The sequence below is a fragment of the Rutilus rutilus genome (assembly GCF_951802725.1).
Source record: "Rutilus rutilus genome assembly, chromosome: 16".
In the NCBI taxonomy this organism is placed as follows: domain Eukaryota; kingdom Metazoa; phylum Chordata; class Actinopteri; order Cypriniformes; family Leuciscidae; genus Rutilus; species Rutilus rutilus.
Genome location: NC_140224.1, coordinates 4,392,071 through 4,464,159, shown reverse-complemented (window position 1 = coordinate 4,464,159; position 72,089 = coordinate 4,392,071). Strand labels below are relative to the sequence as shown.

The 72,089-nt window shown below is 39.0% G+C and overlaps 1 protein-coding gene and 2 long non-coding RNA genes across 4 annotated transcripts; all 3 read left to right on the top strand.

The window, feature by feature from the left end:
- Window positions 1-24,351: 24,351 nt before the first annotated feature.
- LOC311306185 (integrin alpha-M-like) lies at window positions 24,352-44,734 on the top strand. The gene is made up of 30 exons (XM_084434449.1): window positions 24,352-24,619; window positions 25,804-25,909; window positions 26,483-26,586; window positions 26,688-26,758; window positions 27,926-28,040; window positions 28,160-28,290; window positions 28,394-28,536; window positions 28,978-29,125; window positions 29,468-29,618; window positions 29,774-29,847; window positions 30,537-30,654; window positions 30,767-30,900; window positions 31,022-31,168; window positions 31,296-31,496; window positions 31,668-31,801; window positions 31,891-32,027; window positions 33,727-33,878; window positions 34,026-34,157; window positions 34,670-34,743; window positions 34,894-35,035; window positions 35,201-35,299; window positions 35,372-35,451; window positions 38,798-38,884; window positions 39,847-39,925; window positions 40,061-40,156; window positions 40,256-40,336; window positions 40,431-40,541; window positions 40,639-40,740; window positions 43,383-43,502; window positions 43,623-44,734. The coding sequence occupies exons 1-30, from the start codon at window positions 24,580-24,582 to the stop codon at window positions 43,770-43,772; spliced, it is 3,459 nt and encodes a 1,152-aa protein (XP_084290575.1). The 5' UTR covers window positions 24,352-24,579; the 3' UTR covers window positions 43,773-44,734.
- A 13,839-nt stretch (window positions 44,735-58,573) lies between these two features.
- On the top strand, window positions 58,574-59,921 carry LOC311306210. Of its 2 annotated transcripts, XR_014630150.1 has the most exons (4): window positions 58,574-58,643; window positions 58,733-58,793; window positions 59,586-59,704; window positions 59,829-59,921. It is a non-coding gene; the product is annotated as an uncharacterized lncRNA (long non-coding RNA). The 2 variants fall into 2 exon arrangements; XR_014630151.1 differs by lacking the exon at window positions 58,574-58,643 and having other exon boundaries at window positions 58,654-58,793.
- A 67-nt stretch (window positions 59,922-59,988) lies between these two features.
- LOC311306209 lies at window positions 59,989-60,975 on the top strand. The gene is made up of 5 exons (XR_014630149.1): window positions 59,989-60,126; window positions 60,229-60,289; window positions 60,450-60,519; window positions 60,610-60,728; window positions 60,836-60,975. It is a non-coding gene; the product is annotated as an uncharacterized lncRNA (long non-coding RNA).
- The last annotated feature ends 11,114 nt before the right edge of the window (window positions 60,976-72,089 follow it).

The window sequence follows — 72,089 nt, the reverse complement described above, 5'->3', positions numbered from 1 at the left end:
ACTTCAGATACCCCATTGTAATGAGATCAATTGACTCTAAAAATGAAGTGGATCTGAGGAGAAAATAAACATAGAAATATACAATTATGAATCATTATAGAATATATAGCAATACATCTATGCAAGTCCTATAAAATGTTATATTTATACCAAAAGATGTCAAATAATATCTGAAAACCCCTTGCATACCTTGATGTATGTTGACAGCTGTTTCTGACAACTTCTGTCCTCTATCACCACTGACATCTTTTATGGAATGACATCACATGCATCACTGATTTAAAGAATTTGAATATACACTCTCTTATGTCTCTTATATTAGCATGCAAAAATGTTGCTATGCACTCTGTGTACCTGGCCTCTGAATAATAAGGAAATATAACAGTAAATTTAAGAAAATATTTGTTCCTGAAGGGAGATAACTCTTTTTACTTAGTTTACACAGAACAAATACAGTTAAGGTATAATGCTAAAATAATGTACATGGTTTTGAATGGTGTAAAACACGAAACACTAAATATTTTTATAAAAATGTACTGCTAACTGTCACAGTTGTGTTCTGTTTAGTTTGTTTTCATTGGACTTGTCAGCCTGTCTTCATGTCACGTGTCATCATCATTATCAGTTCATCTGTGTTAGTATTTAAGTTCACCTGTATCACCTGGGTTTAGTTAATCATCATCATCATCTACATCACCTGTGTTCTGTTAATCAGTGTTCATTTGTGTTAGTATTTAAGTTCCTTCAGTTCAGTCAATGTCTGTTCTATTTGATATGCGTGCACCTTCTGCCTATCTGTACCAGTTTGAGTTATATTATTGTAGTAAATGTTTTGCATTGGAACTTCTGACTCCTCATCTTCTTCTGTCTGCACCACACCCTGACAGAAGAATGGACTGCCCAAAATGGATGATAGGGCAAGAATGATCGTCCTGGCCCAGGAGAGCCCTAACCTTTTTTCTTTTATAAAGAACTGTATGTGTCTTGCCACCACCAGAGCCCCGGACGTCGAGACCCTGAGAACCGAGACGAGATCGAGACGTTTTGGCTTAACTTTTCAGGGCTTGTGCGGCACGCTTGGAAAGAACCATTACATTCGCCTTTCCCCACCATTGACAGAGTTTTTCGTCAATCCAAGTTTTCACTGTTATACGGTATTACGCATTTTCTGAAAGTGTACAGAATCTCCATTAAAACAGGCAAAAAAAATCTGAGTAGATATATTCAGATATTCATTCAGACAAAAAAAAAAAAAACGCTGGTGGACAGAGAGTTAAAAAACAAACAGCCCAGCTGAGAAAAAGTAATGCAAAAGTAACAAAAGGCATTACTTTCAATACAAAATTCAATTAGTTACTACTTTTTTATGGAGCAAAGCAATATTGTAATGCATTACTTTTTAAAGTAACTTTTTATACATAAAATTGGGATGCATAAAAAATCGTGAAAAAGAAGATGCTACCTTTTCCTTATTTCCTGCGTTGTTGTGCATGTTTTCAACATGGCCATAATTCTATACTTTCTCAAAAGGTGAAAATCTCACTGTAAAAAATAAAAAGTTGAGCCAAATAATTTTTTTTAAAGGTGATCTAAGTAACTTTTTTTACCTACCTGAACAGCTTCGGAGTCAATTAAATTACTTATTTCGGGTTGAATGGTGGTCGTTTCGCACCCCCCTGGTGCCCGTGAGCGGAAAATACGCACTTGCAACTTTGAGCCGGCCGCCGCGTCAGGAAGTATCGCGTGATATCAGGTCTCGCGATGTAAACAATTGCTTTACGGCCAAAAGAAATCTGCTAAAATGCCGTCATTATTGCGCTCCCTCACGCTGTTCGAACCCGAATGAAGAAGACGTTTTAAAGAATGTCCCATCTGCTTTGATGTCGTTGATCTGCTAGCCTCTGGTGTCTGAGAATCACCAAAGAGTTTTTACAACAGAGTTGTCAAATATCTATTCCGAAGCTGTGGGGGGAGCTCTAGAGAGAAACCTGCGAGCAAAAAGCGAGAATACAGCGAAGAAATCCCGAAGCTACTGAGTGCTGCTTTAAAGTTCACTAAACTTATTTGATTAAGTTACTTATACCTTCCTCAGTAAGTTCATCCAACTACCAGTCCAACTCAAAGAAACGAGTAAGCACAACTACAGAGGTCCTGAAGTTCAGTAAACCCAAAAAAGCTGCTTTGCAGCTGGTTGCTTTACTTTTTTAAGTTGATTCAACTTCTTCAAATATCTGACCCAGATACTTGTATAGCCTTCACATTAAGAATCAAAATGCAGGGAGTAAACCATACTGTAAATACAACACAATACAAAAGACATTACTATCATTACAGAACTTATTTATTGACAAATATTCTGCATTCTGCAAAACATCACATTTTCTATCTGCATTAGGTACACATATTAGAAGGTGATAAAGTTCTATTCCACTCTTCAAGATTTATAAAAAAAAAAAAAAAAAATTTTTAGAACATACTGGAATAAATAAATGCTCAACCTTACAATTATCCATATGGATTGCAGCTACTTGGACAATTTTTTAGAAGGACTACAGTATGCAAAAAATCATCCTTGCGGAGCACTTTAGGTCAAGATAAATAAATACTTTTTTCTAAACAAACTGAACACATTTTTTCTTAACCAGTTACTACTGGTGTATTTTAATACTTTAGGATAGTTCACATTGAGGGCATAAATCAATCCAAAGAGGAGAGTAACAGCTGTGGCAAAGGTCTTGCACATTATCTGGCCCAATCTGATCTTATAGTACTACAGAGAGGCACCTTATATTTTGAGTGGATAGTGGCAACATCATCTTCAACGATAGTTAAGATCCTCATCTTCTCCCCTTGTGAATGTCTTCTGGCTCTGTGTCCTTCAGTAGAAAATAAATCAGCATAAAATTAGGGTCATTTATTTTATTTTATTGAATTATGTTGGACCACAGAGTGTTCCTAAAGATGTGCTCATGTAACTTCACTTGAAAAGTAAAGGTGGTCATGTTTTTAAGCATGTTCAAATTCAGCCATAGAGCTAAAACTGATAAACCGGAAAACATTTCCTAACTCCAAACAATGCCATATCAGCATTGATGTTATTGCCTGTGGCACACTTCCACAGCAGAATCCACGGCCATTCTGATTTAATGCTTTTTATTTTAGGTAACCCAAAATCGTACATGTATTAAGGCTTACATTCTGTTCATCACCCAAAACTGGTCGTATTGCATCAGTGAACATTGGTTTAAATCACTAGAGTCACATGGATTACTTTCATGCTGCCTTTTCTTGTTTATATCCCCTATATTCATATTCTTTCATATTATATTCATTTTATTTACTCTGCTATTGCTACATTACTGTTTAACCTTATGATTGTGCACTGTATTGTTTTCACAGGTTAGATATCAGAGGGAATGTCTCCGGACGGTGTTGTAAAGCAGTAATTTTCCATTGTCTTTGCTTTGGTAAAATAACAACTTGTTGAATTTGTGATGATCAGATGAAGTCAAACTGATCACTGAGAAAGTTTCAACTACGATTATTTAATAAAGTAATTTTTACCATGACTTTGTCTGTTGATGATAAGTTTTGTATATCACACAAAACCTATCTGCTAACAGCATCTGGTAAACAGGTGTAATATATCAGGTGTGAGTGTATATGCTAATGATCTTCTTACCAGGCAAGTCTTCAGGATGTTTCCAGACTTTTCCCTCATAAACAAAGGCAGACCTTTAAGAGTTGTAGCCTTTCTTTGAGCAAGCACATTGACAGAAAGACAGAAAAACAAATACGGAACAAGTTATATCCAAAGAGAAGCATGGGAATTACCTTGAAAAAGAGATGGCACCATTCAGCCTTTAACCAGAGAGATATGATAACATGCAAAATAATTACTTGATGATCAAGTTGGTCTAGGAGGATCTTCATCTCATCTCCATACGCTCCACCACTTGCTCTGTACAACTAGATGTGTATTCATCTAGCGAAGAGAAAAAGGTGCTCTTCGGATTAGTTTGTGTGATCCTGTAATACTCACCAGAGACCCTGAAAAAAAAAAAAAAAAAAAAGAACATTGTTAAAACAGTAAGAATTAAGTGTAGACCAACACAAGTAAATTCAGTTCAGCTAATTAAAAGTAAACTCACCTGATCTTTTAAAAAACAAAGGCCACTGTTTTAGAACATCCAAGGATCTTGTCACTGTACTGATGTTCTTTAGTCTAAAAAGGACAAATACAACAGAGCAAAGATACATCATTTTATTAAACAAAACAACAACAAAAAAATCAGTTACAGTAGGTTAATTTAACGTAGTAAAAATAATACAGAAATTTAATAATCAAATATGAAAAAGAATCAATGCATTGTTTTCACTGTATTATTTAAATATTACAGATATTAAAGATACAAAAGTTATTATAAGAGCAGTGAGCGATTTTGTCTTTTGTTAATTGATTAACATTAAGGATTTAGCCTAATATTTGTTAAGGGATACACAATATTTTTTTATCCAATATTTACTTTAAAACATACTGCACACATTCTATTATTTAATATACAATAAGCATAGCTAGCATACATATTTTTAACATAACACATTAGTTTAGCATATATAGGCCTATATTATAAAAATTTTCCTCTAAATTGTATTGTATTTAATTATATTGCACTACTGTAGTAGAATGCCTGAGCCTCAACCTAAGCATAAATTGTAACTGACATTTGTATACGTGACAATTAAACTTGAAATTAAATTGAACGGACTGCGGTCACTTTAAGAGCTTTATTGTTTGTGTATTTCACTATTAAATCGCAATACGCCACAAAAGATAGCTGAATTCGCACTCGGATTTTGTCCGAGAGAAGCAGCTTTCTGTCTCTCAATCAGCGCAAGCACCGCATTTTAGTCTTTATTTACGACTTATTGAGAACATCTTTAACATATTTTAATCACCATGCACGTCCTTGTCCTTCTTTTCTCATTAAAGCATGTTTCCTCACTCTAGTCTGGATAGCAATAACTTTAAGTAGCAACGTGGATAATCTCTAACAATAGAAACTTATCGTCACCACGAAATATATCTTTTAACATCATTTATCATTTATCATATGTGTGCAATTTATAGCCTCCCTGCAAACATGCCCCTGCGGGGCCCATGCTGGCTTTTTGCGGGCACAGTGGGCTAGGGCCAGCCCACACCAAACCTAAACAGGCCCAGTGTGGGCTTGCCCAGGCGAGGCCCACAGCTTTGGGCTCACCACGGGCTAACTGTGAGCAGCCCACACTAGCGGGCTGCCCACATTAAGCCCATGGTGGCCCATTGTGGGCCAGCCCGTTCGGGCCCAGAGCAGCTTTTGTACCTTTGGGCCCATGCAGGTTTTGTTTAGGTAGCCCACTTTCATTACGTTTTGGCTGCTTTTTAAAATTGAATGTGAAATTCAATAAGACCTTCCATTTATAACTCTGCTCAGCAGGAAGAAAAAGAAAAAATCCATTATTTGCACTGGATTGTGTCTACAAGACAACACATGATCCCTTAAAAACTCTAAGAACAAATCTTACTTTAAAAAGCCTATTATTTTTACTGGATATGATGTTTGTAATGTAATCCAAAATGCACAGTGTACCATGCAATTGGTGGTAAAAATCTGGCTGCCACGTAATTTAAAAAAATCTACCAACCTAGTTCATTTTGAATCCTGCATATCAGGAATAAAACAATAGGCTTTTAATTTATTTGAGAAGGTCAAAATGTAAAGTTATTGATGGTCCAGAGATATGAAGAAGTTATTACTAGTTATTATGATATCCATCACTCTGGCAGAGTTCGTTGAGTTTAAATAAAATTTTAATTTTAAAGTTTAAATTAAACTTCTCTCTTCTTTTTGTCTGTTTTTATACAATTTCCCATAGACGTATAGGCCTAATGCCATTTATATCATTCTAATATAGCTAAACATTTTCAACAATAAAAATTAGATTAAATTGAAAGAAAAGACAAGTTCACATGACTAATAACACCTCAGTCAAGTCAAATAAATGTTTATTCATTATAGTTGCTTTTCACACCATTGTCTACAACACTCAAAACAACATTGGAGATCATAAGTTTAACTTTAGGCTATAGGGATGTCCCGCGTGACGTCACGCCATTTGGAGCAGCCATCTTGACGGAATAGAAAATGCTAAACCGCTGGTGATAATACAGCCAGAGACGGGCTCTGATACAGCTCGTCGCGAAATATTCATCTATTCTTCTATCATGCCCGAGCGATGCTGTGATACCGATAGCCTGCTAAGCTTGTGTATGCTTTTAATGAAGCTCCGGTGTAGCGTGATGGGAAGTGGATAAGGTAACTTAGCTGTAAATGTCACCGAACCATAGACGCACCGAACTCAATGTCAGGACATTTTTCCACATTTAATGCCTGTAAAAAGAACTTGTGGTGCTTCATATGGATCTATGATTCCTAATTCCTTTATCTTCCTCTTGTATATTTCTTTTTGTGATGACATGACGTGAACAGTTAGCTGACGGCCGCTGTGCTAATAATAGATAGTGGTCAGTGTTCGTCTAAACCAGTGACCGCGACGCTGAAGTGTGTGAGAACAAATGAATAACATCAGTGTGAACCACGAACATTTGTTTATGTGGATTAAATATTTAAATTTTAATCATTCTGTGTCATTTTTCAATGTCAATCTTTTCATTATTTACATGTTTATGCCCAAAATGCTATATTGTTGAAAGTAGTTGACTGTCATTCTCCTCTATGCTGTGTACATTATGGATTAAATAGCCTAGCCTATTTAACATCGTTACAGGCACGATCGCGAGCATTCTTTCATTCATTCAACTATTTTAAAAGACTGGAATAAACACCAGCACACACAAGCAATCTTTTTATAGTCAATTTAATTAAAAAATGTAAACCCAACAGGTATGAAATGTCAGAAAGAGAAAAAAAAACAGGTAATGGGAAGACGAGCATAGGACTGCTGCAGCTTACTGGATATTTAGCCTATTTATTATTCAGATTGCACAGTTGTAAAGAAAATATATTTATAGGAACATTTCAGCAGGTTAAAGATAATTAATACAATGACCATTATATACTATTATATTATTTTAATCAATTCGCAGCCATAAAACATGTGATAATCCGCATTCTCATGTATGTAGGTCCGCTGAAGTATTCCGTCAAAATGGCTGACACGCGGCTAGGGGTCACGTGACTGGGAGATCCCTATACACTCAATTTTAAAATATTTAGAAGGAAAATGTCTGCCGAGAAAGAGATTGAGCGCTCTTTGGAGTGCTATTTTTCATGTAATTTATAGGCTATCTTTTTTGTTATTAACTTATAAGAATTATTTGTAGAGCATTCAATGCTATACATATATATATATATATATATATATATATAGCATTAAATATATACATTTATGTTTACATTAACAAAAAAAAAAAGAAAGTTTTAAGTTTTTTGACCCAGAATTGCAAATACTCTTTAAATATTACCCCATAAACTGTATAAACAAACCTTAGCAACCATTTGGAGTACCCTAACAACCGTACATACACATGAATGAGGTATATCTCAGCACCAGAACATCGTATAGACATGGGGGTGTGCTTGTTTGTTTCGGTTGGGAAACCAGTCTGTAAATATCATCATGGTAACTGTGTAACCACACCTTAGCAACCGTTTAAAGCTACCTAGCAACCATATTGAAACATATAGAAGCCATATTTCAGCTCCACAACATCGTACAGACATGGTTGTTGGTTCGTATGCAATCATTTACCACACTCTAGCAACCGAGTGGCGAGTTTTGCCACTGCAAGCACCACTTCACATTTTCTTCAGGAAATGTACATTCTAGTTTATTTTGCTGTAGTGTGTCAGTAGGAAATATCAGTTTATCAGTTTAATTTCCAAACATTCTTTTTGCCATTAATTGTAATAACCAGTGAGATTTGTGTATGCACAAGGAATCTGACAACAGCCGGTATGATCTGATCTCACCATCATCGAGTCTGATAAGAAACAGAAAAAACTGGGAACGTCTCCGAGATGCTTGAATATTTAAGTATCTATTTTTCTATCCTTAACTCGGCATTACAGTTTAAATTACATTAAATTAAAGATTAATAAATGCGTGTTAAAAGTATCCAATTCCGCGCATGCGTCGAACATCAACTACGTATTTGATTAATCATCGGGCTACAGGCTGCAGTCGTCACTTTCCGCCTTCCTAACGGTTGTTTCTGCCTTCACAGTGGAATTCTCCTGACTCTGAGGTGAGTTTTAATTGTAAATTGAGTATTATCTTTAACAGTAAATATTTGCTATAGTGTGTGTGTTCTGCTATTATTGTATTTTGAGTACCTATTGTTGTTGTTTTTGTTAATCCAATTTTTGTCGAACGACAACGGAGTAACGTTAGCAGCTATAGGTTGTCAATAAACTAACGTTAGTTAGCTTATATAGGCTAAATATTGTCCTTTTCACCTCGTTTACCATATTCTGTATGTTACCACGTCAGATTGTCACAGTAAACTGCTAAAGTCTAAGGAAAAAAAGCTATTAAGCTATAACTACGTTCGTCTAACGGCTGTGCTCGAATTTTGAACGTGGACGAGTAAAATGGCTCCACGATCTGCTTTTGAAGATGGTAACGTTAGTATCAGTGCATTCAGTTGGTTATGGGACATGTAGTGAAAGTAAACATTTGAGAGAAAACTACTCGGTTACTATCGTAACCTCAGTTCCCCATACACAGTGGGGAAACTCCTTTTCCTTGATTTACTGTAGCCTATAATGTAAAACGCATTTTTGCTGCGGCACAATGGCGCGGGCGCCTATGAGCTAGCATCACGCCATTACACGTCAGAGCCCGCCAAGGGGGCGCGGCCTTGGCCTATTTTAGTCCCCGAAAAACGCCATTTTAGCAGAAAACATTTGAGAGAAAACTGGATGCGTGGCTTTATAGAGCAGCATACAGGTCTTAAAATGACAGCATCCTAATATTAAACATGCTGCCGCTTGTCCTTAAAGGAACACTCCACCGTTTTTTGAAATAGGGCTTATTCACCTTCTTTCCTACATTTAGATAGGTGGGCAAATGCATTTTTGTCTCAGTGCATGCATTGTTTTAGTTTGACAGGGTCAGCGCTAGCTTAGCTTAGCATAATGAATGGAATCCTTTGTTGCCAGCTAGCATGTCCTCAGTAAAAGTGATATATATATAAAAATAAAAAAAAACCTAATTACTTCTTGTGGCCTGCGTATTCACAACGAGTACAAATAGCGATGCAGATTAACACTAGGCGATTTCCTAGGCAGATATTGACTTATATATTAAGGACTATATTAGGGGGAAGCACAGGCGAAGCACTGCTACTTGGGCGTGATATCTCTGCACCCAAGTAGCAGTGCTTCGCCTGTGCTTCCCCCTAATATAGTCCCAAGTCAATATCTGCATAGGAAATCGCCTAGTGTTAATCTGCATCACTATTTGTACTTGTTGTGAATACGCAGGCCACAAGAAATAATTAGGTGGTTTTTTTTTATTTTATATATTACTTTTACTCATGACATGCTAGCTGGCAACAAAGGATTCCATTCATTATGCTAAGCTAAGCTAGGGCCGACCCTGTCAAACTAAAACAATGCATGCACTGAGACAAAAATGCATTTGCCCACCTATCTAAATGTAAGAAAGAAGGTGAATAAGCCCTACTTCAAAAAACGGTGGAGTGTTCCTTTAAACAGGGTACCCCGCAGGGTCTTAAAAGCATTGAAAAAGTCTTAAATTTGATAATCTCAAATTAAGGCCTTAAAAGCCTTGAATTTGGTATACAAAGTCTTGGATTTCGTTACAAAGGTCTTAATTTTTTTTTGCCTTTTCTATGATTAAATTCATACCGTAACAAAATTAGCTGTTACTAATGTAATTAAAAATTAGTCGCGTAACGTTGAGTGCACCTCGCGCTTCACGTCATAGAAGAACGCGCGAAAGCGCGCGCAGCCGCGCACCCGTTACGATGGTTACTAATCAGAGTTTTTCTGTTAAAAGAGCATGTTTTCTACCCGGTCTTTTCAGTAGTATCTGCATCTGGCCACAACCATCCACGCGCGCTCTCTCTACATTGTTGAAGAAGCGCGGATGATCTGAAAACACAGACAAGCTGGAGTTCAGCGATCTTCATTTGAGAATATCTGTCACGAGCCGCTTGCGCTGTTTGTGCGACTAAATCTGCGATCAAAATGCAGGCTGATATACAGCAGTGTTTTTAATGTTGATCATTATGCGAGCAAGAATGCAATGTTTCCCGACTATCCACACGATTTCAAATGTGACATTGATTTTATACAACAGTAAAAAAAAAAAAAAAAAGGTAACATTAAGTGATGTACTAAATTTTAAACAGGCTTATTGCTCTATTTTGCAACAAAATCTGTGGCTTTGACAAAGACAATGAGTTACCGCCACCTACTGGCGATTTTAATATCATATTTTTATTAATATTAAACGTTTTTTAACATTGAATATTTATTGAACAGTTTTATTTAAAGCATTATTTATTTTTTAAAGGTATTATAAAGGTGAAAAATGAAATGGAAAAATCGATTAAATGGGGCAAATATTGTCCCTTAATGGAAAGATGTGACTGCAGTCGTGGAAGAGAGGGGGTACGGCACTCTAAAAAATTGGAGAACTAAGGAAAAGGGATATGTAGAATTGCACAAGTGCTACTGCTAAAGAGTGCAATGTCAATACAGCCTGTTAGCTTAATTTTAATTTCTCATAAGCTTAATCGAATTGGCCTAGAGAGAATAATTATGACATTTTCTGTCTAAAGACTAGCCTACATATAAAATAGTTACCAAAATTAAAGTAACTGCAGTTTGACTAAAAGTAATGACTAAAAGTTGACAAAAAATGCAAACACATTTCGTCAACTAAAACTATGAAAGGCAGAATGACTCAAATGTGACTAAGACCAATAAGCATTTTCGTCTGAAGATGAAGAGTAAGACTAAATCAAAAATGGCTGCCAAAATTAACATTGGCCTACACACGTGCATGCTACAACGCTGCTGCGTATGTATTAAATATGACTGATAATTTAAATAATATGTTTTATTTAATTCAAATAGTCTACTTGTACATAATTATTTTTTAGGGTTTAAAATGTATAAAGATTTGACATTTTCCCCTCATACTTCTGTTGGAATTGGTACGAAGTTGGCATTGAATTTCATTTGAAATGGTATTAAAAAGGTCTTAAAAAGCCTTGAATTTAAGTTGGAGGATCCTGGGGGTACCCTGTTAAAGGGATAGTTCACCCAAAAATGTCAAATGTCATTAGCTATTTTCATTCATAAAGCTTAAAGAAAACTTACCGCAATCAGATGAAATCCAGTCCCTTCCATAGCGTGGTTGAAGGAGGAAACGTACTTGGTTACTTACGTAACCTCGGTTCCCTTAGAGATAAGGGAACGAGTACTGCGTTGCAAACGCTGTGGGAAAACTCCTTTTCTCGAGAATATTGAAGCCTTTATTTTAAAACGCATTGCTGCAGCACAGGCGAGAGCATGAAGCTCGCGCGAGCGCGCTGATAGGCTGCGCTGAGGCAACTGCACAAACCAATGGCGAGAAAGCAGAGGCGAGCGAACCAATGAGAGCGATTGGCGCCCTGCCAGACTCGAGCGTGCCAAATTGGGCGTGACAGGAGAGTATAAATACAGAGAAAACTCGCCATATGACAGGTCTAATCGAATGAAGCGAAAAACACCTGATGTAGAAAAATAGCACGGCAAGGCAACGCAGTACTCGTTCCCTTATCTCTAAGGGAACCAAGGTTACGTAAGTAACCAAGTACGTTCCCTTACGAGAATGTTCTCTCGTACTGCGTTGCAAACGCTGTGGGAACACATTTTAAAACGGCGTGCTATTAGTCTAGTGGCTACCCTGAGAGTCCAGGGAGAGCCGGGACTATGACAGAGTAGCCAAATACCACAGACCAGAACATCGGGCCAAGAGATATTCATAATGTGTCCTTAGAGCTGGACCGAGGGGCCAGACACCTAAGTATAAGACCCACGTGACTCGGGGTGACAACCATGTGTCAGAGTCAACACTAGCCTGGATCCACAGAGCCAGGGCCTAGATGGAGAGAACTTGTGCCTGCAAAGCAGGGACCTCTAAGTTATAAAATCGAACAAATGTGGACGGAGCGGACCAGCCGGAATGTCTTCGATAGGGATACCACTGGACCAAGCCCACGAGGAGGCCATGCCTCTAGTAGAGTGAGCTCTAACACCTAAGGGACAAGGGAGGCCCAGTGAACTGTATGCCAGAGCAATGGAGGCCGAACGCTCCAGATAAACTCTTAGAGCTCTGACGGGGCAGAGCGTGTGAGCATCACTGTCATCCCCCGTGACTGGGAGAGCCGACAGAGAAATAACCTGGGCTCTGAACGGAGTTGAGAGCACCTTAGGTACATATCCGTGTCTTGGCCTAAGGATGACCTTAGAGTCGTTAGGGCCAAACTCAAGACAGGAAGGGCTTGTAGAAAGCGCTTGTAAGTCCCCTACTCTTTTAACTGACGCCAGTGCTAACAGCAGGGCGGTTTTCAGGGAGAGGGTTTTTAGATCAGCCGATCGAAGTGGTTCAAAGGGAGGTCCTTTAAGAGCCCGTAGAACCAGGGAAAGGTCCCAAATCGGCACTGAGGGTGGTCGAGACGGGTTAAGCCTTCTGGCTCCTTTAAGGAAGCGAACTACAAGGTCGTTTTTACCCAAAGAAGACCCGGCTACTAGTACATGAAATGCCGCAATGGCTGCCACGTACACCTTGAGCGTGGAGGGGGAGCGTCCCGCGTCCAGCATCTCCTGGAGGAAGGATAGTACTGTAGGTACTTCACAAGTGTGCGGGTCGAGGTTCCGAGCTAAACACCAGCTGGAGAACACTGACCATTTGAGGTGGTAGAGACGTCTAGTAGACGGAGCTCTAGCCTCCATAATCGTGTTTAGGACACCCTCTGGGAGGCCCTGGGGTACCCGTTGAGTGGCCAAACATGTAGGGCCCACAAGTCGGGACGGGGGTGCCAGATCATCCTGTTCGCCTGAGTCAGGAGGTCGCTCCTCAGAGGAACTGGCCATGGGTCCACTACAGACAGTTGCATCAGCTCTGGGAACCAAGTCTGGGTTCTCCAGAGGGGGGCTACTAAGAGGACTGCGCACTTCGTGTTCCTGATCCGTTCGGTGACCTGAGACCGCCGTCTTTCTCTGGCTATAGCCGAAGTAGTCCTGCACGGCTTAGATGGGTGCACCGTCTTTGACCTCCAACTACCTGCAGTGGGAGGGCACAAATGTGCGGCGACCGCTTCCTCAAGTGGTGGGAGAGACACATAGCCCTTCTCTTCAGCGCCGTCAACAGTGGAGAGCGTGGAAGAGGCAGAAGAGCGCGTTCGCGCTGAAAAGGGCGTGCGCCAGCTTTTAGTGAGCTCTTCATGGACCTCAGGCAGAAAGGGAGCGGCATGCTGGGGGGGGGCCTGCTGGCGCCCTGGCAGGTACCACTCGTCGAGGCGGCTTCTGGCGGGTTCAGCTGGGGAAAGCCAGTCGAGTCCCAGCTCGTCGACAGCACGAGACATGACACGGAGAAGTTCGGCGTCAATACTCGCTCTAGTGTCGAGACGATCAAACTGAGATGAAGGGGCGGGGTCTGCGGAGCCCGACCAATCCTCGCTCTCAGACGCCACCACAGAAACTGCATCGTCCATATCCTCAGCAGATCCTCCGAACGAAACGAGTCCCGCCGCTTCACGTGAGGGGCGTTGGTCGCTTCGAGCGAACAGAACTGGAGATGGGGGTGTGGGCGAAGCACGCGGGGAAGGACCCGGCATGCATCCGCTGAAATCACCGCGTTCAGGGATCCTCTGATCGCGCCGTTTCTTCCTACGGGGCTCGCGAAGCGCCGAAGACGGAAGATGGGTGGGTTCGCTCTCTGAAGTAGCGAGAGCGAGTCTCGATCGGAGGACGGCCACAGGCATGCCGTCACAATGAAGACAGCTGCCTTTAGTGAGCGCTGACTCGGCGTGCTCAGGACTGAGGCAGGCAGCGCACTGTGTGTGTCTGTCAGACACGTGCAGGGGAACCCCGCAGGAATCACAGATGGGAGGCGACATTTGAAACAACGCCGCGCGCTGTGAAAACAGCGATTTGCTCTTTTAGAGTAGAGAAAAAAGGATACTCGTCGGATGCCACAGGGAAACGCTTGGCTGGCGAACTGCCGAGATGCGAAGCTGTTCCACTGAGAGGCTTTTCTACGGCGAGCGGCTTCCTATCAGGAGAAATCAGCGAAGAGGTGAGTCTCAGAGCTGAAGGAGATTAGATCTGTCATATGGCGAGTTTTCTCTGTATTTATACTCTCCTGTCACGCCCAATTTGGCGCGCTCGAGTCTGGCAGGGCGTCAATCGCTCTCATTGGTTCGCGCGCCTCTGCTTTCTCGCCATTGGTTTGTGCAGTTGCCTCAGCACAGCCTATCAGCGCGCTCGCGCGAGCTTCATGCTCTCGCCTGTGCAGCAGCAATGCGTTTTAAAATAAAGGCTTCAATATTCTCGAGAAAAGGATTTTTCCCACAGCGTTTGCAACGCAGTACGAGAGAACGTTCTCGTAAGGGAACCCAGAGAAATGTACAGCGAGACAGACTGCGCATGCGCGATGACGGGAAGTTAAACGTTCGAACTATGATATCAAAATATTACGTTTTCTCAACTTAATTGTTTGTGTTCATTGACCAAAATAGTAGTACACTTGCAGTTAAATAGTTAAAAAGTCAACTAAACATTGCAGTCAAAAATTTGCCCACTCAACTTAAAATTTTAAACTGAGTTAACAATTTGCAAGTTGGATTTTTGACAAGCATTTCACCCGACTGACGAGAATTTGTAGAGACAATTGAGCAACACTCCCCATCAAACATCAGGGCACTTAAGGTGCTGTGTGTGATTTTTAGCGGCATCTTGTGGTGAGGTTGCGAATTGCAACAAACAAAAGTTAAGGTGGCCGACAGGAAAATATGTTGTCATCTGAGACAGCAGAGTAGCCAGTTAACCAATGAGGTTTCTTTACAAAGATAAATAAAGAAATTAGGTTTACTTTATTATTCAGTAGAAGTATATGTTATTGCGAATATTATTGTTACTTGTTCATCATTGTGTCAGTGTTTTATTCGCTGACTTTAGCTAGCTTCCTTGCACGAAGAAGAAGAAGAACGAAACGTGTTTGTCTGTTTAGGGCCACTGTAGAAACATGTCGGCGCATTTCAATGTAAGGGGACCCGCGGTGTATGTCTTTATACACCACTGAAAACATATATGTATATGATATTGTATTTCTGTCAACAGATCCTCCTAAATATTACACAATGTATACCTTTAAGGACTTCATCCTTCTGGACTAGAGTCAAACAGAATTTTATGTGACAATTTGCCATGAACTTGTACACTCACTGCCATGAAGGGTCAGAGCAGTACACTTATGGAGGACATAGGCCTACTAGGATATTACATGTTTGTTGAACTTAATTACGGGTGTATTCATTTTTGCAATCCTTAATTTAAGCAAAATTGGCTATTATAAATGTAAATTTCTTAACTTGTCATCTTTCCATGGATTGTAATAGTGATAATTATCTTCACTATTATATTAATCATCATCTCATAGTGATGAGTAACATAAGTTCAGAGAGAGTGTACTATGGTGAGTACTTAACCACAATTTGAAAGGCAAAAAGGTATGAAAACATACAGGAAGTCATGAAAAGGACAGTCATAACTTTCTGTGGTCCAGTCACACACTGTAAAACATTTACTTATACATTTACATATAGAATTCAGCAGTGGCTCCAGCCATTTATCATAGTTTTATATGTAAACAATGAGAATCTATTTTAAACTATACTATATTTTTCACATTTTATGAGGAAAAAACAATGTCAAAGAGAAAAGTGTAAATTGCAAAGTCCAATTAGAAAGAGACAAAAAAAAAAAAAAAAAAAAAAAAAAACGGCTAACACGTCACACTAACTTTAGATTGATCTGGCAAGAAGTCTGATGAAAAGGCTCAGGCCCAGGCCCAAGTCTGAGAGGAAAACATTATTAGTGTCTGTACAGGATCACCAGATGACAAAAGATAGTGATCATTTACTATGCAAACACCTTTAAAATGAGACCGAAAATGAACACGTTAGTTGATGAACGTTATTAGAACCTTATGAGTAAGTCAGTCTGGTGTATGTTTGTTACGGTTTGTGTTTTCCAGTTAGCCAGAAAGGAATGAAATGTTTGAGTGTGTGTGTGTAAGCTATGGGTGTATGCACATGCTACTGGAAACACATGCACAGATGGCACTGCATGTGTGTGCACAAAGTTTGTAAGAAGAACCAGATGTTTGACAATGACGGTAATTTATTTAATTACTATGATTTTATTTTTTAAGATATTTCCAGTATCTAGGAAATAATTTAATCTAGTTTTCAAGGCCATCTCTTTGGACATTTGAGTGCTTTTCAGAAACAACAATAGTGGCTGTCCACCAGAATCCACTGTGATTGGTTCTATTTGTTTCTCTGTACACAAGTCCAAGTCCATTTTTTCTTAACAAATAAAATTAAAGAAATATCTTATTTACAGATTTGATCCTGTCAAGCTTTTTTTTTTTTGCTGAAATTTAGAAGTAACATTGATACATCCTGCTCTTTTTGTGAAGTTTCTCCTGAAACTGTAGGCCATTTGTTTTTGAAGTGTCCTTTTGCTCAGTCTTTCGTAATGTCCAAAATGTCTTCTGTGATTTTTCCTTATCTTATCCTTTTGGGTTTTATATTAATGACAAAAATCTGATCAAAGTAGTTTTTTGTATTAACCTCCTTTTATTAACTGTAAAGTTTTATACCCATACATTTAAATATACAAAGAGTAAACCCCACTTTGACATACTTAAGTTGTACTTAAATACAATTTCAACGTCTGTAAATAAGAAAGCAATAAAAACATCAAAAAATTTGTACCACTTTTAATATTCTTTAATAATATGCTTTTCTTTTTTTGTGGCCCAACTTTTTTTTTTTTGCTTTCGCTTGGCAAATCATTTTCAATAGATAAATCAGGCTTCTTTATATTATTTTTCTTGTTAACTATTGAAATAACTTGTTTATTGTCTGAAAGTTTGTCTGTTTTTGTATCTTATGTTTGTTAAAAATTGGCAACAAATAAAAATAAAAGTTTGTAAGAATATATGACACTAATTTTACTGAATCAGAAATAAATGTAAATCAGTTTAAGAGTTCCTAAAAGAAAACCAAACCAATTCAAAATATTACCTATTTATATAGTCATAACATACTATGGGCCCTATCTTGCACCCAGCGCAATTGACTTTGTACACCGACGCATGTTTCATTCCTATTTTGCACCCGCGCAAAGCGCGCTTTTCCCTCCACAGAAGCACGTCGCTAAACTAGGGAATGAACTTGCGCTCTCTGGGCGGTTCAGCGCAAAAAAGGAGGCGTGTTTTGGCGCAAACGTTCCCTGGTGCTATTTTACTGTTCCATAAAACAATTGCGCCACTGGCCAGAAAAAACCTAGTCTAAAGTCAGTGGCGCGTTGCGCGTTGTTCATTATGCTATTTTAAGGGCGCATGCTTGACCATAATGTATAGAGTGCACAAACGCTCATACACTGTGATTCTCTAATCTACACAGAAGCAGCAGTTTTCATTTTTGCAAATCATATTATTACAAACGATAGATAGATAGATAGATAGATAGATAGATAGATAGATAGATAGATAGATAATTTATTATAAATATAATAATTTATTATAAAAGCATACATCTAGCTTACACATTTACCCACATTATTATATGCCTGTTTAGCCGAAGCTAATTTGGGTGTGTTTCTCCCATCCCCAATGTCACTTCTCTCTCTTTTACGGCCGTGACGAGAGCGTTGCTCTCCTCGGCTGTGAACCGCTCTTGGCGCGCCCCTGGCAAATCCGCCGTTATAATAGCAATACGCCAAGGAAAAAGTGCGTCTGCTCTTAAAGGGAATGTGAGATGATGCTCTGATTGGTTTATTTCACGTTACGCCCAAACCACACCTATGAATAATGACGCTACTTCAGACCAACCCCTTTTAGATTTGCGCCCGGCGCAAGAGTCATTTATCCCGCCGGGAAAATAGCAACAGCGCCGAGACCCGCCCACAAAGTTACTTGCGCTTTGCGCTTTGACACTTGCGTTTCAGATCGTTAAAATAGGGCCCTATAAGTATACCATAAAACTAAGTAACGTTGCACATTCATCCTGTATCTATTAACTCTCATTAGAGTGTTAGTAGAGTATTAGTAGACTGGTAGGGTGAGGGTTAGAATAAGTGGACATGCATGTACTTGCAAAGTTACTTATAGTCAGTAGAATGTCTGTTAGGAGAGCATCACAATAAAGAGTTAGCAGATATTAAACAGACAGTCTATGAGAGTTAGTTGACATGTAGTAGCAAGTTACTTATAACAGACTGTCAAAAATAAAGGTTGAAACACTCAAAATAAAGTGAATATAAAGTGAAAATAAAGTGAATCAAAATAAAGTGTTACCAAATGTTGATTCGCAAAGTTTGCTGCTTCAGTATTTGTAGATTAGTTTTCACATGTTTATGGTTTAAAACAATAATAAAGATATTTATATGATAAGGCTTTTATTGGCAATAACATTCAATAATGCAAAGAGTCTATATTTTAAGTGTCGACTCTTCTTCTTCATAATCTCTGCAGTTTGCTCTCGCATGCTGTAGATCAGATTCTGGGCCAAACCCTGACTGATTGTAATCCATTCTTGCCTTATTGGTGCTCTAAGTTGGACAATTTTATGGACTTCTGTTTGTCCACTCGCCTTTTGAGGATTGACCACATAGGATTAAGATCTGGGGGAAAAAATGTATGTAATGATCTCCAAGCCACTTCATTACCACTCTTGCCTTGTGACATAGTGCTCCATCGTGCTGCATGGAAAATCCATGGATCATCACCAAATTGCTCTTGGGTCATTGGGAGAAGTTGCTCTTGCAGAAAGTTTTATACCATTCTTAATTCATGGCAGTGTTTTGGGCAGAACTGCGAGAGAGCCCACTCCCTTAGATGAAAAGCAACCCTACACATGGATGGTCTCAGAAAACTTCACTGTTAGCATGACTCTTCTGCTCTCCAATCTCCAAGCTTTCCATTGATTGTAATACGTAATAGTAATAATTAATATCTAAGTTCCAGCCATTTACCATAGTTTTAAGGGTTCAACAACATTTTACAGTTTACAGCTGAGCTGTAATTTAACAGTAAAGTACTGGCAGGTGAGAACCAGGTGGGATGCTGGGAAATGTAGGATTGAGTGAGTAGCAGTGAGAGAGGACCAGTGCACACATATTGAGCAAGCTCTGCATTGGTGGTGAGGAGATCCTGGTGAAGAGAGCCCATTCTGACGGATGGATGGGTATCATTTTGAAAGTGTTGGTAATTTCAACTTTAGCTAGCCAAGCACCTTCATCGACCAACTTGATTAAATAGCATTTTTGACCGAAGCGCAGGAAAAGGGGACTAAAGGAAAACATATGTTGATGCTCGCTATTAGAATGGGGAAAGGACATGTCAAAAACCAGCTGCTTTTTCTCTGAATATTTGCATGTGGCTAAGCAAAGGAAATTAACTCAAAAAGGTGGAGAACAAAAAGGGCAGATGATGTATCCTTAATTTACTTATTTTTCAAGGACAGACACCACCTCAGGTTCAGTTAAAGCTGACTGCAGATTATTAGCTACATAAGAAGTAGACAGAGGAGAAATGATGCCTACCCGAAACCCTTGAGAAAGGCCAGTGATTAAATGATCGACAAAAGGGGTATCAGGGTGAGAGGAGAGATATCTCGAGAGTATTGGGACATTAATTGGGGTGAAGAGGTGGCCGCTAAAATCTTTACCCTTGGGGGAAACATGTGAGACGGGTGTGTTCACACTTGGCATGTTTGGTTGCTCGATTAAAGGAACACTCCACTTTTTTTGGAAATAGGCTCATTTTCCTACTCCCCTAGAGTTAAACAGTTGAGTTTTACCGTTTCCTCTCTCACTGCTGCACTCCCTCACTCACACTCAATCCTACATTTCCCAGCATCCCACCTGGTTCTCACCTGCCAGTACTTTACTGTTAAATTACAGTCCAGCAGTAAACTGTAAAATGGTGCGGTTCGAATGAAACGAAAGACATGTAAACAAACCAAAAACAGGACATGGTATCACAAGATGTGACCCTGAAGGACAAAATGCTCAAGCGTACCTGTTTTTTCTCATCATAGTCGTGATGTTGCCCATCACAGTTCAGTACAGGCATCAGAACCGCGTCTCCTCACAGATCTTTGTTTGTGTGTGATGGAGGAATTCATGCCACTGTTTTGACTTCTTTACACATTTTATAAGCCAGCGGCACCGGAATAGTCAGATTGACGTCCACAATGGCGCTACCCAGGCTGTTTATTTTACAGTCTATTGTTAGAAGCCAATTGAGGGAAATCTTCTTCTTTTTTGCAATGTAGGAAATTGGTTGTATTTTTACAGCAATTTTTGACAGTGAAAGGTCTAGGAAACTCTAAAGAAACAAGAGGAGAATATATTTAATAGTAAAGACATTCTACATCACATACAATTTTTGCAAACATCCCTAAATGATACACTTGAAATAACATACAGTATGTAGGCTTGTCATAATTGCTAATTACGTATATTTTCATCATTTAAATGTATACATTTATTAATTTCCAAAGTGACTTAAAAGATCTCCTTTTGCCAGTCAACATAATATTTCATTTAATACCAGTACTTCTATATTAAATATAGTTCACAAATGCTTAAAGAGCCTTTGTGTCATTGTACGTTCAATATATGACAGGATTGACCAAATGAAAAGAGATAAAAGATTGGAATCTTTAATGATAAATGCCTTTATTTGCATTGCCCATGATGACTGCAAATTCCAATTTTTGTATTCCCCTCCTTTCTTATGTGTTTTTTTGTTGTCAGAACTTTTCACCAGCAGTTTTCGGAAATTGGATGCAGGCTAAGTGTTTTCCACTGATCATATCAAAAGTTAATTTATTTTTAATGGCTTCATTGATGTTACACAGCTGCAAATATATATGTAAATATAATACAAATATCCAGAAAGTGCAGAAACAGCCGGCGGACTGAGGAAATATATGGTCAATTATCTGGAGTTCCTGGACAGAGAAGGAGGGGAATTGAGAGGGAACAAGTCCTGCTTTTACCATATGAAAATAACTTTAATGTACTTCAACCACTAACCTTGGCATTTACATGTTTTATATTGCAGTATCCAGTGTGTCTGGTTGTAACTTTTCAGAAAATATGCGGTCTAACAAACTTAACATAATATTACATACATAAAAGGATGAAAAATTCTTATTATAAAGCTTTATAATACTAATACACAAAATAAGGAGATTATAGGATAATTGATCCTTCTGTAATTCTATCCTATTATAGTATTTTTTTTCACAAATAAACAAGTTGTTTAAAACTTCTGAACAATACTGTTAAACACTGACCAAAAGACAATTAATCTTTTGTGAGAATTGAGATATTGACCATCTCAGCAAATAACGATTAACGAGCAAAGCACAATAAACACAACATAACATCACAAGCAAATGTCACAACCTATTAGGCAAGGCAAGGCAAGGCAAGTTTATTTCTATAGCACATTTCATACACAATGGCAATTCAAAGTGCATTACATAGAAGAAATTAAAATAATAAAAAGAAATAAGAATAATTAAAACAGTTTAGAAGAATACAAAATAAAATACAGTACAAACAGTCGGACGAACATTGGCGCAGTGCTCATTCAGTAAATGCATAGTTAAACAGATGTGTTTTGAGTCTGGATTTGAATGTGACTACAGTAGGAGCACATCTGATCTCCTCTGGAAGCTGGTTCCAGCTGCGGCTGGCATAATAGCTAAAAGCAGATTCGCCATGCTTAGAGTGAACCCTTGGTATTTCAAGCTGATATGATCCTAATGATCTGAGTGATCTGTTGGGTTTATATTCAGTGAGCATATCTGCAATGTATTGAGGTCCTAGGCCATTGAATGATTTATATACCAGTAATAATACTTTAAAATCAATCCTAAATTTAACTGGGAGCCAGTGTAAAGACCTGAGGACTGGTGTGATATGTTCATATTTTCTGGTTCTGCTCAGAATCCTGGCGGCAGCGTTCTGTATGAGCTGCAACTGTCTTATGGTCTTTTTGGGAAGGCCAGTGAGGAGTCCATTACAGTAATCCACCCTGCTGGTGATGAAAGCATGAACAAGTTTCTCTAAGTCTTGTCTGGAAACAAAGCATCTTATTCTTGCTATATTTTTCAGATGATAGTATGCTGATTTAGTTATTGCTTTGACATGACTACTGAAACTAAGGTCTGACTCTAGTGTCACACCAAGATTCCTGACTTGATGTTTAGTTGTTTGACCCCTAGAGTGAAGGTATGCGTTCACCTTGAGAACTTCATCTTTGTTTCCAAACGCAATGACTTCAGTTTTGTCTTTGTTTAACTGAAGAAAGTTTTGACACATCCAACTGTTAACTTCATCAATGCATTGGCACAGGGAGTCAATGGGACTGTAATCGTTAGGCGATAGGGCTAAGTAGAGCTGTGTGTCGTCTGCATAGCTGTGGTAAGCAATTTGGTTCTTTCTCATGATTTGGCTCATTGGGAGCATATACAGGTTGAACAGGAGTGGTGCAAGAATTGAGCCTTGAGGGACTCCGCATGTCATGGATGTCCACTCAGACTTATGGTCTCCTATACTCACATAATAACCTCTCCCATCTAAGTATGACCTGAACCATTTTAGGACTATCCCAGAAAGCCCCACCCAGTTTTCCAGCCTGTCCAGAAGTATGTTGTGATCGACAGTGTCAAATGCAGCACTGAGGTCGAGTAGCACCAGCACTGATAATTTGCCTGAATCAGTATTTAAGCGAATATCGTTTATTATCTTTATGAGCGCTGTCTCTGTGCTGTGGTGCGGTCGGAAACCAGATTGAAAATGGTCAAAGGATCCATTCAAGCTCAAGAATTTGTTCAGCTGATTGAAGACAACTTTTTCAATGATCTTGCCTATGAAAGGAAGATTTGAGATCGGTCTATAGTTGCTTAATATGGTCTTATCCAGATTGCTCTTTTTCAGGAGGGGCTTGACAACTGCAGTTTTTAGGGAGTTTGGAAAACTATTAAACATTTCTTTCATATTATTATAGACATTGTTTTCATATAAGTTTATATCTCTTTTATTTTACCGTGTGTATTTGTGAAAATAAGTAGCCTATGTGTTACCTATGCTTTGTCAATGTTAAGATTCTTTTTAATATGGCAGTAAAAATACTGCCGCTTTCTTAAGGTCTTTGTCACTTTATTAAAGTTAAGCAAAGAGACGGAGAAATGTTTACTTTCACGAGCTGTCACGTATTCGAGCGTTTGAGCGTTTTAAACTAGAAGTTTAAAGCTTACAGGCTTCCGTACATCGACCGCCCGCAGCGTCTTCTGGGATTTTTAACGGTTCGATTCTCTCAAGTCTGCATTCGATGCATCCTCGATATCAAGAAAACACCCAGGCACTTTCATGCGCCCTCTATACTTGCGTTCTTAAATATTGGAATTAAACTTCGACGGTTGATGATGACGTATACGAGAACACAAGACATAAGACTCCGCCGTGGCCCGTCATCCCACCAGCTCCACCAGGCTCCCTTGTTCCACCGTCTCCACCCTTGTCAGACGTCACCCTGGCTCCACCGCAGGATTATGGTCTGAAATTATACTAGTTTGGGTGTTTGAAATAAATAATTTTGAAATCTTCTTGACTGCCAGGTTTGATTGCATAAAGTTGTGTGACAATTTGATGCAAGTTCAGTTTACATATTTTGATGTAGATCAGTGTTTTTTAAGCTTATTCTGCTATTTTTTTTTTTTTTTGCTTTATTATTATTTAGTCACTGTATTTTACTATAACTTCATGTAAATAATTACAATTATTTCAATATTTTTTCATTCATGAAAAATTAAGCCCCATGAGCCCCATTTTTTGTAAACCACATAGTCCATGAACAAGCAGCATGTGTATCAGTTCAGTGCTGGAACTATCAGTGTTTGGAACTATCGGCTGCTCCATGACACGCGTTACTTCCACATTCCAAAGTTCCCATGGCAGTGTCGTAACTCTGTTTTTCAACGGCTCTGGGATTGACAGGAAGCATTGACAGGAAGCATGGACAGAAAGAACGAAAGACTCGGACCCGTCCCGATGTGAGATTATCACTAGTGTGGCAGTTCCTCTGTAGTCACATGCATCAATCTATTTCCATTCGATTTATCTCTCATTCCCACCAAAGACTCCACAAGTAGCGGTTCCTGTTGTTCACTGTTTGTATGCAGAAATGGACTGGAATTTCCGATTCCTCCCATGTTTGTTTTGTGGTGAGATCAAGTTTTTCTGTATTTACATGTGGAATAAGCTATACTGAAATGACTTTGCCTAATGATAGAATAATTATACGAGAGACAAAAACTCCTCAATTATATACAACATACTTGCTGTAAACTTTGGATCATATGTGGTCTTTTGCTTGATTAAACTTGATAACGTCAAATATAGGCATTATTACAAATAATTTTGTCTGATCTGTTGATACAATGCTGTAAATCTATTTAACTCTAAAAAGCCTACTGTATCATATTTGATACACACATTTCTATGGACTCTAAACGATCAAAACTTTGCTGAAAAAACTGCCATCTGAATGGTCTGTAGTTCATACTTTTTCAGTAAGTGAAATGCCTTTTATTTTATTTGTAAAAATCTTCTTGCACATGTGTCTCTTCACTGATTTTTAGAAAGCAAAAGCAATAATGAATTTATTGTTAGTACTATTTCTATTTTTTTATTTAAAGATGAACATTTACTGGACTGAAGCACTTAAGTTTACTTGATTGTACATACACACTGAAATGCATGCATCAAATATGATCCATCTGAGGAACATTTATTTTTTTATTTTAATCATCAGTGTATTTCATTGCATTATAAATTTCTCCCACAATTAAAACTAGCATTTAAAGACATATTATTGGTTGATACAGAGTGATAAGTGATATTTATACGCATGTTATGTATTGTTTTACATTACAAGCTATCAGTCATATCATTACGCCTGCTGGACCCATGGTACGGCAGCAAAGTTTCTTGATTATTACGCAGGAATGAGAGTATAGTTCCTAGCCATATCAGCCTAGAAAATCGCAACTTTTCATTTTCCGTCGGTCTTAGTACACGATGTAACTACAGAAGAGTCAAGTTTTAAATAGGAAAAATATCGAAACTCTTTGGTCATTTTTTTTAGAGAGATGCTAATGGTCCTGTCCGATTCAATGATCTATGCTAAGCTATGCTAAAAGTGGGACCGCCAGACCCGGAGATCAGCTGAATGGATTTGAAAACAGTAAAACTCAACTGTTTAACTTTGGGGGAGTTGTAAAATGAGCCTATTTCCAAAAAAAGTGGAGTATCCCTTTAAGAGTGATGCATTGCTAACTGTTTTTAATCACACTCAAGATTACGAGGCATTTAAAGGCATGTTATTTTCCTTTCTTTTACATGTTAGTATGTCAGTCATTAATGGCCTTCAACATTGATCCTGTGACCTGGAAGTACTTTACAAACAAAGCAAACAGCAGCTTTGGCTATAAAGTGATACAGAAAGGTGAAAGGTGAGCTCACCAGTGTTACTACAGACCACTCAACCGTACGTCAAAAGCTGAGGCTGTTGAAAACAAGTACTTTAATAATTACTTTGAATATTTGAATGCAGGACATATATGGATATTAACTAATTAAAAGCCTTAATAGCTGTAACATTATTCAAAATGATTAATGTTGAAGTTGCAGTTTAGTACATTTAAAATGTATCAACTTTAAAAGTAATTTTAACTACATTAGTTACTGTAATGTACAGTAGGTCATGCTGTTGACATTTGACAACTTCTAAGTTCTGGTTCAGTTAAAAATATTTTTTGAAATTGATATAGTTTCATAAGTTTTTGAATTCCACATAATGCTTTGCTAGTAATTCCGATTTCCACTTTCTATGATTTTCTGTAATGTAAAAATATTTTGCAAAACTTAACTAAAAATAACTTAAAACTATGCTGATGTCCATATATATATTTTTTTTTATACGATCAGAGGTTTTTGCATCATACTGAAACAGCACACCCAACCAGGAACACCACAGATTTCTCCTTTTTTAACATGTTCTCTTATTCTCCTGTCTTCTTCCATAGTCTGCTTGTGAGTGATCCTTTAATACAACACAGTCCAACTCAAAGAGGACGAATATATCATTGTGCTGTCAGTGAAGGAAACTGCATTCCACTGTCCATTACCGGTACTTTGTTTGTAAATTATGCTTTCATGTATGTAATATAATATACTTGTTTTATTGTCCATGATAGTATTTTTTAGTATAAATCACTTTTTATTCAACAGTCACCAATGAGACTGTCAATATGTCCCTTGGACTTTCAATGTCTCTAGATCCTCAGTCTTCAAGAGCAGTGGTAAGTGTCATATTTTAAAGGGGTCATGAACTTTTTTTTATTATTTTATGTTTCCTGAGGTGCACTTATAGTTATAATGTTGGTATGATTTTTACATGAAAAATGGTCATAATTTAGAAATAAAAGGCCATTCTCTACCCTGATTTTACCTCTGATTTGAACACTCTGTTTTAAGGGGCGTGTCTGCCGTGAGTCTTCAGTGTAAACGCCCACTGTTATGATTGGCTAACATCTTTGCATATGAAATAAGTAAAGAATTACATATGGAACTCTCTCAAAATCTTTTACTAAGTTTTTACCATTACAGCTGTCGAGATTAACTAATAGTGAAAAGTGTTGATTATAGTATTATATTTAGATCTACTTCCGTCACATGAAAGGTTGCAGTGATAAACACTGTAGCCGATGACAGCCGATGTCTGTTGAGCACATGAATGCAATGATCTCGTCATTATTGCACGATTTTTATGCTCTCACGAATGATTTAATTATAACTAACAGTGCAGACACGACAGATTTTTCATTGTCAGTGTAGATGGCGTCATTGATTATAACGTGAGTTTAAGAGTCCAGAACTCGTGCTGTGTGATTGACAGCCCCAGCGATTAGAAAGGGAGTGTTCTTTGATCGCTTTCTGTGTATAATTAATCACAATTAAAATAACAGATTATTTTTATGCTACTTAGAGAAACCATGTCAAATTGATCGTTTAGACACTGGCTTGTTTTACTGACACATAAACGATTTTGAGACAAAGAACATCTGACTGTACATGAAGTACAGTTCTCAATTCATGACCCCTTAAATCCCCTATTTTTGTGAGAATAAAAACTCTTAGTGCTGTTTTTCTACATTGTTTAATAATGCTATGAGAAACTATATTTTGATATCCTAAAAATGCTATCATATCCTAAAAATATGATACAATAACAATTTGACTGCAGAAGCATGGAAGAAAAATGCAAGATTTGGTGCATGTACTGTATATATTTGTATAATTTGAATTAATGTTACATTTGAATCTACGATTTGCAGTCAATCTAAAAGATGTCCAAAATAATTGATTAATATTAGATTTGACAAATCTTCATACTGTAAAGCTTCAAATGTTACACTAAAGTCCAGAATAGAGTGTCATGTTGAAAATAAAATCTTAATTTCTCTCAGGTTTGTGGTCCAACCATACCTAAGACCTGTGTTGGTTTAACCACTTACAACGGCATGTGCTTTAAAATCAGTCCAGCTAATGTTGTGAGCAGATCTGAGCCAAAGACTCTGAGAGGTAAATGTATGGCATTCTACCAAATCCAAGCAAGTCTTCTTCATACTGTATATACTGTATTACATGATTATTCAGATTAAATGAATATATGATGCAATTATTCATTTCTCCAACTTCAGAATGCTCAACATCACAAATTGATATTGCTTTTTTAATGGATGGATCTGGAAGTGTAAATTATCTGGATTTTATTAAGATAAAGGCTTTTGTTATAGAAATGATCAAAAGTTTTGTAGATCGTGATACACAGGTATGATAATCCATGCATTTATTATGATTTAGCTTGTCCATGATTTTTACCCCCATTTTTCAGCGCATCAGGCACTAAATCTATCTATCTATCTATCTTACAGTTTGCCATTGCTCAGTTTTCTTCACAATGTGTCGTTCATTACAAGTTTGAAGTCAAAGACGTCACGGCATGGGAAAATGCAGTGAATAAGATATCTCAACAGAGAGGATGGACAAACACCGCAACAGCTATAAGACAACTTGTGTGAGACATGACTGCTGATATTTCATTGGAATTCTTTTATCTATGCCATTAAAAGTAATATTACTTCTGACTGAAAGACATAAAGTGAAGATGAATTTAACAGGATATTTAGTGAGGTGTGAGGAGCACATCCTAATTTAAAAAATATAACCACCCACCCCAAATAAAGAAAACCGGATAATACAAATGAAAAACTGATAGATGTCTGAGCAATCATGCAAAAAGCACATGATATTAAATGCAGGAATAAATAGATACACATACAGTACTACTACAAGTCTTTTGCTTTTTATGAGTTTTCATAAGGTTTTACAGCACTTCATAATTTTAACAAGGTTCCAAAGACAAGCAATGTAAACTTAATGAGAAACATGTCCTATACAGTTGCATAATTGTATTGTTGATTAAATATATTGTCATATTTTATTTTATTTTCAATAGGAATGAGCTTTTTGTAAGTAATGGAGGCGCAAGACCATCAGCCAGTAAAATTTTGGTTGTTATCACGGATGGTGAATCAAGTGATTCAGAGTTGACTGAAGCTGTTCAACAAGCACAAGATAAAAATATAATACGATATGCTATTGGGGTAAGATTTGATTTTGCTTCTGCTATATTAAAAAAGACTTAACTATATTAGTTGTGCAAAAAGTGATTATACTGATTCAGATCTAGATGGCTAGGCAAAATTAAACATTCTTTGCTGATGTGATTTGTCTTGAAAAAGTTTTGAGAGATTTGAAATTTTCGGTGAACAAACACAAGATCTGATCTGGCCATTGTAACAATGTGCATGAAAATTACTATCCACTTTTTAAAATAAAAATCATCCATCAAAAAAAGAGGGTTATTAAAATATTAAAAAATCAAAAACCGTTATTGAAATCATTACATTCATGAAGTTTTACAATTATCATTGAATTTTTCTTAGGTTGGCGATGCTTTTGCTAATGACAAAGCAAAAAGGGAGCTGGCAATTATTGCATCTTTACCCACCAATAACCATGTGTTCAAAGTAACCAATTTCGACGCGCTGGAAAGTATTCGTGAAAAACTCAAAGAGAACATTATTGCCATTGAAGGTATGTTTGCAGAGGGAATGAAAAATGAATGACAGAGAAAATGTTTACATTTTACATTTATCAGCTGTCATGTTAGTACAGTTACTTTGTTCAATGGATTGATTTAAAATAATACATTTATAGTTAACTGTGTTGTCGCTGCTTTTATTTGCTAGGAACCCAGACCTCTGGAGATTCATCTCGAATGGAGTTTGCACAGGACGGGTTTAGTGCAGCATTTACATCAAATGTAATTCTGTGTATTTCATTTATTTGACACCAAACTAATGGAAAAGATTAAATCCATGGGTTAGAAATAGTTAAATTGCTCTTTTTACTGTTCTGTTTAATTTAATTCAATTCATGTCTTTACATGCTATCCATGCTTTTCACACTTTATATAGTCATTTTAGATTTTTACGTTGAAATGTATTTTCAGTTTTAGATTTAATTAAATTTAATTGGATTTAATTTTTTTCATTATTTACTCACCCTCAAGTTGTTCCAAAACTGTATTCTTTCTTCTGTTGAACACAAAAGAAAATATTTTGAAGAATGTCGGTAATCAAACAGTTAATGGGCCCCATAGAAAGAAACTCATACAGTACAATGTTACATCAGGTCAAATGAACTGCTAGAGTTGTAAGGTGCTATTTGTAAAGCTGCTTTGAAACCATAGGTATTGTGCAAAGTGCTATAAAAGTCACCTGGAAGTTCACTTGCATCAGGGCAAATCTAGCTGTTTGCATTCATGAATCAAGTTATTAATTTTAAAGCATTTGTTGCAAGCATAGATATCCATGACGTTTGCTGTTTTGATGTTTAACTACTCTTCCACCTCAATGAAAAACACTGTAGATTTTGCATGCTTGTAAACTTGTGTGGAAATATTATTTCTTAAATATTTCTGTTTATTGTTATAATTTTATCTGCATTCAGACAGATATGATATTGACCGCAGTGGGAGCTTTCCAGTGGAAGGGTGGATATCAGCTGTACAAATCAAATGATAAATCAGATGTCTTTCAAGCTGGAAGTGAGCATGACAGTTATTTAGGTGAGATCTCTTTTTCGATTGTGTAAATCAAAAATAAATCAGTCAAAACATCAGAATACTTCTGCTTCTAAGTATACTTCTAAGAATACTTCTAAGTCAATTTTCTCGACAGGTTATTCCTTGGCAATAGCAACAATGTTCAGAGTAAAGTATGCAGTCATGGGAGCACCAAGACACAAGCATAAGGGACAAGTAACTGTTTCAAGAATTGATCGAAGTGGTTTAAAACAACTGGATCCTCCTAAGGTTGTAACACTTAAATTTATGTAAAATATTAGCACATCACAAATTAATGTAAGCGAGTGAAAGTACATGAGCTCAGAATAGCTGTATGGTAACTATATTGCTTCTCTTCCTCTTTTCTCAGCCTCAGATTGGCTCATATTTTGGAGCTGAGGTGTGTGTGGTGGATTTGAACAGTGACTCCATTACAGACCTACTTTTGGTATCGGCACCGACGTACATAGAGTCCGACCGGGAGGGCTTAGTGTTTGTTTACATCTTCACGCGTCGGGTCAGTGTTTTTTTGGAGATTCAATTAAGACTAATATTTTTAAAGAAAGTTAATCAAGTAAGACTGAATAAATGTACATTTGTGTCTGTTTAACCCTGTTTCTCCTCTCTCTGTTATATCTCCATAGGCAAACTTCATTTTTTCGGATACACTGGTGGGCATGGCAGGTCAGAGGGGTCGGTTTGGCTCTTCTCTGGCCAGTCCAGCAGATCTGAATGGTGATGGTTTCATGGATGTGCTGGTTGGAGCTCCTTTAGAGGAGGATGGACAGGGCAGCATCTACATCTTCAATGGGAGAGATGGAGGGATCATTTCAAAATACTCACAGGTGAAAAAGACGAGGGTTGGTTGCAGTTTAAAGGGATGGTTAACAAAAAATTGTATTATGTCATCATTTATTCAGCCTCGTGGTTCACCTTTCTTGCATTACTTTTCCTTGACTCACTTCATTGACTGTAATATATTTATTATCTGTTTTATTCCCTCTTGAATGAAACAGAGGATTGCTGGATCATCTGTGCGACCAGGTTTGCAGTTCTTTGGGATTTCATTGAGTCAGTCTTCTCTAGACCAGACTCAAGACAACCTTCCTGACATTGCTGTTGGGTCCAAGGGAGCAGTTCTGCTTCTCAGGTCTGTTTTCTTTTATAAAGAACTAAAATATATACAAATACAGTGTTTCAGCCATAATCATTCATATGTGTTATATTTGGCTCTTTCAGGTCCAGACCCATCATGCAATTGGAAACCAAAGTAACTTACAACCCAACCAAAATACCAACCAGTGAAACAGACCAGTCAGTGGAAAACACCATGCGAGTGTGTTTCACCATGCGTCCATACAGACACATCATAAGAGGTTTGTCCAAATTTAGCAGTATTCCTTTATGTTGTAGTTCATGTTTAAGTGTCGAAGGAGCATTTCCCCTGTGGGAACAGTGATCTTTATTGAAAGTGGATCATATATGTAGTCGAAATGTAACATAAATTTAGAATTTGGTGCCTTCTTGACCGAGGAAAGACAGAAAGTAACTTTAGGGCGCATTTGTATGGAAGACAACTCCCACAATGCACCACATTGCACAGCTCCGCAAGCCACTCCCATTAATCCAGAAACTAGGATGGTTCACGACACAAACGTCCGTGTCCTCGTCTGATTCAGAGATTTTGTCCAGGAGAAATTTGCATTGTTGAAATTCTTTGCAGCAGACGGACTCTATCTGTGTCCGTAGACGCACAGTGAAAGCACAGGCACCAACTGTCCGCCCCAGCTCGAGCCAGTCCGGGCTCCTCGTCCGCGACAGGCAGATCTTCTGCCTCGGCTCAGCTGTTCCTCCATCAGCCTCAGCTGCTCTTCGCTATATTGCTCGTTAAGGTTGCCGCGGACATCTGATTCGAGCATCAGACTTTCGAAATCCTCTTCTTCCATATCATATTGAGTACCTTCCACCATTGTCATAACTTCACATCTGGCTTCACAGCGCCTGTTAGCTTAGCTTCCAAACAAGATGGCGGATATTGCTTTTAGTTTCAAAAGTGGAAGTCCCGACCACTGATCTGTAATAGGTCTGTAACGTGAGTGGGTCCCACCCCCTGGAAAAATGAGGAATGAGTGTTTGTAGACTCAACTCCTCTACAAAGATATGGGACTTCCTGCTTAGATCATTATAAGCAGGAACTGTCTCTGGGGAAAATGAGGGAATAATGCACAACCGTTAAAAAATATGACTGGGTTTCTAATGATACAAAGCTTAATGCAAATGGGTGAAGTGTTCCTTTAAAATTTTCCAATGTGTTTCTCCAATGCCTTCAAACTGCAGAGACAACTATAAATAAGGACACTTTCTTTGTCACTGTGGTGTTCTCAAAACCTTTCTCTGAGAATCACAACTAACTCAGCAGCTTTGGGAGTGGAATTATTTGTTGGACCAACCAATGGCAGCCAGGGGGAGTGTTCTGGAAACCAGTCTGAAAACAGCCTTATTTTTTTAAATTTCATTTGATGTTGCTGGTAGCACAAACTACAGCTTTACATGCTTTTTTTTTTTTCTCAATTCATGTAAATTCAGTTAATTGTGCTGTAAGTTTTTTTTTATCCCACATAAAAAAAAGTTTTCAACATTGATAATAATAGGAAATATGTATTGAGCAGCAAATCAGCATATTAGAATAATTTCTGAAGGTTCATATGACACTGAAGACTGGAGTAATGATGCTGAAAATTCAGCTCTGCATCACAGGAATAAATTACATTTTAAAATATATTTAAATACAAAACAATTATTTTAAATTGTAATAATATTTCACAATATTTACTGTATTTTTGATCAAATAAATGCAGTCTTGATGAGCATATGGAACTTCTTTCAAAAACTTAAATCTTGAAAATCTTACCACTCTCAAACTTTTGAATGCTAATGTATATATAAATAAGTTATACATATATAAATATTCTATCTTTGATTTACAGAATCTAAACATTTGAACTGTAAAAAATGCCTTCCATGTATTAACTTTTATATATGTATATGTAAGACTGTTTTATGTTCATTATCTAGACCTATCCGCAAATATCAATTACACCATAATGCTGGATGCCAAGCGACAGAAATATCGAGCAGACTTCTCACCCAAAACCCGGTTCCTCAGTAATGTGTTGAACATTAGATTGGATGCAGAAACTTGCAGAAGTCATCCTTTCTTTATAGATGTAAGTCTGAAACATCACCACTTTTTGACAGTTATATTTTTTCCTATCTCACTCTTTTAAATATATACAGCAACAATGTGGCAATACATACTGAAAATCCTGATTTTAGGGTAAATGAATGTCATTGATCTATTCTTGCCCACTCAGGCTTTCTCAGAAGATGCTCTGAATCCGTTGTCCAATCAGTTAACATTCACATTTGAGGGTCTGCCACTTGCCAGACTGCAAAACATAAAGCCAGTACTCCTGCCAACGATAAAGACCACCACAGACCACAGTGTAAGAGATGGCAACCGATGTTTGTTTTAAAGTATGAATCATTCAGATGTAACATTAAAGGGAAAGCTCATCTAAAACTGAAACCTCTGTCATCATTTAGGTCCACTGTATGTCACTTGTATGACTTTGTTTCTTCTGTTGAACACAAAAGTAGATATTTTGAAAGATGTCTTTGTTTGTCCATTCAGTAGTCAAAAAAAAAAAAAAAAAAAAAAAAAACCAGGTCAAAGATGTTCAGTGTTGTTTTGGACCTCATTGACTTTAATAAGATTTAGGTGAGTAAATGACTTACAGAAAGTCATTTTGAATGACACAAGGATGAGTAAACGATGACAGAATTCTCTTCTTTTTTTTTCTTTTTTTAGGAACTATCCAACTCAACTTTTATTTTACTATTTACTAGGCTCTTTTTCACATGTCTAAAGATATGAATTGTTACTGCAATACAGTGATGCAGTTTTATATGATTTAAGAATGTACTGTATATGTAAATATCTCACCTCATTCCACAGCTGGATTTTGAGATAAACTGTGGACATGATGATATTTGTGTTGATGACCTCAGGATGGATTTCAATTTCTCTGGGTGAGCAAATATTTACGATTAGTTATTCTGTATTACATTAAAGATCAGCACATGAATATGTGGAGAGTAAGAATTGAGGTGCAACAATAATAAGTTATGGAATCATCCTTGTTATACTGTGAGTTTCTCTCTTTGATTTCTGTGATTCAGATCTACAAACATAGAGGTTGGGATAATGCAGGAGCTCAACGTGACAGTGTTTGTAGAGAACAGAGGAGAAAACTCATACAACACTCTCTTCACCCTCGAATACCCCTTTGGACTTTCCTACAGGAGAATCACATCTAAACAGGTGAGACCAGGATGATTTTATTAAAGAGACTCACAATTCATCTACGAATCAAGTACAATTTTACTGAAAGGCATTTTTTTAGGCAAGTGGAATGTTTATTGCCATTGAATTTTCTATGCTTTGGTTATTGAATGAATATTTACACATCATTTTCTGTATGAGCAGGGCAGAGTGGAGTGTGTGTCTCTGGATGCTGAGCGAGGAGTTACACTGGGAGAAACCACCTGCCAGATCAGTAAACCCATCCTCAAGGGAAACACTCAGGTGAGCTCACTTTTCAAATCGTCCTGTGTGTTTTTCTGTTCAAGCACTCATTTCCTCTGTGTCCACTTCTAGGCTGTGTTTCATATTGCATACAGCATCGATAAAGAAAGCACCTTTGATGAAAGGGTGACATTCACCGCTAAGATCAACAGGTATTATATAATTTCTGGGGGTTGTTTGAGTGCACTCAAAGTGTACAAGAGCATCACTTAACCATTAGCTGTTAAGTAGTTGCTCACATGAGAAACTGATAACGTCTCGGTTACGTATGTAACCCTCGTAGCCTGAAGGAGGGAACGGAGACGTAGTCGGACGTACCATACTGATTAGGATTAAAACGCCACTAGTGCTGCTATCTTCCAGGGCCTAGGAAAAAGCTTCCTGACCCCCCGCATTATTGAAGTGGAGATAGGGCAGGGCTTAGGCCAGGGAAGTCACTGCTGTTCCACAAGACCCACTTAGTCAGACTTGGACAACACTGGGAAAGCGTCCCCTTTCCGAGGAAAGGAAGACGCTGCGGGAGCCACATCCTGCCTGAAGGGAGGTAACATGTGGAGGATACACATATGGACTGGGCGTTTTTTCCAGGAGTACAACATATGGAATGTCACTGAGGTGGCTCCAGCCTATAACAGGGGGGAGACTCACTGGACAGCGACGGCAGAGCGGGCTCTGCCAAGGGAAAGACAGGGGCTCGCCGCAGGAAGAATACACATATGGGATCGCTGTAGGGATTACAACATATGGACCCAGCCTAGCACAGTTTCCACCACACGAGTGATAGGCCTGGCATCGGATGCTCCGCCACGTCCGTTGCCGAAGGGTGTGGAGGAACTCAAAAGGGTTCGGCTAAAAAGGAACTCTACTGGAGCAAGAATGGCGCACCTATCTGGTCCATAGGAGGGGAATGGCGCAGCAAGCCGACACTTCGAACAGGGCTTACAGTGTAACTGGCTTCTTTGTGAAGGGAGAACACGGGAAGCAACCGGCTTGACGCGTATTATACATGTTGGTGTCGTCCAACCCACAGCTCTACAACATCTGTCAGCGAGGCACACTGTGCCAAAGCCTAGGAAACAGCTACACTGTTGGGGTGAGCTCGCAACCCAGGGGGCAGGTGCATCTTGGGATTGATACGCCAAGATGATGGCATCCATTATCCAGTGGGTCAACCTCTGTTTGGAGACAGCCTTTCCCTTCTGCTGGTGTCCTCAACAGACAAGAGCTGGTCTGAGGTACAGAGGCTTCGCGTTCTGTCCACATATGACCGCAGGACGGGACAGAGAAAAGCCAGGGCTGGGTCTACCTCCTCTGGGGGCAGTGCTTGCAGGCTCACCACCTGTCCCAGTGGTAGGAACCTTGGGCACATATCCAGGCCGGGGTCCCGGGATAGCGTGAGAGTAGCCGGCCCGAATTCCAGGCACAATTCGTCGACCGAAAATGTGTGCAGGTCCTCTACCCTCTTGATAGAGGCCAAGCAAGCAGGAGAACTGTTTTTAGGAGGTGGCGGGCAAGTTGTGACATGCTAGGGAAGCTTTAGTACAACGGTTGCAGTGTTGTCCATACGGACCAGTACATGCTTGCCGAGCAGCGGCATTTTGAGGCGTCTCAAAGCAAGGTGTACTGCTAGCAACTCGAGTCAGTTGCCCTTTATACGTGGTCCCCTGTCGGTGTTAATGGACACTTTTTCTAGGGGCACTCTGGCCCAGAGAAACAAAAGGTCTGATCACGGACTGAGGGTTGGTGGCAGGCCAGGGTGATTGTCACACGGAGCATGCCACTCTGCCACGGCCACCTCGGGACTCAGCTGAAAAGCCAGTGCTGAAGTGGTCTCATATGGAACAAGCCGAGCAACATTACTGCGGCTACGGCTGCCATATGCCCAGGAGCCTCTGAAAAAAGTTTCAGTGGACCACTGTTCTGCTCTGTCAAGCAGTCAGCACCGACCGGACACGTTCTCTGTGAGTTGGTCGACTGTTGGACCGAGTCCAGCTCCATATCAAGAAAAGAGATCCTCTGCACGGTGGCGAGTCTGCTCTTTTCCCAGTTGACCTGAAGACCCAACTGGCTGTGGAGCAATAAGTCCCTGTGTGTCGCAAAAACTGCTCTCGAGACTGTGCTAGTATCAGCCAGTCGAGATAGTTGAGAACATGAACACCATGCTCTCTCCTGGGAGCAATGGCCGCTTCCGCGAGCTTCATAAAGTCGTGGGGCGACAGGGCCAGCCCGAAGGGTAGGACTTTGTACTAACACGTACGACCCTCGAACGCTAAGCACAGGCATGGCCTATGTTGCGGAGGATGGAGACATAAACGTACTCGTCCTTCAGGTCGATCGCTGCCAACCAATCTTGGGGACGGATGCACTCGAAAATGCGTCTCTGCGTTAGCTGGCTCCATGCTGAGGCGTGGTTGGAGGCTGCTGCGGTGGCCTAGCAGGAGCGGAAGCGGCAGCAGGGGGATGCCCTCGGCGACGAGCATGCAGAGGAACAGCCAGCCGGCAGGGCAGGATGTGCCGGATAGCCTCCGTCTGCACCTGGGCAGCAGAGAACTGTTGGGCGCAGTTTCCCAACCTGGGAAATGGGGAAATCCAGGAACCGAACCTTGTCCGCAACCCTCATATCGGCCAGGTTGAGCCAGCGATGGCACTCCTGGACCACTAAGGTGGACATCACCAGACCGATCGCGCACGCCACAACGCTCGTGCCCCGGAGGGCAAGGTTGGTTGCGATGCAGAGCTCACCTATAGTCTCGATCTCAATACCGTGATAGTCATGTTCCCGCAATGGGAACATGAACTATCCACAAAAGCTGCATTAGCGTGCTGTAAGCCCAAACACGTGATACAACTATTGTGACCGTCAGAGGGGGACAGGGAACGACTGCATCCAGAAACGCACGGGTGGAACGATATCTTGAAAAAGACGCAAACGCACCCGTGTTGCTCTTTCAGGAAGTTTGGACTCTCACCAGTGCCGGAGCACACAGAGGAATGATCGCGGCAAGACTGACAGGAATGGTGCAGCCTCTACCAGTAAAGCACTCACTTTCTTCGCCCTCAACCGACTGTCAGACAAACAAACACAAAAGAAATGCTGTTAAACAGCAGTTGAGAGCTCAGAAGGCTCGCGACCACCACTGCACTCGCGCTGTAGAAACACCAGCAACGGTTGAGACTTCCAGAAGAAGCACCGACACACTCGCTCATTGAAAATATCAACACTCTTCAGAGACATCAACGTGAAGACCGATAAGCTCTGAAGCGAAAGACAAATGGTGCGTACATCCACTTCCGTATTTATACCCGTGCTGCGGGGCGGAGCGTGAGATGTAAAGCTCGCACATCAATGTGCATTGGCTCATTTGATCAATACTCGAAGATGACAGGCTCCCTAAGCGTGATCCCAATCAGTACAGTATGTCCGACTACGTCGAATGTGACCACACTGAAAGGGAACTGAAAATGCTCCTACTTACCAAAACCCTCCATTACTTACAGTGGGAATGACCAACACTCTCAAACCAGTGAACTTTCCAGACAGAAAAGCATTGGTGTCAAATTTGCCATTTACATTACCTTAATAAGGTTAGTGCACTTGTTTTTTAAAAGTCATTCTCAACTGGGTTTGCTTCAGCACCCAGATTTGACAGTGGGCATAGTTTCCACTTGATGGCCAGTGTAAAATCTGTGGTTCTGAAGCAAAACATATACATAAATTGCAATTGCTTTTGCTTTAGAAAAATCATTAAGTTTTTGTAATGTTTTTTAAATATGTATCTTCTGCTGACAAGGCTGCATTTATTTGATCAAAACAACAGTAAAACAGTAATATTCTGAAATATTATTACAACTTAAAATAACTTTTCTTTATGTGAATACATTTTAACATGTAATTAAAAAAATTAATTTATTCCTGTGATGCAAAGCTGATTTACTGCTCAAGAAACATTGATGATAATCAGAAATGTTGAAAACAGTTGTGCTGCTTCTAATGTTTGTACTCTTTGAAAAGAGAAGTGAAAGCAGTGTAAGTCAGCAACTTCACTCAAAAGCCAGATGACATGCAGTGTTGATGAGAAAACCGGAAATATTGTTCAAACAGATCAATCTTATTAGGCAACTTAAGGAATGAATGGCTGTCCCATAGTAAAGAGGTCCAAAATGTCTTTATTTGCATTTTATTTGCATGTCCATAAATCTTTTTCTTTTAATTATATACATTTAGCATTTATATAAATAACTTTTATTTCTGAGAACTAAAAACATCATAAAATATTTCATAATATTACTTTTTTTTTATCAAATAAATGCAGCCTTGAGCATAAGAGACTTCTTTCAAAAACATTACAAAATCTTAATGATTTCAAACTTTTGACCAGTAGTGTACACACACACATGCACACACACATGCACACACACACACACACACACACACGCACACAAGCACACACACACACACACACACACACACACACACACACACACACACACACACACACACAATATTTAAATTGCTGTCTGACACATTTTCACTTTATTTTAATAAGACATGAAGATTCAAGCCTCCACATTCATTTTACTGCACAGAAACCTGATCTTGAAAGACCAGTCAAACAGATACTGAAGGTACTGTAATGACATTCACACACTTCCATGAACATAAAAATGTATTAAATAAACATATCTGACCGATTTCTTATTCTCTATATCAGTGTCTTTTCATGGAAAAAATAATAATTGTAATATCCTTCTCTTTTTCAGGTTGAAAATGACTTTAGAGAATTAAATTTCAAAGTTTTCATCAGAGTACCAGTGCTTTTGGGAGATAAAATCATCTGGACTGACAAAAACCTACAGGCATGTATATATGAATGTGCTGAAAAATCCCATCTACTGTAGATTGATTCACATTTATCATATTAAAAAACAACCAAACACTTGTGTATGTGCTTTTAGATTCCAGACTGTGTGAAACAGAGGGATGAACGGCCGCTTTTAAACAATTTTATGGAAGTAATTAAAAAGGATCGTGTGTTGGTGAGTGTTTGAGTTTCATTCCCTGATCGAATAAAAACAAATCCATGAAATATAATTTCATATTCTTTGTGCATTGACCCCATTGCTCCATCAGAACTGCTCTGTGGCGGTGTGTGCCGTGTTCAGCTGTGACGTCACTCTCACAAAGAATGAAAGGAAACTCTATAATATATTTGGCAATGTGAGCTCTGGATGGATTGAGCAGGTATCTGACTTTTAAAGCAATTCATATCACAGAACAGACCATATATATTCATAACTCTTTGATCATTTCTTATTGTCATGATCTGTGTCTCTCTCAGACTGGACTCAAGGCTGCAGTTTTTGAGTTGGTCAGTTCAGCGTCTCTGGATTATGACAAGAGCAAATACGTTTTCTTTTCCTCTGATTCTCCGTCTGTCCAGGTGATTCAGTGATCATTCATGTCAAGTCTAATGACTGTAAAAAGAGCTCTCAAAACAGTGCTCTGTTTGAGGGAATCTATATCGGCAGTCTACTGTTTATAGTTTATGATTTGTTGATTTATGATTGATTCTTTCTTTTTTTTCAGACCACATACTTTTCTCTTTTTGCTTCTTGCAAATATATTGACAATTGCACTAACAACATTCTTTCACACAGATCTACTTCCTGTGCAAATACCACAGAGTCAAAAGTGCTAACACCACTGTTCAAGAGTCTGGGGTCTGAAAGAATATGTTTTTGAAAGTCTCTTCTGCTCACCAAGGCTTCATTTAATTGACCAAATATACAGTAAACAGAGTAATATTTTGAAATATTATTACAATTTTAAAGAACAGTTTTCTATTTTATTATATTTTAAAATAAAATTCATTCCTGTGACGTCAAAGCTGAATTTTCAGCATCATTACTCCAGTCTTCAGTGTCACATGATCCTTCAGAAATTATTCTGTGCTGATTTGCTGCTCAAGATTTCTTATTATTATCAGTGTTGAAAACATTTGTGCCAGGGCCATGCACAGACATTTTGAGGGGCAGTGGCCTAAACCAAAAAAAAGGGGCACTAAGGGGGGGGGGGTTGCTTGTTAACACAAATTATCCAGTTATTACAAAATATTCAATTAAAAGAGAAGACAGCACATGCTCAAATACATTTTAGACCTTATTGTTGATGTTTTGATAGAACATCACAATTACACATTGCTGATAATAACAGAAACTATTTGCTGTTTTACATTTTTATATTTACCTGTTCCATTAACAGCAACACTTTTTTATTTGGTACCATGTCCTGAAATATCTTGATAACCTAATTTTTTATGATTCACAATTACACATTGGTGATAATAACAGAAACTATTTACCGTTTTACAGCAAAACTTGTCTACAAAGTGTGCTAACAACAGAAAATTTTGTTATTTGTATTAGATTTGATCGAGAGTACAATCATTTGATTAGACAAGCAGCTAATTCTAAGAATGTGGATATGTTGTACAAGTTGTTAGCACTAGTAGAAGACCAAGAGCAAAACATTACCAACATAAAAAAAAAAAAAAAAAAATAGCCTACCTGTTAGAGGAACACTCCACCGTTTTTTGAAATAGGGCTTATTCACCTTCTTTCCTACATTTAGATAGGTGGGCAAATGCATTTTTGTCTCAGTGCATGCATTGTTTTAGTTGCCAGCTAGCATGTCCTGAGTAAAAGTGATAAAAAACAACAAAAAAAACCCACCTAATTACTTCTTGTGGCCTGCGTATTCACAAAGAGTATAAATAGCGATGCAGATTAACACTAGGCGATTTCCTAGGCAGATATTGACTTGGGACTATATTAGGGGGAAGCACAGGCGAAGCACTGCTACTTGGGCGCAGAGATATCACGCAACACCTGAAATCCCACGACTTCCGTCAACATACCGGCGTGAATAGTAGCTGGCTATTTTTCCTACAGTACATGAATGGCGATGAACATGGCTGATTTTGTGAGAGACGAAGAGGGTGACTTCTCAGACAGTCAAGATCCAGAACCATACCTCTATGAACCAGAGTTTTCAGAAGATGAGCTGCGTGCTTTGGAAATAGAACGACAGGAGGAGGAGGTTGCGATCGCTCAACAGCCTGAGGACGTGAGGATGAGAGCCAACACGAACTGGTGGTGTGAATGTGGGGGAATATGCCAATCTATGCCGACTGAAATAGAGTGTCTGTGCTGTGGCGAGGTACTGCCATCGATGACCAGGCTCAACGCGTCAGATCAAGATGAGCGTGCCCGCAGTTGTGTCACAGCTACCGAGGATTTCAAGGTGTTGATCCATCCTGCAGTAACGTTACTCGATTTTTTCCGGTGTGATAAATTTAACTGGAAAAAACGCCCCACGCTGAATGGACCAAATGGACAGCTGTCCACAGAGTAAGTGATTATTTTAAACATGACGCATGTATAGATCGACCCATATTATACCTGTATTCACATTCACATATTATATCACATATTCACATTTCATGTGTTGCGTGATATCTCTGCGCCCAAGCAGCAGTGCTTCGCCTGTGCGGTGGGGGTGGGGAAGAGGGGCACCTCAGTCGATGAGGGCAGAGGGGCAGTGGCTCTAGCCACCGGGCCACCCCCCTGTGCACGGCCCTGATTTGTGCCACTGCATATGTTTTTCAGAAATCTTTTACAAATAGAAAGTTTAAAAGAACAGCATTTATTTGAATTAGAAATCTTTTGTAATATTTTAAATGTCTTTCCCTTCAGTTTTGATCAATTGAATGCATCCTTGCTGAATAAAAGTATTAATAACTTAAAAAAGACATCTTACTGACCCCAAACTTTTTAATGGTAGTGCATAGCATTTTAAAACGAATTACAACAACAGCACAAGAGACAGGCATGTGGATCATAAACACTAAAACCGATGCATTATAACAAAAGAATGTACATAGTAAACAATCATGTCGTCAAATTATAATGTCTCTATTGTTGGACATGGAACATCTGTGTAGGAAGGAGGGGGACTTCCTGTTACACTGAGATCACTTCTGACTGCATTTTAAAATTCACTTGTTCACATTTTTCCACTTAGATTAACACTAAAGTGGAGGTGTACAAGGAGGTGAACCTGACCAAAGAGATCATTGCAGGACTAATAGGAGTAATAGGAGGACTGCTGCTACTGGTTCTCATCACAGCGGCACTCTATAAAGTATATCACCATCATAACATCAGTTTCAATCACTGGCACATTCACTTGTCTACACAATCTCAATGTTTAAATGCTTACAGCATGTACAGTTTATTACAGCATGTTTTCTCCCTTTACAAGGCTGGGTTCTTCAAAAGCCAGTACAAGCAGATGCTGCAGGAGACGCAGGGCGATGCTGGAGGAGAGCCAATCATGACACGATATTGTGTACTCAAACAGTTAGAAGATACAAGTACGGATGTGTTTTGTGGGCTTGAGAATGAAAAGTGAATTTAACACCTCAGTGTAGCGAAATATTCCAGCCTGATTTAGACAACTTAATTAGAATAAAAACTGGACCATTTTTAACTTATATTTCATATCACTACTCATTATCTTATCAGTGAGTGCAACGAGTTACCACAATGAAAGTATTTATAGCATCTCAAATATTTAACTTCCTTCTTTGTTATGAAAACTGATGACTGTGAGTGTGAACTGTAGCAGAGATATTTTTGATAGTCACAGTTGCGAGAAATAAGTAAAAATTGCGAGATATAAATACGCAATAAACTCGCAATTGTGAAAATAAATAAATAAATTGTGAGTTATAAAGTCCAGTTCTGAAAAAAATATAAATAATTGTCAGTTCACAATTCTGAGAAAAGTTTGCAACTGCGAGTTTATATCCCAGAATCGCTATTCAGACTTTGTAACTCGTAATTGTGAGCTTATATGTCACAATTCTAAAGGGGAAAAAAAGTAAAATTGCAAGATATAAACTTGAGTTGCAAAGAAAAAAGTCAGAATTCCATCCATCTTCTTCCACTTATCCGGGGCCGGGTTGCGGGGATAGCAGTCTAAGCAGGGATGCCCAGACTTCCCTCTCCCTAGACACTTCCTCCAGCTCTTCCTCAAAAAATTAAAAAACATTTTTACAGAAAAAAGTCAGAATTGTGAGAGAAAAAGTCGCAATTGCCTTTTGTTACTTTTTATTCTGTTTTCTTATCACATTTCTACAGATTTTGAAAATGTTTAATTCTTTCTGCTTTATATTAATATATTGTTTATTTAGCTTTTTTTGCAATATTGGCATATTTAAAGTGGCACTTAGTGTTGGTAAGGAAACCAACAAAAGCCAAAATTAAATAATTTTGCCATTATCCATTACACTTATTTTTGTGTCATTATTTATGCATGCCTCAATTTGTGTTTGACAAAATTAAACATTGAAAATTAAACATTGAAACATGAAAAACAGTGTCAGTGACTCATATCATCAGAAGTAGACTACAACAAATTTTCTACTATAAATCAGCTCTCCAGTGTGTTTTCACACGTGACTTCTGACCTTGACAGACTCAACAGGAGAACCAGAAAAGAGCCGCTAAGCCGCCAAATGGAAACACAATTGTAGTGGAGATCGTACCACAAAAAAAAACACACTTGAGGGAATTTGAAGTCGTCTCCAACGCGTAATGGTGCAAGAAATCAGGTCTGCCATGGCATTCGATTTACACTTTATTTTATGCAGAGTAAAATAACTTACAAACACTGCTGCTTGCATTACTGATGTTAATTGAGCTCGTACATATGCAAGCAACATTAAAGGGATACTCCACTTTTTTCGGAAATAAGCTCATTTTACATCTCCCCCAGAGTTAAACAGTTGAGTTTTACCGTTTTAGAATCTATTCAGCCGAACTCCGGTTCTGACGGTACCACTTTTAGCATAGCTTAGCACAGATCATTGATTCTGATGAGTCCAGTAGCATTTCTTTCAAAATGACCAAAGAGTTTCAATATTTTTCCTATTTAAAACTTGACTCTTCTGTAGTTAAACCGTGTACTAAGATCGACGGAAAATGAAAAGTTGCGATTTTCTAAGCCTATATGACTAGGAACTACTCTCATTCCAGCGTAATAATCAAGGAACTGTGTGTCTGTACCATGAGTGCAGCAGGCGTAATGATAAGACGCAGCGCCTGAAAATAGTCCCCAGCTCGGTAACTTCTTCCAACGTGACCGGGACTAAGTTTGTCTAACCTATTAGACCTATTTTCAGGCGCTGCGTCATATCATTACGCCTGCTGCACTCATGGTACAGCCGCACAGTTCCTTGATTATTACGCCGGAATGAGAGTAGTTCCTAGTCATATAGGCTTAGAAAATCGCAACTTTTCATTTTCCGTCGATCTTAGTACACGGTTTAACTACAGAAGAGTCAAGTTTTAAATAGGAAAAATATTGAAACTCTTTGGTCATTTTGAAAGAAATGCTACTGGACTCATCAGAATCAATGATCTGTGCTAAGCTATGCTAAAAGTGGTACCGTCAGACCCGGAGTTCGGCTGAATGGATTCTAAAACGGTAAAACTCAACTGTTTAACTCTGGGGGAGATGTAAAATGAGCATATTTCCGAAAAAAGTGGAGTATCCCTTTAAACATGATGCTAATAACTGGACATGACAAAATCCATCACGAACATGCATGCATGCACGGTTGAAAAACTGTGTGACTTCCCCAGATCGTAATTCCCTGTCGCTATTCACCTGTGACTTCCTCATATAGCCTCCACAACCACTGTGATGCCCTGCCTATGCCCCCTGGTGTGCAGGTGGAAGAGCGTCACCCTCATGCAACTTACCACCAACAAAAAACATAACAAAGATCAAAATTGGCTACAACACACCGGCCCCTAATTGTTACTCTATAATAATGTAACAATTAAACACCATACAAACAATGGAGCCAATAAAATGTCCATCATGCACATACGTGCTTTCAGTTTATAATGTCCATGTGAGCATACATATGTCTAATACATCAGTCTTTATCCAGCTTCTTGCAGAAGACAAATCTTTGTGACTGGTCTCTCCAGAATGTTGCATTTGGTCTGGACTTTAACAGACTGCACAAGTCCTCGTGAGTCAGGAAAGGTCTGCAGTACCTTCCCTAATAACCAGGATCCGCGAGGGGCAGTGGAGTCCGCCACAATGACTGTGTCTCCAATGATGAAGCTTCTCTTGTCCTTAGACCACCGTTGTCGTTCCTGTAACAGAGGTAAGTACTCCCGGATCCATCTGTGCCAGAAGAGATCCGATAAGAACTGAACTTGCCTCCAACGTCGTTTTGTGTATAAATCACTCTTCTCGAAAAGCCCAGGTGGGAGTGCAGGTTTGCCTTTCAACAGGAGGATGTGATTAGGGGTCAAGGGTTCCAGATCGTTAGGATCATTTGACACTTTGGTGATGGGACGGTCATTTAATATGGCTTCCACCTCACATAGAAGAGTTTGTAACCCTTCATCATCCACACTTTGCTGATGAAGGATTGAGTTCAGCACCTGTCTGACCATGCGAATGATTCGTTCCCATGTTCCACCATAATGTGATGCAGTAGGAGTGTTGAAGCTCCATTTCACTCCTGACTGAAGTAATGCCTTTTGAATTTTCTGTTCCAACGAAATTAGTTCCGTTGTCTGATCTAATGTGTGATACCTGGCCTCTTCTAGATATAAATCTGCGCAGTGCATTGATGCAAGAACTGGTATCTAATGAATATGTTATTTCCAAATGCACTGCCCTGCTGGCCATGCAGGTGAAGATAACACCATAGCGTTTTATGAAGCTGCGGCCTCTCTTCACTTCAAAAGGCCCGAAGTAGTCGACACCCACACTTGTGAATGGTGGGAGGTCAGGTTGGAGTCTGTCTTTTGGCAAATCTGCCATCTTTTGTTCACCCAGCTTTCCTCTAAAACGTCATGAGACGTTTTAGATTGTATATAGACAATGATTGTTACAATCTATAACACAGTCTTGCGCACCGGCCCCTATATGGCCACAAGTCTTAGGAGAAACTACATGACTTGTTTCTTGGTTTGTGTCCTCTGATTTGATTGTGTCCTCCTTTTCCTTTAAATGGATATGGAGGCAGGTAGGATGTTTCATGTTACACAACTTGCAAGTTAGACGTCTATGACAGTCTTTGCTCATGTGTCCAACAGTCAAACACCCAAAACAAACACTGTTCACCTTTAGAAAGTCGATTTTCTCTCTGTGCAGCTTCTTCTCCATTCTGGGGCACCACTCCAATCTGTGACCCTCCTCACACAGCAGACACATCACCTTAGTTGACTGTAACATTTTTCTCTTTTTGCACTTGATGTGTGTTTCCAGTATTAACAGCTTCCACAGAGGTAGCAAAACTGCTTCCCCTTCCCTTGAAGCGAACCTGTGAGACTTTATATCCAACCTTATATTTTGATGGTAAGATGGATGTGTCCTGAATGTTTCCAAAGAGTGGATCAGAGGCAATAGATACTTGCCTCTCAAGAAAACTGACAATGTCACTGAAACCTGCTTGACGACAGTGCCTTTCCTGCAAATCATAAGCAGTGTTTCTCCACCTTTCCCTCAGTTTATATGGTAGCTTCAAGACTATAGCAAGCATATTGGATGGCATTTTCATCTCTGTCATGTAGCTAATGTCCTCCATTACGTTACAACAAACCCGTAGAAACAAAACAAAGGCTTGCAAGCCCTTGACATCTTCTGCTTTCATTGTTAACCATCCCAGAGCTTTCTCCATGTAAGCTGTGGCAATTCTTTGTTCATTTCCAAAGCATTTCTGAAGAAGTGTCTTAGCTTTTTGATACCCCCTTTCAGGTGGCATGTGTTGACAGCTCTTGACCAACTCCTTAGGCTGTCCTTTGGTGTACTGCTCTAAAAAGTACAAACAATCTTGGTTGCTAGTGTTGTGGCAAATTCATGTTCTTTTTGGTTCAGGTCTCAAAGAAGTTTCTCAAAGTCGAGGCTCCAGGTCAGAAGAATTAACTTTATTGTACCTATTTAATTTCGGCTTGTTTTCATTCCGGCTAGTCGTCGTTAAAAAAAAAAATTGGCCAATTACACAAACGGTTTAGATCTGAGTCCCGCCTCCTGAATACACATCGCTAAACTGATTGGCGTTGTGGTGTCTTTCTTAACTTGTGAGAGGCTGTAGTCACATTTGGTTGTGCGCAGCGCCAAAACTCCTCCGAAGGAAACCCAGATGCGGTAAGCGAGGGAGAAATCGGGGCAAATCGCGTCAAATGATTCAGAGAGAGAGAGAGAGAGAGAATTGCATTTTTTTTTTCTTACATTACTTTTACTTTTATACTTTAAGTAGGTTTGAAACAAGTACTTTTATACTTTAACTTGAGTAAAAAGCTTGAGTTGATACTTAAACTTCTACAGAAGTCTTTTTAAACCCTAGTATCTATACTTCTACCTGGGTAATGAATATGAATACTTTTGACACCTCTGATCTTTGTCTTTTTATTTTTCTAATTTTATTTTTCTAATAATCTCCCCCCTTGCGCAATGGTCAAAACCATGCGCATCTGCTTCTTGACTAATAATTAGATTAGATTAGATTAGATTCAACTTTATTGTCATTACACAAGTACAGGTACAAGGCAACGAAATGCAGTTTAGGTCTAACCAGAAGTGCAATAGCAGCAAGTGCAGGATATACAGTGGTTCCATAAGTGCAGAACATGGATATGTACCAGGGACGGATTGACAATCTGTGCGTTCTGGAAAAGTCCAGAACGGCCGTCCAACCGAGGGCCGTCGGCACAAACAAAAAAAAAAAGTCTAATAAAGCAGTATTAACAGCTAACAGCAGGGGCACTAATATGATCACTTATGCTACGTGTAAAAACAACAACTGAGGAAGAAGAGTCGGCCTATAGCCACTGACATTTTATAAGGCTGCACTTTTAAATTTGCTTACATTATATTTGAATAGCTGTGGTCTCCAACGTGGTGCCTGTGAGTTGCCCGCTAAACACATTCTATAAATAGCCCCAACTTGCCGTCGGGGTTCCAGACTTCGAATAAATGGTATAATTTTGCGACCTTTTCAACTAAACGTTTCAATTTGAACTTTTGCCTCTACAAAATTACCCAACTCTCTTTGATTGTACGCTGTCATTTGCGTTGCGTATGAGAAACATCAAATGGCAAACGCTTAAAAAGCGGAACAAAACTTGTTTGATCTGAGCAGCGCATTATCAGCTCGATCGGCCCAAAAAACAGCGATCGCGGACAAAGCTGATCTCGATCACGCGAACATTATTACACAGAGCTGCGCGATCCACTGAGAAGCATTTCAATTCAGCGCAGAATTCTCTATCTCTATTATAAACCACAAATGACTATGTGATTTAAGCTTGTAAAAAGCCAGATGAAACAGCGCTGATATTCTCAACATATTGACGCAAAAAACAAAACAAAAAAAAAAAACAGGCGAAACATTGTTCCGAGAACAAACCAGTTAGAAGACATTACACACCAAAACCTATGAATTAACTATTAAAAAATGCTGTTATATTAATACAGTTATGTATAAATGTATTAAATGTAATGCAGTAATGTTTTTGTTTAGAAGTTATGGCAGTTTATTATTTTTTTATTATTTTTTTTTTCATTTATATTTATACTAAATGTTTGGGCTACTGTTTTTGATAACACGTACAATAGGTTTATAGAAAATCAACAAAAAAAACCAAAAAAAACAAAACAAAAAAATTAATTTTCATAAGTTTTCAGGATTTTTTTTAAACGCTTTTAAGTCTGAACCAGAATATCAAGATATTTTATTATTTCCCATATGATGGTGAAAAGTAAAAAAGCTTCACCATGTTATGTATAATAAATATTGGAGTATAACAAATAAAAATTCCTTCTAGATGTAGCCCTTGCACACAAAAAGGTTGGAGATCCCTGGTATACAGTAGCCTATATGTTTTATAATTACAAGTTTGTGTAATTTGGGTTACTGTAGCCAGTGACATTTCATTATTTGTATTTTATGGCATTGTACATTTTTTTGTTTTATTTGAAGGCTGAGGCTTCATTAATAAACACAACCCCAATTATCATCATTGGTTTTGAGATGTTACTTGCTGTGAATACCTTGTCTGATAGGCTACAGTATACTATTGTGGCATAGTATCAGGACATCCTGGCTAGTGTCTGTCCCACACGGCTAGAGGCGAATGGCCGGATGATGGGCCTATTTGGGAGAAAGTCCAGGGCTGTTTTTTAGCCCCAGTCCGTCCCTGATATGTACTGAATAAATATAGAGTTGAATACTATTATAAACAAAAATTTACAGATAGATTGTCCTATGAATATAATATACAGATAACTATTACTGTGAACAGAGTTTACAGCTAGATATGTACTGAATATAATAATATACAGATGGCTATTACTATAAACAGAATGTTTACAGATAGATATGTACTGAATATAATATACAGATGGCTGTTACTATAAACAGAATTTTACAGATAGATATGTACTATGAATATATATACAGATGGCTGTTACTATAAACAGAATGTGAGCATAATATACAGATGGCTATTACTATAAACAGAATTTAACAAATAGATATATGTATAAGTTAGGCTAATGAGCAGTATAACAATGGATTTAAAGTAGTGCAAATAAAGTTTGGACAGAAGCTATCCGAGTGAAAGTGCAGTGGAAAGTAATTGCATATTACAGTTAAGGTACGATAATAGTTAATAATAGACTCAATTTTATATTCAATTATCTATTCTAAATTCCAAGGTGCGAATACAACCAATTGTAAATTGGTAACACAACTCTGATGACAAAAGCTACTGAATGTAGGCAATGTGTCATTCCCCATGTGACAGTGTCTAAATGTTTTGAATAACACAGTTGGTCGATATCAGTTGCCATTTGATTGTGTTAACCACTGCTGTCATAAACCCCAAATTTTTCAATATCTAATAGATAAAAAATTCTGGTAGGTTTGGACATGCTGTCAAAAAAAAAAAAAAAAAAAAAAAAAACATTATCAATTTCTCTTATCTGATTTGTCATTCATCTGTTAATTTCATTTCTCTTCATAATCTTTTCTTCTGTTGCTTATGAGATGCTCTTTTAAATGACTGGAGATTTTAGCATAATCTCGAATTCATAACCAACAATATCAACATCGTGAAATCCCTGGTAATGACAGCACTTGTGACATCACGTGTTTGTAATTTGTGTAGTCACAACTTTTATTTCTAAACCTAATTTTTTTTAAACTATTGACCAAGATGGAGTGACCAGCACCATAGCTTTATCATCCACTTTTTGTTGTTGAACATATTATGTCCTCTTTTTTCCTGATAGAGAGCTCAGTATCACTCAAGCTTATATCAGCTCTGTCTTGAAAGCAGAGCCCAAAAGCTCTCTGTTCAATGGACAACATCATCAATTATCTAATTATGCATTTACCCCTAGTTGGTTAATGCAGTGGTCCCTCACTATGCTAAGTCCAGCGTCAGTTGTAGTTAATTATTGAGTCATGCAAACACTTCCCCTCCCATTTTTTTTTATGCTTACAGCTGGACTAATGTCTATTGAAAGAAAGCAAATAGAGAGTGTCAGCTTCACAGAATATAGAGAACTGCTGTTGGACCAGTGAATAATCAAAATACAATTAATATGGCCAATCAATAAAATTTGAAGCGGTCTCTGTAGTGATCATTGAAAACGCATCACCTGTGCACACTTAAGGCCTCATTATACTTCTGCGTCGGACCTACGCCGGAGCCTATACGCCGTAGGCAACGTGTTGGTTTTAATTTATACTTCTGTGTCGTTGTCCGCGTTGACGCGCACCTAGGGAGCATGTGAAACCCCGAGGGAGGGGTTCTGGCAGACCAATCACAGCGCTGGCGTCCGCGTAGAATTGACGCGTTGTTACATTTTTGGAGAGGTGCACGTCAGGTTACGCCGTAGGGTACGCGCGCTAAACACAGCCTACGACGTAGCTACGGCGGCAGTTCGACGCAGAAGTATAAATAGGCCTTTAGTAAAGGATGCAGTCCTTCTGCTTGGACCAGCGATCAGTTGAACTGGTTGGGCTGCTGTCTGAGTGTTTCCCTCCTCATCCGATGCATTTGATCTGTCAGTCTTTGTTGGCATTCAAGGGTCTGGTGTCATGTTGGGACATAGTGGTTTGACTCTGTATGCTGTTGTCTCTGTTGTGAACTTAGAATCGAAAGACCAGGAGACTTGGTTGTTTCTTCAGCAGGATTCTTTATTGAGAACACGAGCTGTCGGTAGCTGCAGTCACCAAGTCTGACGTGAATGTTCTCTTACAGTTTATATACATTTAGGGGCAGGAACCGAAAAAGACAGGTTTAGGAACCGGTTTTAGACTGAGAGCATTGCCCACCCTAATCCACTCAGCATATCTATTCAAACACTGAGACCCGAGTACAGGACTGGCTGGACTTTCTTGCTAAAACACAAACTCCAAGAGTTTCAGTAAAACAGGACTGACCAGAGTCGTTTGCTAGAAAACTCTGATAATGATAATTTATACCTAACCTCAACATGCTAAATTCAATGTAAACCTAAATTAAGCATTTTAATAAATCTGGATTTCCACATTTGCCCCTTTGAGAGTCTTAAAAAAACTCACAAAAATACAAATTTATACACTTAAAAGTTAATTCTTGTAACTTGTGTAAGTTACAGGCACATAGCAAGTTCAATCTTGTAACTTGTGTAAGTTACAGGCACAAAGCATGATCTGTGTTGTTCATCTGTAATTGCATGTTGACACAGAAACAAACATGCAATTAGGGTCCGTGAATTTCTTACGGGTAATATTCTTTTATGGTTGGACCAGTCATTTTCTCGTGCGAGGCGTGAGTCATTTGTTGAATGAAACACTTGATACTGTGGAAGCATACGTAGAACGCCAGTAGGAGAAATAACAGCAGCATTGCTATTTCTTTAATCCACAGCCAGGGTTTACCAATCAAGTTTCCGAACCATGAAGAATTGTCTTCAGTCATCTGGTGTAATTTTGTTGAAAGATCAAGAATGTCTTGTTGGATTTTGTTCAAGTTCTCTGTTGGATCCATTAACCCGGTGCAGCACTCAGGTACACCATACGATGGGATTAAGGCTCCAAGAGTTCTTGACCACCACGTTTGAACACAAGTGAGTCCTGGAATGCAGCCATCTTTGTTGATAGAAGGAGCTGAATCATGTAACTGTGGAGAGCTTGGAGTGGAGTGTGTGTTTTCTCTGATAGCTGGTAGAACATAAACCAGGGTGCACCTGCCGTTGAATTGGCTGGGTAGGATGCTGTAGACAGAGATAGGGTGTGCAACCCATGGGATTCCTGCTCCTACAGAAGGTGCATGTGGCATGCAAACATTCTTTCCAGCAAACAGGGACATATTCATCAGCTCTAAGAAGGTGTTGTTTCTGGGGTCCACACTTTGTGCGATGTCCATGATGGTTAGTAGTACGACAATCTTGATCATGATGAGGGATGACTGTAGGTGAGTCTGCGTTGTGTTTTTTTTTTTTCTTCTGTGTTGGTCGTAGTCTCTGCAGTTGGTCTTGTTGTTTTCTGGAGGTTGGGTCTTCATATGCAGGTGTGTAGGTCAGTTCATATGGTTAAAACAAACAAACAAAGAACAACTGCAACAGACCAGTATTCATTGTAAAGACTACAAACATTAGGGTTGTATCATCTATTTAATCTGAGTCTGCTAATTGTGGTTCCTTCTTTCCTTATTTCTTAATTTATGAGACACCTAAAAGGAACAGTGAGGTGAGGATGGACTATGGTTGGGAAGGGCCTATAAGGGAATCTTCACCGCAGGGTTGGCCCCCGAAAGCCTGTTGCTTCCGGTTCTTCCCGGGCTCCTCACTGGTCCGTGTCCTATCCTATCCCTGTGGGGGGAGGAACCACTTTACAATGTGACACATGAGTCCATGTTTTCCTTCCCTGAGTTTTCTGACATGTAACACACCTTTTGGCTGTTTCTGTGGCTACATTTCTGAATTTTGGATTCCACCATTGATTTGAGAACCTGTGATTCATCGTTGCTGGACCACTGTGACCCAAATTGTGTATTTGTTGAGCCAAATATGGCAGCAGTGATTCGGGAGCAACATACTTCCCCCCTTTGGTCCAGCAGCTAGATGAATCAACGGTGGCTCCTTTGTCTAACCATGTCCATGCTTCATATAGAGGAACATCTTTGTACAAATCAATGATAGATTCAGGAGGCAGAATTTTCTTCTGTGCTGTACTACCTGAACACACTTGTACAGTTACATAGAAACAAGCCTGTTTAGCTGCTACATCTGCAAGAGCATTACCTTTAGCTTCTGTAGTGTTAGTTGTGAGATGTGCTTTCACTTTGATCACCGCTAATTTCTTTGGAAATTTCATGGAAAACATAAGATCTTTCACTAATTCCGCATGCTTAATGGGGGATCCAGTAGAAGTTAGAAACTGTCTGCTTTGCCAAATGACACCAAAATCATGAATAACCCCAAAAGCATACCTGGAATCTTTGTAGATATTTGCAACTGATCCTGAAGCTAGTGTGCATGCTCTAGTTAAAGCTACCAGTTCTGCAGCCTGAGCTGAAAAATGATCTGGAAGACGACCTGAAGCTACCACCTCAGTGGTGGACGTTACTGCATAACCTGCTCGTCTGTTCCCTTCAATTACTTGAGCTGAACCATCAACAAACAACTCAAATTCTGAATTTTCTATGGGAGTTTCTGCTATTTCACTTGTCGCTGCATATGTAAGCGTAACACAATCATGAGTCATTTCACCTTCATCCTCTAACACAACTTCAGTCATTGCAGACATCATACATGATGAGGGGTTCGTGACTGGTGCACGCTGTAAAACAATGTTCGGGGCTGTGAGAGTAGTTAACCAATTTCCCCAACGAGAGGAAGTGACAGAAGTGACTTTTGCTTGATTCATTAGTGCGGATACTGCATGAGGGCCTTTTACATTTACCGTCTGACCTAACACCATTACTGATGAAGCCTGAAGCGCTAGATGAACTGCCTGTACTGCTCTTAGGCATGGTCCCATACCTTGAGCTACTATGTCAAGTTTACCAGAATAGTAATGAATTGGACGTAAACTGCCCCCATGATCTTGCATTAGACATGCAGTCATAAAGCCTACGTGTTCATGGACATAAAGCACAAAGAGTCTATCAGATTGAGCAATTCCTAATGCTGGTGCTTGACATAGTGCTCTTTTCAAATCATTGAATGCTTTGAGGTGAAGTTCTTCCATACAAACAATATCTGAATCTTTACCATGGCCTTTCAACAAGTCATAGAGAGGCTGAGCAATCGAGGCATATTCTTCAATCCACGGTCTACAGTAACCTGCTGTTCCTAAAAATGAGCGTAGTGTTTTAATGGTAGTAGGCGGAGGTATGGCTTTGACTGAAGCTGTTCGATCCTGTGTAATAGATCTATTTCCTGCACCAATTGTTTGACCCAGAAATGTGACTTGCTTTTTAGCAATTTGAGCTTTGTGAAAGCTGCATTTGTGTCCTTTTTTATGCAAATAGTCCAACAATGATGCCAATTCAGTTTGATTTACCTCGTGGTCTGTTGAGGCAATCAAAATATCATCGACATATTGGATCATAGTGGACTGTTTTACTGGACATTCTGGGTCACACAAATCACGTCTGACAGCCTGATGGTATATTGTCGGGGAGTTTTGAAATCCCTGAGCCAATCGGGTCCACTGATATTGTTCATGGTCAACTGTGAAAGCTAACCATGGCTGGCTGTCAGAGTGCAATGGTACAGAAAAGAATCCATTAGACATATCAATTACTGAAAAAATCTTACAATCTAATGCTAAGCCATTACAAATTGTAGATGGATCTGCCACTAGTGGGGTGATTTTATCAATGTTTTTATTGGCTACTCTGTAGTCTATGGTGAGTTTCCATGTCCCATTGGATTTCTTGATGGGCCATATGGGTGAGTTACAGGGACTGTTGGTTTTAACTAGCACTCCTTGCGTCAGCAGCTTTTCTACAATAGGTTTAATTCCCTGTATGGCTTCCTTACTGATCAGATACTGTTTGGTAACCGGGGGTGGAGTTCCTGTCAATTTGACTGGTTCTACACCTGTCAATAAACCACAATCATCCTTGTCATTAGCCCAAATTGGATGATTCAGTAAGAAAGCATACTCTGGAGGGATTGCATTATTGGTAGAAATGTGTGCTGAGAAAATTTTAATGCTAGCAGATTCTGAGGACATGTCTAAAGTTAGACACTGCATGAAAAGTGGGATTTTCGACAGTTACCGGCGCTGTAAATTGTCGTGGAAGTTCAGGTTTACGACTGCAAACGGCAATTTACAGGCAACACTGCAAACTGTCGGAAATTGTCGGAAATTGACGTGAGACTTGCTTGCCCCGTGACCCCCCTCCCTCTAATGCTTTAACATGTAAATGAGACTGCTGTGAGCTTTACAAATGCAAATGAGGGTAGCAGGGGGAGTTTTATCCCAGGTGACTCAAAGGTATTAACTTAATTCTAAAAAAAATACAATATTTATTTATAACGCAAAATTAAAAACAGCCAAGGCTGACCAAAGTGCTGTACAGGGCAATAGATAAAATGCAGGGCAGAAACAGGACAATTAAAAAAAAAAACAATAGTTGTGTCAAGGGGTATTAAAAGTTTTCAAGGATGTTTTGAAGATGGAAATTGAGGGAGCTAGTCTGATATAGAGGGGTAGACTGTTCCAAAGTTTTGGGCCTGCAGTTGCAAAAGTGCAGTCGCCTCGTTTTTTAAGTCTGGATCTGGGCACGATGAGAAGACAGTGATCACTGGATCTCAAAGTACGAGATGGAGTGTACGGGCAGCGGAGATTGGTCAGATATTGGGGGGCCGGTTTGTTAAGAGCTTTATACACAAATAGTAAAATGTTAAAATCAATCCTGAATGTGACAGGTAGCCAGTGGAGTTTGAATAAAATAGGGGTGATCGACTCATATTTGCGTGTCCCGGTGAGAAGTCTAGCCGCTGCGTTTTGAACTAGCTGTAGACGAGAGAGAGAGGCCTGAGATAGCCCAAAATAAAGTGAGTTACAATAGTCTAAGGCCATCCTTAAAAATATTCTTGTTTGCCGTAACCCGATCGACCCTGTCAATTTAGTAGCCTACCGACCCAATTATTTATTTTTTCCCCCTTTTAGTCTGACCGACTTGCCGGCTGAAACTTGTGTTAAGACCGACCGCTTTTTTGTAACTCTTCAAACAACTAATATTCTAATTCTAACAACTAATACTGCATACAAACATAAGCTATAGCAGTGTGATTTTTATTTCAAAATAAGAGATTTTTGTTTAACAGTAACACCAGTGACACAACTCCAGGGGACCACTACTTTCATTATAAATTTTATAATATGTATTCTGCATTTTTTTATATATATCATTTACATAATATATTTGATAGTTATGTATACATTATTGTATTTTAAATGGTGTAAAAATCTGTTATTGACCTCAAAATAAAGCATTTTCCCTCTGTACATGACTGGGGACGAGCACTTCTGTGGTGCTTGAAATTCTATATAATTCATAAAAATCAAATATTGCCACATTGATGGCTCAAGAGGGTGTAATTGTTCAAATAACATATTGTTTTATTTTAAAATGTGAAACACGTTTATTTTAAAAGTGTTTTTTAAGTGTAATATTTCTGTAAAGGCTAGGGACAGAAAAATGGACATTTTCATAGAATGACCCTCTTACATTTTAGCTTAAATTGATATATTTAATGAAAGTAGCTAGATTAGTTATATGTGTCATTAGCAATAGCCAATGTTATGTAAAAAAGACACAAAACCATTTATTTCAACAATTAATTTCAATCAGGCTTTGCCACAAAGGTAAAATGTGCATTCCATGCAAACAGCATCACAATCTCTTAGAGGCCAACCACTGTGCATAATACAACACGAACAGAAGATTGTATTTGACTCATGCTGCATACACATACGCAATGACAAGAATTATGCCTGCTGTACATATAGAGTTACAACTACGATTAGAGTTGTTTACATAAAATGTACCTCGTTTCTATTTTGCATTAAAAATGTTTGTGGCCCCTTTAAGAAATCCCTCTCTTCTCGCGATACTATTCACTTGTGCTGGACGCGTGCGCGCGACCAGAGAACGGCAGCCATTTTTCATTGTTCAGGAGAGCTCCATGACGGTGCGTGCATCGATCGGATTCTGTGTTATACGTTCTTCTTTCTCGGTAAATATTACTCCAATATCTTTAATATGCACAAATAAGTTGTGAAGCGAAGTTAAAAGAACATTTGATGTGTACATTTTTGTTTATAGATTTATTTGGAGCGCATGTGTGACGAGGGAACCTCGTGGTGATCGGACGGTAAAGGATTGGGTATGTACGTTTTATGGTTTATGGGGGAAATTACTGATGGCATGTTTATTTGATAAATCTGTTAATGAGTTGAATCTATATTCTGTGATTATACAGTATAACTTTATGGTTAAATGCATATTTCTGGTTCCGCATGGCATGATTAAACGTGGGTTGTGGCTTTGTTAAAGTGCTTTTATTTCTCTTGTAACTTAGGCCTAAGTTACCTCAGCCACTGCCGTATTCCAGTTTGTGTTATCGTATTTAATTGTAGCCTAACATATTTTGGTTTGGAGAAATCAATTTAAATCTGACCAGTTGCAGTGTATTACACTGCATTTCAGTTTGAATTGAGTTAAGTATTCTGTGGATTTGGGCATTGATCCACTGGTTAAGCTTTTTGTGACATTTGATTGTCATCAAATTTACTGTAAACTGTTTCTACAATTTCTTTCTTTTTTTTTTTTTACTAGTGAAATCTATTTTTTTTTCTTGTGAAATCTCTTAGAACAAGGCAAACTTTTTTCTTAATCAGACTTTTATCTGTTTAATTGTGCCTCCATTGACCGCTGTCACTTATTTTAAACAGCAGTCAGAATAAAACCCCAATTTCAAAAAGCATAGTTTGCTTCCGGTGTGTATTTCTTCAAGTATTTCTTCAATTTCACCCGGTTGCATTTTTTCTCCTTTGTTTAATTTTACTGTGACTTATGTTGTTCTTATTAATTTTACTGTGACTTATATTGTTCTTATTAATTTTACTGTGATTTATGTTGTTCTTATTAATATCACTCTCAATTAATTGTTTTCCAGCTGCCTTTAAGACATATTACACGACAGTGCGCAGGAGCTTCAGGTACAAACAACCAGATCTTGCATTGCAGGCGGAAGCTGTGGTGAATTCAGCTCGGAGTCGAGCGAGAAGAAAGACGGTAAGATTTATTAGATTAGATTCGTTTTTGGTCAATGTGACTATTTTTCAGGTGCATTAATAGATGTGTGTTGTCCATACGCAGTGCATTGGGCAGTACTGATTGTCTTTATTGGTTTTAACAGCTGCTAAAAGCGAGACAGAGTGTGCTAGCTGAGGATGAGGTGGGCCTTCGGAAGTGTGCTACCATAGACCTGATGTCTGATGAGGAAGACGGCATTGTCGGCGGGGTGTCTGGATGGATTGTGCGACCTCCGTCCTGTCGCAGCCAGGAGCTCACCGAGCTCTGTGCCACGCTGCAGTCGAGATTAGAGGCGACTCCAAAGTACAGGGCAACGCACCACAGACGTCTGCAAAATGGACTGAATTCAGACAGAATGCCGCTAGTTACCTGCAGCTGTATTTTGTCAGGCCTTGTGAAATGTAAGAATATTCTGTTTTTCATGATTTCATCATAAAGCAAGAGGTCATGGGATTGATGGCTATTATTTGTTTAATAATTGTAAATAATCCTGTAATTTACAGGAAGCAGTATGCCATCTTCACAACTCTGAGACAAATTGTGGGCGCTACAAACTGGATCAAGGTAAAAAAAAAAAGAATCTTACATTCTTTTATTTTTTTACTTCCATAAAAACTTACAAACATTTTAAAGGTAAGATTCAAAGAATATGCTTTCATTCTCTTGTATAAGAAAATAGATCCGTTATAGTTTACGATCTTAATCATACATTTTGTTTCCATAGCGTAACCTCACATTTACTCAGAGCTATGTCTGCAAGTCCAGATTTTCATGACGCTGATCATGACGACATTGTAAGTAACTTTTACTATTTTCTCCTTGTTTCATTTTACTGTGACTTGTGTTGTTTTTATTCATATCACTCTCATTTAATTGTTTTCCAGCTGCCTGTAAGACATACTACGAGACAGTACGCAGGAGCTTCAGGTACAAACAACCAGATCTGGCATTGCAGGCCGAAGCTGTGACGAGTTCAGCTCGGAGTCGAGCGAGAAGAAAGAGGGTAAGATTTTTAGTCAATGTGACTATTTTTCACGTGCATTAATAGATGTTTTGTGTCCATACACAGTGCATCACAGTACTGATTGTCTGTATTGGTTGTTTTTACAGCTGCTAGAAGCGAGACGGTGTGCTAGGTGAGGATGACGTGGGCATTTGGAAGTGCGCCACCATAGATCTGATGTCCGATGAAGTTCAACCACCAGCCAGGAGCTCACAGAGCTCTGTGCTACGCTGCAGTCGAGATTAGAGGCGACTCCTAAATACAGGGCAACGCACCACAGACGGTTTCAAAGTGGATCGAATTCAGAGAGAACGCCGCTAGTCACCTACTACAGCTCCGAAGATGAAAACAGACACTGAGCTTCCAATTTGTTGTGTGTGCAGATGATCTATGCTTTGTACATAGGTGTATATTGTTTTGTGTCTGTGCTAATAAAGCTCTTTCTTTGAATAAACAGCATGTCCCTGGCAAATTTTCCATTCCTTTATAAATTCATGTCCTTGATGGTAATAATAGTGTAGTCCATAGGTTAACAATGACATGAATATACCACAGAATAGCATATTATGAATATAAAAAAAAAATTATATATTATTATTTATGTGAATATTATAATTTTTTGAATTTTTAATGAGCAAGGGTGACCAATAGTAACAGATCTGCCAACCAATCACGAGTGATTTTTCTTGTTTAAACCACGTGGGTTCAACCAATAGTGAGTGAGGAAATTCAAGCCTTTCTCTGGCGGGAGCTGCTATTCATATGGTAATTAGAGCCATTCACACCTCCGGCACGAGCGCTCTGCATACGTCATGGTTCGTTTCCGACAATATTCGGCACAGACGAACGCGACGTTCACAGGCTGTAAATTGTCGTTAACTGCCGAAAATTAGGGAGATTTGCGGCCGTTTACGGGGTCGGAAATCCCAATTTTCATGCAGTGAGATGTACTTGTCTCAGAAGATCCATGCCTAAAATTGCACCTGTATTCAATGGAGCACATAACAATTTTGTTGTCAGAGTTTTTGGGCCAAATTGTACCTCTGTGGGCGGGGTTTCATACAAAACAGAATCTTCACCTATTACGCCAGAAAGTTTGGTTTTCTTGTACGGGATGTCTAAACCTTTAGCCAATTTTGTAGGAATTATCGTAATCTCTGCACCTGTATCAAGCAAAAAGTCAATCTCTCTTTCTTTTATGCTACCTTTCACAAAAATTCTTTTGTCATTATGATGGATTACCGGGGAAAGGTAGCTACTCACAGCCCCAACAATTAGTTTTTTTCCTGTTCTTTTTGTGCTCTTAGAAGAGCCTGCGCGAGCTGTCCTAAAGTTTCAGTGGACATTGGCTGAACTGCGTCCGGGTTGTAGGCAGGTTGAGAAGGGGCCGAATTATGCATAGCATTTCTTTTTGTATCTTGCAACTTCTTCCTACACTCTCGCTCCCAATGTCCTAAGTTTCCACAGTAGTGGCATTTGCCTTCTTTTAAAGACCACCTGTTTTCTTGTTTCGTTGGGTTAAACGTAGCTGCTGCTATTCTCACTTGAGTTTTAACATCAGCATCTCTTTCCCATGTAGCTGACCTGTCTAGGTTACTTCTGAGAGTTCCGTTAGCCCACGTAACATGTAGGAATGGCAAGGCTGATCTGTATTCAGCTATAAGACCATCTGCCCAAATTCGGCTTAGAGCTCCTCTATCCTCTAGTACACTTTCAGAATCCTCCACTATTCCACTGTAAGTTGCAGCTGCCTGACAAAATCTTTCAGTGTATTCACTTATAGTCTCTCCTTTCTTTTGTACACATCTAGTAACTTTCGACCAATCTATTTTGGGTCCTAAGAGATTCTTTAGGATTTTCAAAACACTTTCTCTCAAATCGCCTTTACTGGCATGTTGTAGTTCAGACGTAACAGCAGACTCAAAATTGTTGAATTCAGATTCAGTTAGAATTTGTGACATCAGCTGTGTTACTTCTGGCAACGACATGTCGTAAAGACGCATTTTACTTATCAATGCTCTTCTAAATTCAGAAAAATGTGTGCGTGCTGAGGGTAAACTCTGGGATAGTCTCTCGATATCTTTGGGTCCTAGCGCTTTGGCAATAGTTTGTACTTGGACAACAGAAGAGTTGAGAGGAACACTTTCAGTTCCCTCAATTCCCTGAGACCTTCTCCTAGCGCCACACACCTTCACTGAATCTACTGGCTTATCAGTTACTGATTGGATGGCTACATCTGTTTCAAAAAAAGCTTGTAAGTCAGGGTAAATGTTATCTGGCTGACTAACTTCTACATCAGTTTTTTCTATAGCTTTGTTGCGGCTCAATTTCTTAGTCAACGAAGATATTCTAGCACGTAGCTCATTTACCTGTTTCTCTAGCTCTGAGTTGCGCTTAGACTGTTCTGTAGCTTTTGCTAAAACATATTCTCGCGGGCAACAAATAATGGCTTTCATATGTTTTTTGCGGATGCTTGCTCCAAGCACCTTTTTACACTCATCTACTGACCAAGTTTTGTCTGGGTGAATTTCATATTTCTGAGTTAGTTCCTGTCTAACTTTTTCAGTGACTATTAGGTCCATTTGTTCTCTTAACATATTTTTGAATTCACTTTCTGACCACGATGGAGTCGCGAAGCCACCTTTTTCCGTTGTGGGGATCAGTCTGGCATTTTTTCTAAACATTTCTGTGAGTTTTCTTTGTTACCACACAATAAAAAACTAAAAAAACTAAAACTTCTCTAGGGTACACTTGTTAACACATCAGCTATTGTTAACTTTCCAAATGACCAACACTTCACACTTAACCTCCCTGCCTACAAAAAAAAAAAAAAAAAACAGAGGATAAACCAAAATATTAGCAATTTACGCTAAAATCTTCCCTGCCTACAGAAACAGAGGATCAACCAAAATAACTAGCACGTAAAGCTAATTCTTCTCTGCCTGAAGCAAAGGATAAACCAAAATATTAGCACATATGCTAAAATCGTCAGGCTTTGAGATCTTTGAGCTTGAAGTTTCAATCTGGAGGAAGCTGGAAAAATTCAGTCTGGTAATCTTTGTTTAGCTGGAAGTTTCGCTCTCCAAGTTTCGATTCCAAAAGATGCAGTCTGGAAAGCAGATCTTTTGTTGAGCTTGCTGTTTCAATCTGGATTCAGGTCTTTGAGCTTGAAGTTCTTTGAGTTTCCTTTTTCTCCATCCGGGTCACGGCACCAAGCTGTTGTGAACTTAGAATCGAAAGACCAGGAGACTTGGTTGTTTCTTCAGCAGGATTCTTTATTGAGAACACGAGCTGTCGGTAGCTGCAGTCACCAAGTCTGACGTGAATGTTCTCTTACAGTTTATATACATTTAGGGGCAGGAACCGAAAAAGACAGGTTTAGGAACCGGTTTTAGACTGAGAGCATTGCCCACCCTAATCCACTCAGCATATCTATTCAAACACTGAGATCCGAGTACAGGACTGGCTGGACTTTCTTGCTAAAACACAAACTCCAAGAGTTTCAGTAAAACAGGACTGACCAGAGTCGTTTGCTAGAAAACTCTGATAATCATAATTTATACCTAACCTTAACATGCTAAATTCAATGTAAACCTAAATTAAGCATTTTAATAAATCTGGATTTCCACATCTCTCTGCCACTCCTCAGTCTGTCTTTTGGCCAAGCCACGGAGGAGGCAATTTTGCATAATGGCAGGATGTTTTTCTTGGATGTTTCTGCATCAACACAGTCTTTGTCCATACCAGCCCCTTGGAAGTTTCAGCTTCCTCTTTAAGAGGGGATGAAGGCCCACCAACCAAACGCCTCTTCTTTTCTCTGCAGCCGTGTCCTTATGTTTCTTGCTCTCACTTGTTGCACAGTCCAGTTGCTGTTGTTTATGTTGAGGCAGCCGTCCCAAGAGATGTCTGGTGTCATCTGGAAATTGAACACTCAAAGATCCGTGTTAATCAAATTCATCCTTTATAAATTCTTCAACCGTCTCTTTCAATTGTCCCTTAATTTCAGAAGTCTCATCTGGTTGATAACAGCAGTTGCCCAATGCAATTTTAATAAAGCAAGTTCTTCTTTGCAGAAAAGAGCAAGCATTTTTCTTCTTTGCAGTATGCAGAAAATAGCAGCCTTTCAGTCTGTCTAAGTTGCCTTATTTTCAGTCACATATATAGTATTTTTATCACTCGGTATATCGATCTCTACTCTCTCAAGCATTTTAGGATTAAATCAACGAGTCTCATTACTGTGAAATGTGTATAATACAGTATGGCTGTTAAAAAATGTCTGTTTAGCTTGGTCACCCAATCCTGCTCATTCAACACAATGCACAAGTTATTTTAAGTTAACGCAATCCAAAGATCTCAATTTCTGCAATGGCTCAAATTTAAAACTGTCTCCCAGGGACAACAAGATGCAAACATCATAGGCCATGTCTTAATATAACAGGTCAGTCATACCCACATCTAGCATGTCTCTCTATATATACATGTTTTATCTCTAAATGTCAGATATTTCTATAAACCTTTTTTATCAATTATTTGATTTTCCTCTGGGAACTAAACAAACTACTTATACTAAGGATAAAACTTCAGTGTTTTTGATGGCCACCAGTTTGCGCAATCCTCCATATCAATCCTTGTTAGGCCTGCTTATTAATTTAATGCCCCCATAGACCAGTCAACTAGCATTTAAGCAATTTTTATACTTTCTTTCAGGTTAATTTCTTATCAATTATTTTTATTGGTGTTTTCTTGGTATTTGTGATATTAGTCTACTTTTAATTCTGACTGGATTAGCAGATTTCACCAATCTTACTTGATCTCTTAGAAAACTGTTTTTGAATACCTTTTTATTTATTTATTTATTTATTTATTTATTTATTTATTTTATTTTTTTACGAATGTTTCAGTGTCTCTGCACATAGCCACATCTAATGTTCCCTCAGCTGGTCATTTTGTTTTTAGGCTTCTTTCCCCATTTTTGGAGGGTTGTCCTATAGTATCTCTGCAAAATTAATAGTTTGATCTTGGTATCTCTATGGGTGTTGATGCCATTATAATCTTAATTATTATCTGTGTGTTTCACTCATTTCTAGTATACCTTACTAACCCCAGCTTGCATCTATTCTTAACTAGTTTTCAGCAAGATGGTCAGACATTTATTAAGATATCTGATTAGTCTTTCTCAGGTATTTTTAAAAATGCAGCTCCTCTATTACAGGTCCACTTGTGGGGATGACAGTTACAAATAAAATCTCTCAGAGTGTTGTTCAAAGTGTATGTTGGAAATGGTTACTCACTTTCTGGTTTATATTAGTAGTCAGAACTAAGGGTGGTCAGAACTAGGAAAGGTGAACTCTTTCTCTCTGTCTCCCTCCTTTCCTTCCTCACACACACACACACATGCAGTCTCACTTTCTTCTTGTAGCCCCTCCTCTCTCTGTAAGAGGCAGCCCCTCCTCTCTCTTTCTCATATCAGTCACCATTTACTTTTGCTATATGAGAGAGAAACAAGTGTTCTTTCATAATTCTAGTTTTTCTTTATAAATGAATATCGTTCTTTTTCAAACAGTCCTAATCTGTGCCTTTTACGCGCACACACACACTTTTACTTTATTTTTCAATGAAGAGGCAAAGCCTTTTTTTTTTTTTATTTGTCTCCCCGTTTCCTCTCCTGCCCCTCCTATTTGTCCATTGTTGGTACTGTACATTCTCAGTACTGACTGCTCTTTTTTGACAACTGACTGCACTTCTGTCTTTTTCATGAATTTCTACCAACATATTACTGGTATGGTTGGGGTTGCTCCTCAAAACTACCACTACCACCAGTTTTTCCAGTGTTCAATTATCTACCTGTGCTGGTCTGATTTCTCCTCCCTGTCCGACTTTAACGATTGTGTCACTTTCCCACTTTTCTGGCCTTGAACTCACTACCATATGCATGTTCCTCAAAATCATGGCTCCTCCGAAACCCAGAGGCCAAGTATACCAGGCATTTCTTTTCAGGTTTGGGATGTACAATGGATTTAGCTTTATTTCTGATTTTGTCAGCAATGAATCCAAAAGGGTAGGTTTTAGAAGGTCAAATCTGTTCAAGTGTGGTCTCAGGGCTTCAAGAGTTATCTGTTTTTTTTATCACATCACGCCAATCCACTAAGAGCCACTCTCGTTCAACCTAGTTCAAGTTTGTTATTCTTGTCAATTTTTTCAAAAGCTCATCCTTCCCTTGGTCTGTTAACTCTTGTCTCTGCCCTTCATTATCTATGAACTCTTTTTCTAACCAGAAGTGATTCTTAATTCCTTTGGTTAGTTTTAATGCCTCTTGAAAATCATTCTCATCTTTTCTTTCTTTCTGCAATCTAGTCTCCTCTGCCTCATAATTATCTCTCACTCTAGACCACATGTGTACTTTTCTTCAGGTGTCAAAAGGTGAAATCTCTTCTCTCCCTCCTTATTTCTTTATCTCAATACAAACGCTTTCAGTCTGTTATAACATACACTCATACACCCGGCATTTCAAACACACAGTCACTCAGCCACGCACAGAGCCACTCACACACACACACACAGAGCCGCTCTCACACACTCATTTATTATTTTCCTATTTTTCTTGTAACAAATGAAAAGACAAAGTCAATCAATCAAACTTTTGACAATATGGGCTATGTTTCCCTATCCGAATCACAACACTTATAGTCCGGAAGATGGCAAATAGCCGACAAAGCCAATTTCGGGGAATATTCTTTGTTCTTTGATATCTTGATTTTTTTATTTTCCTGTCATCAATTTTTGTTTTATCATCCATTAAACTTTTAATAACACTGATTCAAAAATTATTTCTTATAAGAGTTTTATTTCATGTGCCTTTGTCTGTCTCAGCTTTCTCAGCCTGATTACTCCCTTTTTTCTCACTGAGCGTCAAGGCCACTCACACACATGTAACAATTTCGGGGCAGTGGCTCAAATGTAATTTTATGCAGAACATAGAGCTCAGTTAAAAGGCACTTTATCTCTGCGTCTCCGTCCTTTCTATGAATTCTGCTCAAACACGGCTATATCATTTCTAACTTTTAATTTCTATCACTTTGGGTTTTTTAGAAAAACACATTGTGATGATGCTAGGTCAATTACATCATCACTAGAGTACCAGTCTAATGCTTTTCTGAATTTACTTGGTGTGTTGAGTCCAGAAATAAGTTATTGTATATGGTGTGTTGACAATGTATATGAGAATGGACAGTACCAACATCAAGTGTGCAATGTGTTAGTGTTGAATGATAATAGAGAGTCATTGTTTGCTTTAAATTATTTCTTTATTGTGTGAGTTTACATTTTATAGCATATGTTAGATCTTACCTGTTTGATCCAATGTTTTGGAGGTGGGTTCGGGTAGTGTGCATATCCGGAATGTACCATTTTACAAAATGGAGGGAAACATGAGTGCTATGAGGTGTCAATGTTTAATGTAAGTTTTTTTGTGGTGTTATGTTATGCATGTTTGTATTGTGGTTACCACATGTCAGAAATGAGTTCATGAACAGTAGTTATGTTTTTTATGTATTAATGTTAGCTGTGGAAGTTTGTGATGAGTGTTACGGGCAAAGTTCCTACCCCGTGATAATGGTTTGTCCCACCAGAGTTTGGGCAGGAAAACTGTATATTTAAACAATGGATTGAGCAGGTTGAAAGAGGGTGGTGGCATCCTGTGAAAGCTATGCAAACGTTTGAACATGTTTGAGCTTCAGAAATAAATCACAACTGGCATTTTGAAAATCACTCCCTTGTACTGAGCCTTCCTAACTTCTCCCAGGCCTCTTGGCAATTCTCTACATGACACACATTATATTTTATTATATTATAAAAGGTATTATTATTATTATCACTTTTGCTAATTTTCTTCAAAACGACTTTACTCCTATTTAAGATGAAAAATCACTCAGACATACAAACACAAACCACTATTTCTCCTCACACAAAAACAGATCACGTGCGCACACAATACAACAGGTAAGACAAACAGATCACGTGCTTCTCATTTCAAACGCCCTTCCTTCGAGGCGTTGCACGTACACAATACAACATATAAGACTAACAGTAACGTGCTTCTCACGTTCAACGCGTCTTCTGCGTTGGGGACACGCACTTCTCGCGTACACAAATACGTGCTTCTCCCGTATTACGCACTTCTGCGTTTAGAGACAATACAACATATAATTTTGCAAACGCACTTTTCGCGTAAAATACCGTGACGCACACGTGTACAACGCACCTCATACGAATGGAATACGCACTCGCGTATGGACAGACAAACAATTACTGCATGCACTGTTTCTCAAAACCTGGAACCTACCTTCCTTATCGTTTATCACTTTTAGGTTCTTTTTGGTGGAGTCTTTTATTTAAGGCAGTCACCAACCGGGCGCCAGCTCACCAGAGGCAGCACAAAACAAATATAAGCAAAAATTTGCCTACCTTATTTTATGGCGCACCTTTGTTTTGTGCGGCCTCTGCCAGCACGCCCACCGTGGTCACTCCTCGACCCCTTGTCCCTCCTTGCTGGGCTCGGCAATTATGTTGTGGCAAATTCATGTTCTTTTTGGCTCAGGTCTCAAAGAAGTTTCTCAAAGTCGAGGCTCCAGGTCAGAAGAATTAACTTTATCGTACAGACAATAAAGGAGAAACCGGCTGGCCATCCGGACATCTGATCTTACAATGGTCTGCACTCATGTCTTATACCTTTTCTTATCACACTTGGTGTCCAATTAGCATTCATACAGTTATCTTTTTCTCTTTGCTCCTCCTCGTCACTTCGCCACGATTAGAAACACCTGTATCAAAGCCTTATTCCCATTGGTGGCGGTCCTGGCGCATGCGCTTTCTTAAATATGATTTCATATATGGTTTTTTGGGTACTTTTCCACTCTTGTCCTCGTACAACCTTTTACCCAGTTTTTATCCTGTTCTCACACAACCTTTTTCCCTGTTTTTATCCTGTCCTCACACAACCTTTCCCAGTTTTTATCCTCACATACACTTTTGACCTGTTCTGTGTTTCCCATCATTTTGTCTCCTTTTGACCTGTTCTCTCTGTTTCCCATCATTTTATCCTCCCATGCTCCTAGGCCTAGTTTTAACAAAAATTACAGCATTTATTTGGACTCATGTATGAGACAGATGAAATTCTCCAATACTAGCAGCCTTTCCTTCTACTCCATTTTCAAATGCTCTAATGAATGTGCTGTATTCGAGAGGGTCTCCATCAAAGGTTGGTATATCCTTTGGGGGTAATGATAGTGAAGACTGCAGCTGTACTATCAAAGTATTTGCCTTTGCATAATAGTGAGAAGATTTCCTTGTTCCACGTTGGTTTGCACTAAACCATCACGCTGTATGCGTGGAAAGCATGGCCGTTTCCTGTGTGTGATATGTGGTGTGATTGGTTTGCTGGGATTGTTGAGGCATGCTTGGTTTGTGAAGCGGAGCATGAACTTTTGTTCCACTTTGTTGAAAACTAGTTTCTTTAGGTCGTGCCCCCGTTGATACTGTGGCTTTGCTGCCTCCTTTTGGTAGATGATTGAACTGATGGCTTGAATCCTTGAGACATGTCTCCATTGACACTGTGGCTTTGCTGCCTCCTTTTGGTGGATGATTGAAATGATAGCTTGAACTTTGTGGAACAAATTCCATAGCAGAGGATCTAAGAGAGGATTTGTACTTTGACCTTTTCAGATATGAATTCATTCCATCAGAATGTGCACTGGAGCTTTGCACATCAGAACCTCTGTACTTAAGCACCTTAACCTTTGCAATTTTGCAATTCAAGCACCTCCTTCTTTTGTCTAATTTGTTCCTCCTGTACCTCCAGTTCATGCTTTTCTTTTAGGGTAGCTGCCCTAGCAAGAAGAGCGGCCCTTTCAGCCTCTGCTTTTAGGTATGCAGAGAGAGGAGGTTGATGACTTTAAAGACCTGTGGCTGGAGCAGGAAGCTGATGTACACCTTTCACCACCAATATTAGAAACACTGTCATTTGGACCGATTTCATCAGTGATCACAGTCATGTGTGGCGCAGCACTGTCAACTTCATCATCATCATCAAAATCACCATCATCATCAACACCCTTGCATTGCTCCTTAATGTCAAGCAATCACTCTTTAACTCTTTTAATTATCTCTGTATTAAGGCCATTGCACACTGAGTCCGAAATTTTCGTATGCGTTTTTTCGTGTTCGTCAGCAGTAAAATTCGTCACGCACAGAAACCTTGCACACTGAGTCCGATGCGTATTTATTAAACCTTTGCGGAAAAAAACGCAAAAAATACTAAATGGATTCGTCAAGCAGTGAGGATGAATTTGTTGCCCTCTTTCTTCTTAAAAAGAGAAAAAGAAAGAGGAAATATTGGGTCCATCCAATCCTGAGATTGCGCCGAGAGGAAGGAGAGTTTCACCTCCTTATCAAGGAGTTGCGAAATTATCCCAAACGATTCAAAATTTACCTCAGAATGTCAGTGGAACAGTTTGATGCTTTGCTAGCGATACTGGAGCCACATATTAAAAAGAAGACCACCAATTTCCGTGAACCAATCGATCCTGAACAGAAACTGGCAGTATGTCTATGGACGGACACACACACGCGGCCGGCAGAAGCGCTGGGCAGACAGAACAGCTGTATACAGGTTATATTTTATTCAGTGTCTTTGTAATCCGCATTTTGTTTTTCATACAGTAACGTTACTTGTGCTGCGAGACGAAGTGTATCAACTTGTCAGACGTCATTCTGGATTTTGTCGTTCGCTTGTACGGTGGCTCTGAATTTTCAAAAAACCTCACAAAACACTGGCTGTGGATGCGAAAAACGCAGAAAATCGAACCCAATCCGAATTTTTTTTTTACGGACGAAAGTTTCGTAGACAGTGTGCAAGCATGATTGACATAACGTGAGGTCGAATTTTTTTTTTAACGTGCGAAAATTTCGGATGCGAATTTCGGACTCAGTGTGCAATGGCCTTTACTGTTCATTTCGATTTCAAACCATTTATTTTGTTTTGACATTTCCTCTTTTGGTAGCAAAGGTTTCAATGATTCATGCAATTCTGTTGTTTCCACACTCAACTTTAAAAAAGTATCATATATAGGCTAATCTGTACCTCGGACACATTTTCTTTTGAAAGCATCAGTTGCTCAACTTCCTTTCTTAGTTTATAAAGTTTCTTTATCCTATGGTTCCCTTCCTTTTGATGTGATAATATTTTTTCTTCCAAAGCTTTAACCGCGAGTTTAACTGGTCTTTTACCAAGTTCATTCGCCATTTCACTTTGATTGACAGACGTGCATTCAAATCCACGTTACTCATTGACAATGATTAGACAAG

What these genes read in the sequence shown, in the direction of transcription:
- LOC311306185 (XM_084434449.1), top strand. Translation starts at nt 24,580, where the DNA reads ATGGACTGGAATTTCCGATTCCTCCCATGTTTGTTTTGTG. An exon ending in ACAGCTATAAGACAACTTGT is followed by an intron (nt 28,537 to 28,977) that starts GTGAGACATGAC and finishes TATTTTCAATAG; the next exon opens with GAATGAGCTTTTTGTAAGTA. An exon ending in GCTCTGGATGGATTGAGCAG is followed by an intron (nt 40,542 to 40,638) that starts GTATCTGACTTT and finishes TGTCTCTCTCAG; the next exon opens with ACTGGACTCAAGGCTGCAGT.